The sequence below is a fragment of the Sminthopsis crassicaudata genome, chromosome 1 (assembly GCF_048593235.1).
Source record: "Sminthopsis crassicaudata isolate SCR6 chromosome 1, ASM4859323v1, whole genome shotgun sequence".
NCBI lineage: Eukaryota > Metazoa > Chordata > Mammalia > Dasyuromorphia > Dasyuridae > Sminthopsis > Sminthopsis crassicaudata.
Genome location: NC_133617.1, coordinates 168,066,573 through 168,138,661, shown reverse-complemented (window position 1 = coordinate 168,138,661; position 72,089 = coordinate 168,066,573). Strand labels below are relative to the sequence as shown.

Sequence of the window (72,089 nt, the reverse complement as noted above, 5' to 3'; positions counted from 1 at the left end):
AGAGATTCCAGAATTTTCTAGGCCAAAAATAAACCAACAAAAGTAATACCAAATTCTTCTTATATTAGTTACCATCCTCAAAAAAATAAATACCAAATTAATTTAAAACCAACTAACAATACTTGCAACTTTCCAAACCAATTCATTAATGGAAAAAATGAATAAGCACAGTACCTTGCAGTGACAAATTAACAAGTGAACAGAAATATTTGGGAATTTGAGGCTCTCAATATAATCATATGATTATAGAAAAAGTAAGTTACATTCTTTCTGTTCTTCACCATTTACAAATGCAAATAAGTTTCCAAACTGCATTGGTTATGATACAATATAGACCAAGCGTTCCTAAAGAATTATTTTAATAATTACTGGGTTAATCCAAAGGAATAACTCAAGTTGATTTTATCTTAATGTCCTAATTTACAATACAATGCCAAGTCACTGGTCCTTCTTAGAAACTTTTTTAGGTAAGAAGCAATTCCAGTGATATCCTAGACAAGAAGTAGAAGTGAAAAGAACTCTTAAAAGAATATCTGGGGGCAGCTAGGTGCCTCAGTGAATAGAACACCAGCCCTGGAGTCAGGAGGACCTGAGTTCAATCTGGTCTCAGACACTTAACACTGCCTAGCTGTGTGACCCTGGGCAAATCACTTAACCCCAACTGCCTCACACCAAAAAATATCTGAAGAACTAAACAACCTAGAATGACAAATGACTGTTCACCAGTCTGTAGAAAAATTAAAAACAGTAATTTGGAAAACAATTCCTTAATTTGCTTTTGCACTAGTACCCTAACCATTTCTACTACTAGAGGGTTTGATTTAGTAGGTATACTATAGTATACTAGTACTGTAGTATAGTATACTACTAGTTGTCACAAAAAAGAAGGTTTTAGTCTAAGCACTATTAAAGTATCATTTCTATAACAGATATAAAATTTTTAAATGAGTCAACTCTGTCTAATACCTAACAGAGTAAAGGCAATGAAAATTAGAGAAAGTCACACAAATATCAGAAAAATGTAACTCTACAATCAGCTTTGTCCATGTTTTCACTATTCTTAAAAATAGAAATGCAATTTACTCTTCAATGTGGCTAGGAAGAGATGAAGGGAAGGACAACACACTTCCCTTTAATTTCTTTCATATCAAGTTACTAAAGCAGGGTGAAAGAAAGAACACTAATATTTCTTTTCCTCTGAATCAAACAAAAGAAAATCAAGTTAAATAAACAATGTTCTGCAGTCCATCAAAATAAAGTTTAGTAACATTTGACACTTTTGAAAGGATATCTGCAAAAAGGATACTGCAAATCTTTTAATAGGGAGTACAATGATGTTCCTAATTCCTCCTTATACTCACCCCAAATACTGAAAGAGAAGAAGGGGGAAAAATTATTAACTATAAACCACATTTAACTCATAAGAATGTATTACATATATACATCACATTTCTGAAAAACAAACAATATGAAATGCTGCTACCGAAAGACCTAACATAGATTAATAATGTTTGCATTGAAACATCACAGTATATAGAATATTACACCTGAATTTTCTATATAGGTGGCTTCTGTCTCCTCTCCAATTTCCTTTACTAACCTACAGTTGGCATTCAATGCTGAAGCTTCTTTTACAAATTATTATGGCACATTTAACTATCCTATAAAGTTTAACAATTAAAACACAGTATTTTATCAGAAGACAGATATTTGGTACTAAAAGGGACTTTGGAGATCATCTAATCCAACCCTCCCTATTTTCCAGATGAGGAAGAGAAGCCCTAAATGACATATGCAAAGTCATAGAAATAGCAATTGGTAAGACTTAAATGCAAAACCATTGACTCTAAAGGAAAATTCTTTTCATTATATTACACATTGTACTAATTTCAATCTTTAATATTTGGTTTCAGCAGTTCATCATCTATAATATGGGGATAAAACTACAACTTGTCTTTTTCAGAGGGTTATGAGGGCCAAATGAAAATGTGAATAAAACCATTTAGAAATACCATAAAACTTCATATGACTGTACAGTGAGAATATGATTATTATTATATAGATCAAGTATAATAATGCTATTAGAAATATAGACTTATAGATCTAGAGGAAGATCAAAATTTTCTTCTAACCTCATAGCATAAGTAGAAAACCTAAGACATAAAATTAATGTCACTATCTTCTGCCATTTATACATACTTTTACACAGAATCCTTTGTTTAAAGCCTTAATGTGTGAAGTATGAATAGAATCAATATATATTTAGAGTGTATATCTGTAAATTTGTGTAGATGGTTACTAGAATTCCAAGAATTTTAACTATGATTGAATTATTACAGTTGGGTTAGAGCAACACCTAGAGGTGAAGAATCATGCTTCCTTAATTTCTCTAAGGGCAGCTTGCTTTTTCAGAGAAGCACAAAGCCCTATATATAGTTTGCAGACTGAGAGTAAGAAAAACTCTATTAAATTCTATTAATTAGGGATCAGCTCAGCCATTAATTAATGATGTGACCTAAAACAAATTATTAATTGATACTTGATGCTTAAGTACTTAAGTACTTGATGCTTTCATTTCCCCATCTATCAAAAGCATATCGTCTCTCCTACATACTGCTCAGAAATGTTATGAAAGATTCTCTGATACTAGTATATAGTATTAGCTTGAAGTACTTCATATGTTCTATATTCTTTACATGTCTTTATTAAAGGGGCTTCTATCAAGTTAAGATAGACATTCTTATGCATAATTAAAATATTCTTTCTCACAAAAACCCAAAGATCTAATTTTTACTGATCTTCTTTCATGATGTTATGAAATAAGGTTCTAAAATTTTTAACATGTGTACAGTCTGCAAAGTAATTTAAAATGTATTATTTGAACATCAAAAAAACCCTTTGAGACAAGTTATCTCCATTTTTCAGATGACAAAGCTCAGAAAGTTTAAATAAAGTGAGGATGGCTACATAGCTACTTCAGTATCAGAGTGGGATATCACGCCATTCTCTTGTTCCTAAGTTTGCCACTCCCTTTTACTCAATGGTGCCTTTCCTAGAACTACTACTACTACAGCATTTGAAGTCCTACATCTTATTACTTAGATGACTTCAGGCAAATGCTTTAATTTCTCTGGCCCTTATTTTCCTCATCTATAAAATGAGGGGGTTAATTATCTTTAAAATCCCTCCATAAATATCCTATAAGAAAAGTTATTTAAAAAATGCTTTTAAAAAATATTTCTGTATCTTAAAAACAACTGTACATAACCTTTCATGACAAAATCAGACATGAGAATTAATTTTTAGTTAACTAATTCAAAGTTAAGGTAAAATTAATTTTTTAAAACTTCTTTATCTTCTACCCAATAAATTAAAATGTTGACAGTTAAAGGAATCAAACTTTTATCAGCTCAAGAGAAGTTAATTTTGATATCAACATAGATTATTGCCTCAATAACAATTCCCTAACAATGTGATCATTGTAGCCATTGCCAATGGTCAGGAATGCCCTTATACTTCCATAAGAGATCTCTATAATACCTTCCTTTAAACAAATTAATTAAGAAACTTGTTAACTAATTTGTTCCCATGTCTGCTTCTGAGTGAACATCTTCTCCTTTAGTTGAAATTAAGGAAAAATTTTTCTAGTTTTTGTTGTCCACTTAAAAAATATTAATATTGAATGTCCATAATGATCAACTTCTGGAAGACCAACTGCCATGACTCATCAAAGTAATGACTCATCAGATAATAAGGGAGTTGAGGAAAGCTGGTAACCTGTATCAAAAAAGATACTCTCTGGGATCATTCATGGGAGTTATATCTGCTCTGCAAAAAAACTGAGAGCTAGAGGCATCCTGAAGGAAACAGAAATTTAGTGGCCCAAAATGGAATATGGATGTTGAAACAAAAAGAGACAAAGAATATGCTTGTCAGATTGAATTGATATGGAACAGACAGGTCTTAAGGAAAGAAAGGCTAGCTTAGAATCATAAATGAAAAAGCCAAGTATCACCAACACACCATTAGAGACTATGATTCAGATAAAATGAGGACAAAAAGAGGTTAGAGTAAGTGTTCAATTTCCAGAGGCCTTGAAACTTCTAGGAAAGGGAAAGAAAGATGTCCTAAAGCACAAAGGAAAACAAATCTTTTAAAAGTTAGATAATAATAATAGTGCTTTTCTCATCCAGGAAGGCAGGTACCAGGCAGGACACATCTTTGAAAGACTAGAACAACTATAACACTGAAAGTGAAATCTGGTACCAAAGACCTGGAATATCCACTTTGGGAAATAAGACTAGAATACAAACTCTAATTAGGACTATGAATCTCATTAAATTTAACAGGACCAATTTCAAGATAAGTCAGTTTAAAGAACTGAACAACTTTACTTAGCCTGTAGAAACAGGTAGGGGTTAGTGGACAAGGGGTGCAGGTGTTAGCACACAAACCAAGTTATATGTGAGAACAGCTATATGGGACAATGGAGAACATGCTAGACCTGGAGTCAGAAAAGTCCATCTTCTGACTTCAAATCATACAATTACTAGCAAATCACATAACCCTGTCTGCCTCAGTTTTCTCATCTGTCAAATGAGCTGGAGAAGAAAATGGCAAATCACTATAGTATCTTTGCCAAAAAAAATCCTAAATGGAACATGAAAAATCACACACACACTAGGGGAAAAAAAATAACTAAGACATTGCCCCTGACCTTATAGAACTTATAACATAAAGAACATGACACATATACAAATATGCAATAGTATAATGCAGAATGGAATGGGATAGGAGTATAAGAGACATACAAGGAGGAAGAAAAGAAACAGAATCAGGGAATGCCATGAAGAAGAAGATGGCATTTGAAATGGACCACTATGTGTCCTGATTTAGTACATTCCCAGATACAAGGTATGCTACTGACAGCAACAAACCAAATGAGCTCTGGTATTCCAGGAGAGCCATGACCTTTCTTGTCTTAAAGGAATACTTCTCCTATTCACCAAAAATGAAATTCAATACAACACAAATTTATCTTGGAGCTCATCCAAGACTTACTTCATAACGTGCCAAAAAGAATCTATTTACAAGGCAGTTTCACATAGAAAGTACCTCATCTACCTCAAAAATAAAGCAAAATTCAATTTTTTATCTTCTCCAAAGTTTCAAAAAATGTTTACGAAATTTGGTTTACATAAATAAAATAAAGAGTTCAATGAAGTCTTTAGGGTAGTATTTGGGAGAGGCTCTGCTTTACTAAGATAGTCATAGATCCAAAATGAAGCGGAAACCAAGATTATCATTTCAGAAACTGAAAACTTATACTCTGTTCTCCTCATATTCTTTCCACATGATTTATCTTGAAGAAAATGTTGGTTACATATACAAAAAATAACTTGTTGCCCTCGTGATGAGACAAGTAAAAGCTTTAATGACAATATTCCATCTGTCAAGTTTTCTTAATTAACCCACGTATGACACTTACTTTGACTATAAACATCACCATCTCTTCCACTTGAAGTCCTAGCTTGTTTAAGTATCTGGAACTGTAAATTTTTATCTGCAAAAAAAAAAAAAAAAAAAAAAAAAAAAAAAAAAAAAAGGCATAAAGGATTTGTCAAAAAGGCTTAATCATCTTAATGCTAAGATAGAAAAATTATGAAATACAGTCCAGCTTCCTTATGCTGAAAACCCAAATTCACAATCACATGGGAATTTTTTTAAAAAATGAAATACTCATTTTAGCATAGTTCCATTTTAGAAGTCTTCCTCATTATCTACTTCTACCATTTATCAAGACTTATCTTTTAGAGGTCAAAGGCAAAAAATTCTTTTTCTAAAGCTCATCCAATCAGAATGGTGACATCAATCATGTCAGTGACCAAGTGCTTAGAAAACCATTTAAAGAACTATTCCATCACACATGAAGCAAGAGCAACTGTACATCCCAGGGAAAATTTGTGAACATGAGCTAATGATTTTTGTTACCCTACTCATATCCTCAAGTAGTGCTGTGGTCCTATTTTCCTCAGGAAGTATAATCTCCCAAGCCATATAAAGTATCTGTGCAAAGCATCTGACACAAATAAATATAAACCTATTTTCTAACCCATGGACTAAAGAATCAGGTACATCATTCTCTCATATATTTCATTTTTTCATAAGAATTTTTTTTTTCTATTTGCCAGAGTGTGTTCTATTATGGAATAAGTGAAAATTACAGAATTTTTATTTCAAAAACAAACTAATGACTTAATACTTACCCAGGTGAACTACAGGTATCTTTGCATTCCCATAGAAAAAAGCAGAATCATACATTTCAGCCTAAACATTGAAAAAAAAAAAAAAACTTTAAAAAAAATTTTTTTGACTATAAGAAGCTTTAACATTAAGGTTTTTATAAAGATGCAAATATTAGTTTGGTGTGATTAAATTATCTTTCTATAATAATCTGAGAGCTAGGCAAGTATTTATATTATCATCCTATTAAAAAAAAGGAAAGTGCTACTAATTGCAAAATTATTTTTGAAAAGGTAATATACAAATTGAGCATTAGATGAGAGAAGCTTAACCAAAAAACCCCACATTTTTTATTCAAAGTCTCAAAGTAAAGTTATTCTTTTTTTTTTGCAACAATAATTTCATTTTTTCACAAAATATTTGGAATTTCACACTTCACAAAAATATAAAAAATACATATACTACTAGCATAGATACATAGATCTACATAGAATACATATATATGTATAGATATAGATGCGGTACCTCTTCTTCTTTTGTATAATCCAATTTCCTGAGCCTACAAGATGCCATGTGCCTCACCAAAGATGACTTTGGCATGTGATGATTAGAATCATAAGGGCACACCACAGTTTCGGTCTGCAAAGAAAATAATCATAATTATAAAATTTAGAGATGAAAGTTAAGCAACTTGTCCCAGAGCATGCAGCTAATTAGTGGAAGAACTCAAGGCTAGAATGGAAGTTTTCTGACTTCTAGGGTTGCCTACTATACCTTGCTACTTTTCTTGACCAATAAATTTTTAACAAATTTTACCTTCAGATTAATATAAAGCATCACATGACATGAATAGGCCACTGGGACTCACCATGATTCAATGAAAATTTCTAAATCAGGAAGTCTAAAAGTGGCTGAAATGCACTATGATACAGTGAGAAAAGTCCTGATGGGTCCTTAAAGCTAGATTCTAGATCTAGTGGTCACTACTTGTGTGACTTTAAATAAGTTTAAACTGAATCTCAGTTTTCTAATTTATAAATTTATGACTGAATTTTGTGATTCACACTGAAATTTGTGAATTTTTGGTCATGCTTATTACAGATATCCTTAAAGACATCATTCACCATTATGGAATATTATTGTTCTGTAAGAAATGACCAGCAGGAGGAATACAGAGAGGCCTGGAGAGACTTATATGAACTGATGCTGAGTGAAATGAGCAGGACCAGGAGATTGTTGTATACTTCAACAACAATACTATATGATGATCAATTCTGATGGACACGTCCATTTTCAACAATGAGATGAACCAAATCATCTCCAATAGAGCAGTAATGAACTGAACCAGCTACAGCCAGAGAAAGAACTCTGGGAGATGACTATGAACACTACATAGAATTCCCAATCCCTCCAATTTTGTCCACCTGCATTTTGGATTTCCTTCACAGGCTAATTGTTTCAAAGTCCGATTCTTTTTTTACATCAAAATAACTGTTTGGACATGTATACATATATTGTATTTAATTTATACTCCAACATATTTAACATGTATTGGTCAACCTGCCATGGGGGAGGGGGGGCGGGGAGAAGGAGGGGAAAAATTGGAACAAAAGGTTTGGCAATTGTCAATGTTGTAAAATTACCCAAGCATGTATCTGGTAAATAAAAACTATTAAAATATTAAAAAAAAAAAAAAAAGGCATTATTCACTAAAGCTGTTAACTCAGCAACTCTCAAGTTCACCTCATAACATATGCAACCACTGAAAGGGAGACAAACTAAATTACTGTCTGCTATTATAACACGTGATAAATAATAGAAGAGGAAAGGTGTTTTCCTTTGGTACCAATCAATGACATTTACATTAGTAAATCATTTCCATCTCTTTTGCAAGGAAAATGATTTTCCTAAGTTGCAGCAATCAATTGAAAATTTTCACCATATTTTTATATCAAATATTGAAAACTGCACATTTAGATTGATTTAAAAAGATAAAAAAATGAATCTAAATAATTTTAAATGCACTAGGAAGGTGATTTAAAGGAAACCTAACGAGTCAATGATCATGAAATCCAAATATATAGAACTTTAAAAAAAAAACACACACTTCAAATCTTTACCAGAAATAATAGCCCACACTTACTCATGCTAACAAAATTTACAAAGCAGCCTCTCCATTTTTGTGAATTTTCCTATTCAGTACCTGTGTCTTGAGAAATCTAACAGGGACTGCAAAAAAGAAGCCCGGCCTTTGACGTTTCCTTTGGTTCCCCATTTCCTACTCATTTCGGTTTTTTGACCCTAGAACTCCGGCAGAAAATGCCAAGAAAGGAATCTACTAACTCATTTAGTGACAGCCTTGGGATCCAGTAGATCAAAGGGCTGAACTCATAATGAAGCGGATCCCTGCCTGCTTGGGCGAACCTGAACTTCAGCCTCAGTTTCCTCATATATAAAAAGCTTAATAACAGCACCGATCTCCCCGGGAATAAGATGCACGTGAAACATGCACTTAGTAAACTTCAAAACTCTATTAAAATGTTGGCTAAATCCCTAGGCAAGGATGGAACGGAGCAGCACGAGCTTTGAGTGTCACTTCCTGGAAACCAGGAAAACTAGAATCCCGTCCAAAAGGCCCGATTTTCCAGAATCCACCGGCAGCACCAACCTAGTCCCACGCTCCTATCCCCATTGGCTCTTCCAAACGCGCGACAAGAGCGGCGCCGACCATTGAGGGAAAGGGGGGAAACGCAACTTATTAATTTCATTCAGGCATTTAGTAAGCGCCACCAACGTATTAAATACTAGGAATACTAAAAACGAAATCCATTTTGTTCCCTCTTCTTTTGCATTTCAAATATTTACCACAGATAGACAGATCAGGTAATGAAAGAAGTCTCCAATATCCCCATCCCGGAAAGCCAATGGAACCACCCAGCAGGCCCCGCCCGCGGACCGGTGCCTTAACCTGCTCTAATTCTTCGCAGTCTCCTTCCCCGGGATCCAGCTCGGCGAGACTCCAACCTAGAGAAGTTGTCACTTCCTCCAGCGTCTTGTAGCAGGTCTCCACAAAGTCGCTCAGCTCCTGCTGTAGATGCTGCCGATCATCCAGCGGCGGAGCTGGCGCCACCTCCATCGCAGCGTTTGGGAAAGTCAGCCGCCTGTGGGCGCGCAAGGACGGCTGGGATGTCAGGAGAGGGCGGGTAGAGCTGTATGTCCCACGTGTCTGGAAGAGCCAATGAGGAAGAAGCAGGGAGTTCTTTAAGGGAAAGTGCCCTGATATAAATAAATCTGTGTTTTACCCTAGCAAACGTACGGATTGACATAGTACTTTACCTACTGCAAACACATAGTAAATTGGATTATTAATTTATTCTATTCAGAGTTAAATAAAAATAAAAATTTTATTAAAAATTAAAATCAGGGGCAGCTAGGTGGCGCAGTGGATAGAGCACCAGCCTTGAATTCAGGAGGACCCGAGTTCAAATCTGATCTCAGACACTTAACACTTCCTAGCTGTGTGACTCTGGGCAAGTCACTTAACCCCAGCCTCAGGGGGAAAAAAAATTTTAAATCAGAGTTAAATTAAAATTTTTAAAAATTAAAAAAAAGATCAGAAATAAAAACGTTCAACTGAAAGAGAAAACAATCTCACTGGAAAATTCCCCTAAGCAGTCTGTGGGGATGAACGCAGTAATAATCCAGAAACACGATGGGGCGTGTGGATGGCACATCTAACTTTACCTAACTATTTGTGGTTTAAGGAGCTCCAGGTAGTCATTCCAAAGGTCACGGCTGCTTTCTCAAACTGCTCTCCTGTCTCCAAAGTCTTATGGGTTCCAACGCCTCTCAATCAAAAATCTCCTCTTCCTCTGAAGTCATCCTGTCAACAAGCATTTGTTAAGAGCTATGTGATGAGCCGCTAAGTGCTAGGATACAAAAAAGGGGCGAGGCGAATGGAGAAGTCAAAACCAAAAACCAACCCGTTCTTTATGCTAATATTTTATTCAAATTTTAGCATTAATATTCATTAGGGAAATTGATCTGTAATTTTCTTTTTCTGTTTTGGCTCTTTCTGGTTTAGGTATCAGTGCAGTATTTGTGTCAGCAGTACTCCTTCTTTACCTAATTTTCCAAATGGTTTACACAGTATTGGAATTAATTGTTCTTTAAATATTTTGTAGAATTCACTTGTGAATCCATCTGACCCTGGAGATTTTTTTCTTAGGGAGTTCATTAGTGGCTTGTTCAAGTTCTTTTTCTAAAATGGGACTCTTTAAATTATTTCCTCTTCTGTTAATGGGGGAATTTATATTTTTGTAAATATTTATCCATTTTGGTTAGATTGTCAGACTTGCTGCCACACATTTGGGCAAAATAGCTCCTAATTATTACTTTAATTTCTTTGTCATTTGGGGGTCAGTTCACCCTTTTCATTTTTGATGCTGGTGATTTGGTTTTTCATACTGTTTTCTAGAAGTTTACTTATCTAATGCATACAAGCTATCCTTCAAGAGACTTTCCAACTCTGTGGAGAAATATATTTGGACTACATGCCAGAATTCTACTTGGAAAGAGGTTCTGACCTATAGTTTCCCTGCAAAATCAGAAAAGTCTTTCTTTCCCATCAGTTTCTAACACGCATTTTATACTTCTTGTTTGTCCTTATTGTTCCTGTTTTGTTAGGATTACCAGGTAATGTACTTGGTTCACACCTTTAAAGGAGTTTATACCTTTAAAGGAGTTTACACCTTTAAAGGAGCTCCCTCATTGGTCTTTTAAGGAGCTCCCACAAGCCTATGGAGTACCCACAAGCCCATTCTCTGGGAGGATAAAAGGAGCCAACATTGAGTGGGGGAGTCTGTCTGGAAGGAGTCTGTATTGGGTCAAGGAGAAGACTTCCTGGAGAACTTCGGGGAAGCTCAAGGAGATTCAGAACCAGGATTCAGTGGATTCACAAGTCCAGCAGATTCACAAGTCTAAAGGAAAAACCTACTCATGGATAACTAGGATTGAATTCTGGGAAACCCACAATCCCACACTCTCCGAGGCAGAGTCAAAATTTCATTCCCACGTCTACCTTTGCACTGGCTGGAGGCTTTGGATTCAGAGGGAGCTGGAGACTGAAGCTGGCTGGAGACATTCTGACAGGAACTAAAGCCAAGGCTACCTCCAGAAGTTCCCCAAGAAATCTGCCCCCAAGAGAACGATCGCAATTTAGAGACAACAGAACATTATGCTGTTTGATCAATGATAACAGCCTTGACTTGTGCATAAATTGGATTTATGTGAGGTAGAATTTTGCAAAATCATCAGCTTTCCTGAGTCATCAAAGTGCAGTGGCAGCCTAGGTCTTTGATGCCTAATGAAGCTCTAGCCCTCCACATTGAACAAATTATGGGGAAAATATTCACATTTTATACTAATAATGCAACAAAGAATGAAGAAATTCTACAATAAGGGGGGAAAGAGTGTATCTTTAGTAGGAATATGCCTTGGAGGAAATGTCTTTTAAAAACTTCCTAATAACATTCTTTTGATCTTTTCAATAGCATATAAAAGGGAAACAATAGTTCTTTTTTTTTGTTTGTTTGTTTTTTTTTAATAACAGCAGAGGTCTTAACATCATATGTTTCCATGCTAAGTGAACATACTCTTGGATATGAGATATAAAGGCTAAATTTATTTTATATATTTTATTAAATAAATTTTTCTAAAATGAACAACTTTCTTTTAAAAGATTTTGTTTTCATTTTAGTCATGTCTGACTCTTCATGACTTCATTTGGGGTTTTCTTGGACTGGTTTGCCATTTTTCTCCAGCTCACTTTACAGAGGAGGAAACTAAAGGAAACAGAATTAAGCGACTTGAACAAGGTTACACAGCTAGAAACCAAAACTGAACTCAGGAAAATGAGTCTTTTTTACTTCATTTTCAATGCTTTATCCATTTTGCTAGCCAGCTGCCACTTTTAAAATATTATCTTTTTTTTCTAATAATGCCTATGAATAATTCATTTATTTACATGATGTCCATGGCATCCCTCATCTCTAGTTGCATTTGCACGAAAATACCTAAATATCCTGAAAAATAGAGGAGAGTACTTTTGGAAGTATACCCCCACTCCTATCTCTAGAAAGGCAGGAAATTGTGTTTCACCATTTCTTCTCCAGATCCAAGATTTGGGCTGGGTAAAGTTAAGGAAAATAGATCACATAGTAATTTATATATCTGGACGCAAGACATTTGCCTATATAACCCTCTTGAGGTGTCCTTGAATTCCATACTTCAAAGAATCTATCATCAAAATATCTATTTCAGTAAAGGATTTAATGGCTTTAATCATTCCATAGTGTAAATTTAATTTTCCAAAAGTTTAAGTTCTGCAACTGGTAGGTGCAATGTTCTGGAGATACAAAAAAAAAAAAAAAAAAAAGTTAAAGACAATGAATGCCTTGTGAAAAAATGCTCTAAATCACAATTGATTAGGGAAGTGTAAATTAAGACAACTCTGAGGTACCACTACAAAACCTCTCAGATTGGCTAAGATGACAGGAAAAGATAATGATAAATGTTGGAGGGGATGTGCTAAAACTGTGACAATACATTGTTCGTGGAGTTGTAAATTGATCCAATCATTCTAGAGAGCCATTGTCACTATAATCAGAGGGCACGCAAACTGCATACCCTTTGTCAAGCAGTGTCTCTATTGGGCCTATAAGAGATCACATAAAAGGGAAAAGGACCCACATGTGCAAAAATGTTTGTAGCAGCTCATTTTCTGGTGTCAAGGAACTGGGAACTGAATATGCCCACCAGTTGGGGAATGGCTGAATAAGTTATGGTATAGAAATGTAATGGAATATTATTGTTCTATAAGAAATGATTAGCAGCATGGAGAGATTTCCATGAATTGATGCTGAGTAGAACCAGGAGAACATTGTATACAGCAACAAGATTATATGATAATCAACTCTGATAGACATGGCTCTTTGCAATAGAGGTAATTCAGGCCAATTCCAATAGGCTTGTGATGAAGAGAGTTCTCTGCATCCAGAGAGGGAATTGTGGGGACTGAGTGTGAATCACAACATAGTATTTTCACCATTTTTGTTGTTGTTTGCTTGCTTTTTTTTTTCCTTTCTCATTTTTTCCCCTTTCTTTCTTGTGTAGTATAATTATGGAAATATGTGTAGAAAAATTGCACATGTTTAATATATATTGGATTGCTTGCAGTCTAGGAGAGGGAAATGGGGGGAAAGGAGAGAGAAAAATTTGGAACACAAGATTTTGCCAAGGGTTATATAAATTTGAAAATAAAAAGCTATTAATAAAATAAAATTTTAAAAAAAGAATGCCTACTTTCAAGAAGCTTATCTTTTAGTAAAACTAATAGAAGGAATTCAATAAAAAAAAAGAGAGAGAGAGATCTGGAGTCAGAGGTTCTTGGTTTGAGACTGGGCAAATCATTGTTCCTTTCTGAGTTTCAGCTTCCTCATTCATAAAATGGAAGATTAGACTAGAAGCAATTTAGAGGTATCAAATAGGGAGGGTAAACTCTTCTTAAGTGCTTCCCCCCCCCCCCCAGATTAAAATGTAATTGAAAAATAGTTAACCAAATAAAACCTAGATAGAATATCTAATAAAACTAGATAGAACAGATAATGATTTTCTAAGTTATATGAGCCTGCAAAGATCTTTATGTACAGTGTCACCTGGACACCATTGGACTAGATGACCTGTCAAGATCCTTACAACTCAAAATTTATAATCCTAAGAACACATAATTATAATACAGATAAAAAAATATAATTGTTTGTTCTAACCATTCTGGAGAGCAATTTGGGACTATGCCCAAAGAGCCATAAAAATATGCATACCCATTGACCCAGGAGGGAAAAGGACCTTCACGTGCAAAAATATTTGTGACAGCCCTTTTTGTAGTGGTTAGAAACTGGAAACTATCTGGATGCCCATTAGTTGGAGAATGAATATGTGGATGTTATGGAATATTATTGTTCTAGAAGAAATGATCAGCTGGATGATTTCAGAGAATCCTGGAGAGACTTAAAAGAACTAATGCTAAGTGAAATGAGTTGAACCAGGAGATCATTGTACACGGCAACAAGATTGTAAGATGACCAATTTTGATGGATGTGGTTCTTTTCAATAATGATATGATTCAGGCCAGTTCCAATGATCTTGTGATGAAGAGAGCCATCTACACCTAGAGAGGACTGTGGGAACTGAATGTGGATCACAACATAGCATTTTCACTTTTTGTTGTTTTTTGCTTGTTTTTTCTCTTTTTTTTCCTTTTTGATTTTTTGTGTGCAGCAAGTTATATAAATATGTATGCATATATTGGACTTAACATATTTTTACCATGTTTAATATATATTGGATTACTTTCCATGGTGGGGGTGAGATTGAAACACAAGGTTTTGCAAGGGCTAATGTTGAAAAATTATCCCTGCATATGCTTTGAAAATTAAAAAATATTAATAAAATAACTGTTTGCCCAGGAGAAGTCAGATTCATATTGGTGTCAGTTTGGAATGTGGGGGAGAAGCAGGCTTTGATTTTTTTTTTTTTTTCCTGCCAGCCAGTATCAGTAAAAACTAATGCATATTCTAAGTAGGAAATGTAAATTGAAGTTCAAACACTTGGAGTTATTATTCAAAACTTATTCATTAAACAAATTCAGCTTCATTTTACCTAGACTATTTTCCTTCAGCTGCTAGAACCATCCTATTCATGGATGTCTGGTACCTACTTTGTATGAATTTTGTATGTGTTTATTTGTATAGTCTCCTCTGATAGAATATAAGCTTCAGGAAAAGGGATTTCATTTTTGCTTTTATATCCCCAATGCCTAACTCAATTTTTTAATCAATCATAGTAGGTTCTTAATAAATTCTTGATATTAACTCATGCCTTCCTTACTCATGCAGAGTCCTTGAATAAGTCATTAACCTGTCTCCCTCAGTTTCTTCAACTGTAAAATGAGGAAAATATGGCACTTTTCTCATAGGGTTGTTATGATCATCAAATGAATCACAAAGCATTTAAGTGCAATGCCTGGCACAAAGTGGAAGCTTAATAAATACTTCTTTCTTTTATAAAACATTATCCTCTTAAAAAAACACTTGGTCAACTTTCTAAGAAAACATAAGAATAGAAATCTCTCATCATTTTTTATGGCCCACTTTTAGATATATTTTAAGTGACCAAAACCTATTTCTAATTTTCTTTAGGTTTACAATCAGTTTTTAAATGAAAACACAAAACATTTAAAAGTTTAAAAGTTTATTGCCAGAAGAGCAACCTTGCTGCAGACCCCTTTTTAAGATTACAAAGAAAAAGTCAAGATTAACAGACTTCAGGTGAATTAATAAAAAGGAAAGGCTACTAACAATCATGCACATTCTGTTTAGTTACAGAAATAGCAAACGTACATTAAAGTACATTCGAATACATGTGACAAAAACTCCAAATATTTCATTTTAGATCAGAGCCCATACTGAAGAACTAAAATACAAAATGCATTTCATAGTGTTTGGGCTACTTATTTTTTGTTAACTTGTTTATTTTGTAGTTGTGAATCTACATTCAAATTGGGAGCTGTTACACGATAAATTGAAAAAATTTTAGGTAACAATACACTGTGATTTTAAAAATCTTATCAGTTTAATTTTTTAATTTCTAAAATGAGTAACAGCATAAAGTACATGCAACAACAAAACCTTTTTCAGAAATTACTCAAAACTTTAAATGGGAAATAAAAGAAAAAAAAATAATTCTAAATACATAATTTTGATATTCTTACAAATGATTACTACTACTACTACTACTACACAGAATATACCCAAAGCAAATCATGTTCATTTGAGATGAGCTGAGAAGATAAGTAGCCAGAAATGGCTTCACTATCTGATTTTAAACGTTGCTTCAATTTCTAATAAGCCATCACCCTAAGAGCAAACTATATTATCACCACTACAAATATGTTTTCTTTCTTTTTCTTTAACTTTTTATTTAATAAAAGTATAGGTTCATATAAAGACAAGACCTAGCAACTACTGCCAACTAACTAATGCCCAATGGAGCTACTGCTAAATGTGTAGGAATAAGAATATGATGAATTCCCAGATGCATCAAAGCTTCCTCTCCTGGATCCACTACGTGAGCCAGAGCGAGATCCAGATCGAGACCCTGAACGGGACCCTGGAGCAGAAGATACATTATATGGGCTTGGCAAACCCTTGGAGGAAACTGAAGCTGCCTCCAGCAGACGTAACCCAGTGATATCTTCCACCATGGATCGATTCATAGCATCTTTGTAGGATATTTTCAATTTGGTTTTGGGGCAGGTTAAGATCTTGGCATAGTTGTTAGTGTCATGAAGCTTCTGAGCTGCTCGACCGTCAATGAACCCTTTTCTGATAGCCTCTTCAGAACTTATCCTTCCATGAACCTCTGGGTCAACAAGGCCTCCAGTGAGGTACTGGAATTCCAGGAAGCGCTGACCCGCCTCATAGGGTAACCATTTCTCCTTAACTGCTTCTGCTGCTGACATCTTCTTCTTCCCTTTCACACCTTCAAAGCCAATAAATGCTTTCTGTGCTGGCTTCAGCCTGGTCGCCATATCTTGGTCAATGAGGCCCTGGGAGACTGCATCTTGAAGTGAAAGCTTCTGACCTGTGGTGGGATTGATGATGCCTCCTGTACAAGCTTGAGCTTCCAGCAGCCTCTGACCTGTGATGCTGTCTACAATCCCTCTCTCTATACCTTCTGTAATTGAAATTTTCTCCAAGTTTTCTGTGTCAAAGATGGCTGCAATGGGGCTTGTCTCCTCTAAGGGGTCAGACCAAGAGCTGCTCCGGATGGTTAAATTTCTGATGGTGGAAATGGTAGAGGTCTTGCTTACAGATTCATGTCGAGAGCTACTGAAAACTTCATCTCCATTACTACCACTACCAATATTGCTACTACCATTTTTTAAGGAAATCATATCAGCAAACTGAGTGAGGCTGAGGCTGCCAGAGCGGTATTGCTCAAAGAATTTTCTGTCAACAAGGCCTTTGTCAATAGCATCTTGAATATCATACTGACTGCCTGTTTTCCGGTCAACTAGGACCACCCTGGTGGAGCCATCTGATCCAGTGATGGTTATTTCTTCCCACTCACACTCTTGCTCACAGAGTTCTATAAAAGTGTCATAATCAATAAGACCCTTCTTGTAGGCCTCTTGAACAGACATTTCCTTATTGGTTTCTGGGTCTACTATGACCACTCTCCGTTTCCTGAGTGTATTCTTTTGTGATGTCTGTATTGGTTTCTTCTTTTCCTTTAAGGGCAAAAGACAAAGTCCTGTTTCCTCATCCTTCATGCATCTCTCTTTTAGTTGCAAGTAGGTGAGATTTTCTTCTGTGTTTGGATCAAAAAATCCCTTTGTGTCATCACTGGGGTCTGATAAGATTTCACTTAACTCTTCATTAAAATAACCTCTCTTGTAGGCCATGTCAACTGGTAAGCGATGGCTCTCTTTTGGATCAATGATTCCCCCTGTTGCAATCTGAGCCTCCAATAAGCGAATTCCATGACCCTTCTCAATAAGCTCTTTGTTCATGGCTTGGAACAAGGAGATGATGTTTCCAGTTTCTGGATCCTTATACCCAGTGACTGCCCGTTCAGCCGATAGGAGTTTCTCTTTGAATTCAATGCCCACTAATCCACGTTTGTAGGCTTCTTCCACTGGTAACCTCAGGTTGCTGACAGGATCCACAATAAAACCAGTGGCTGCTTGAGCTTCTAGAAGTTCAAGGGCAGTACCAGGTCTAACCAAACCAATTTTCATGGCCTCATAAATGCCGAGCTTTTGCTTTGTGGTCTCATTGTAGATGCCCGCTATGCAGCTGGAACCCTGGAGGAAATCCTTAATTCTCTCCCCAACCTCATCATAGGAAATCTGGCCTGATTCGAGTTCATTTACAGTGGATGGCCGCAAAATTCCAGAATCCACCAGTTCAGTCACTGTGACAGGTTGCCTGATTCCCTGGAATGACATGCTCCTCTTCTGTACTAACAGTAAAAGCAAGCCGGTGTGTGGTTCAATTCTGCACCTTTCTCTCAGCTGCATGTAACTGACCTTCTTTTTGTTGACGGGGTCCACAAAGTTCTTCTGACTGTCTCGGGGATCATTAAGGGACCTATATAAGTCTCGATCAATCAGCCCACGGGACAAAGCGACATCTTTTGGCAAAAAGACACTGTTAACGGGGTCCACAATGCCTCCTGAAGCAATCTGAGCTTCTAATAGGCGCATTCCTGTTTCTCTGTCAATCAGATTTTTCTTGATGGCTTCAGAAACACATACTGTCTTGCCTGAAAATGGATCATCAAAGCCAGTGACAGCCTTTTCTGCCGTATAGATCTGCTGCCGATCATCAAAGTCAATGAGATCCCGAGCAATGGCACTGTCAACAGTCAGCTTCTCATTTCTATGGGGGTCGATCACACCTCCTGTAGCTGCCTGGGCCTCCAGGAGCATTACTGTAGATTCTGGAGTAATAAATTTCTTCCTCTTGGCCTCCACCAAAGAGTACTTTTCTTTAGGAGAAGCAGAAGCCCCAGCAATAGCACCTGCTCCACGAAGGAAAGGTTGGATTTCAGAAGCAATTTCTTCTACTGACTTTTTCCCCCTCAAGAGTTTGTCCAAAGTAGTTTTGTCTATCAGCTGACATTCATAGAGTTGCATTGCAGTCACCTTTTTCCTCAGCCCATCAAACATCAGTTTTGAGGGATCAATGGACCACTCCTCTTCAGTCTGTGTCTCCCTATGAGATCCATATGGACGCTGTTTGAGCTTATCAATCTCTCTCTGCATTCTACAACGTTCTGATTCCATCTGCGATTGTGTTTCCCTGGTGGAGTCCTCCAGCTTTCGTCTGCACCTGTCCTCAATTCTCTTGATCTCTGCTTGCAATCTTTCAATTTCACTCCTTAAGCTGTTCTTCTCTCTCTCACTCTTTTCTCTTTCAGATTCAATCTTCCTAATAGTCTCTTCCTTGCGGGAATACTGACTTTTCCACTGATTTAAGTCATTCTGAATTTGTTGTTTCTCACACTCAAGTCGCTGTTTCACCCTCATCTCTGACTCCAGGGTGGCTTTTGCACGATTCAGTTCATCTTCTAATCTTTGCAACCTTGCTTTGTCTTGTTCCAGGACTTTGATTTTTACCAGCAGGCTCTCTCTTTCTTGCACAACTTGAGTGCATTGATTCTTGGATTCATGAATCCTATTAGATGCCTAAAATTTAAAAATAAAAATAAATTAAATAACAGTATTGATTTTATTTCTCGTAATTAAACCTCTCTGGTGCTAATGTGCACACTCTTTCCCTTCCAATCTGTGTCTTCAGTTTGTCATTCTACAAGTTTGCTTTCTTTAAAATCTATTCCATTGCCACCCAACATCTATTTCTTCATACTCACCACTCTTATCTCCTCAAAGGAAATGGAGACATTGCAACCCTAACTATCTTATCTTGATCTCTTATGTGAATTTAAAGCAATTTTGATCTTGTTAAAGGTGATCATGTGTATTATGTTTACACTAAAATATTTAATATAGCAAGATAAATACTTTGTATTTGCATATTGCTATATATATGGGTAGGAAAGTATTTCTAATGAAACCGACACAGTTCTATTCCCACACAAATATTGTCTATAGAAGTCAAACATATTAGAAGTTAAAGAAATCAATTTTTTAAAAATTAGGTGTTAAAAGAGATCAAAACAAAAAACAAACCCAGGAACACTAAAATTGACATGCAAAAAAGCAACATGCAAGGGAGTAGTGAAAGGAAAAGAGAATAACCACTAAGAAAGAAGAGAAAAAGGATGGAAAAAACCTACATAGAAAACAGCTTTGTTGAGTGGATAATTTTTAATTCAAGCAAATTTGAAATCATGCAGATACATGTTAAAGATCTCTATAAATATATATGTATTTATATATATAAAGCATATATTCAAATGAAGAAATTGTCTAGTATGCAAAGCAAGACAGATGCGGTCCTGCCTTCATATCCCAAACGTCCCACCTGCTCTTAAGGACTCCAATGAGTTACATGCAGGTTATACACATATGAAATTTTGGCTAAGGGTCAGGGCATAAGGACAAAGCATCAAAAGTTCTTGTCAAGCAGTTTTCTGGATTATGATTCATGGTCATGCTTTAGGGAATACACAGCGGATAAAGATAATTAGAGTTAGTTGGAATAGCAAAAAAACTACTTAAGGTTAGAAGACTATTTAAGTGAATTGAGAAAAAGTAAAGCCATGATCAAATATTTGTGAATACCTCTATAGCCTGCTTTTGGAATTTTTCAATTTCCTGTCTCAAATTTTCCCTTTCTCTCTGTAAATCATTAATCAGCCCCTGTAGTTCCAAGGTTCTGTTGTTGCTGATTTGTAGTTGGCTTCTTAGATCAGAGATGGTAGCATTTTTATCGCTATCAGCTTCACTCCTTCCTCTTCGTAGCTCATCATATTCCAGTCTCAGGTTCCGTAACTCTTCCTCTAGCATCAGATGTTCTTTGGTCAGGTTCTCTGTGAGACACTGGAGTCTCTCTATTTCTATCTTACTTTCATTAAGACTCCTGCTCTTGTCTTCAATTGCCTTCTGGAAGTGCTCATTTCTCAAGTGAGCCTGTTTCACATTCTCTTGTTCCTGCACCAACTGCCTCCTCAGGGCTTCAACCTCTGATGCCAGTTTTCTCAACTCCTCTTGAGTTCTCTGCTTCTCTCTCACATGTCCATCCAATACATCTCTTTGCTGTCTGAGGTCATCCTCACTTCTCTTCTTGCTAATGGATGTTTGCTCTAGCTGCTGTGTCAGGTTGGTGATTTTGATCGCTTGTTCTTTTAAGGATCTCCTCATGGACTCCAGTTCATCTTCTAGCTTCTTCCTCTTAGAACACTCATCAGAAGCAGTTTTCTTCAACCTGCTCAATTCATCTTCAACTTTCTGTTTTTGGAATTGGAGGTCTTTTAGAGAACTTTGGAACCTTGAAATATCTTGGTCCTTTATTGTTCTCTCTTGAGAAATTCTTTCATAGTCAATTTTCAGACGTGTCAGTTCTTGTTCGTGAATCTTCAGTTTGCTTATTGTCTCTGTAGCATTACTATTTGCTTTCTGCAGATCATACTGTGTTCTTTGTAATTTTGCATTTTCATCCTCCAGACATTTTCTTTGATTTGTTTCAGTTTCTATCAACTGTTTGAGTCTTTCAAGTTCTTTGTTTTTATCCTGAATGGTTTTGGCAGCATCATCAAGTGACTGCTTGTATCTTATGCTCTCTTCTGAGCGCATCTGAATGACCTGTTTCAGCTCAAATTCCAGCTGCTGTTTCCTCTGAGAGATCTCAGTGCCAGTCACCTTCTGCTGCTGGACATTTTCCTCTACCCTTCTAAGATTCTCTGTGGTCTGAGCCAAAGTATTCTTCAGTCTCTTAATCTCCTCTGACAAACTCCTGTTTTCTCTGGTTAGATTATCTATCTGAGTCCGATAGCCACTGGTATCTTCTTCTTTTTGTTTGGTAAGCTGGTGGAGTGTAGTCTTGGTGATGTTTATTTCTGTTTCAAACTGATTCTTTAAACTAATAATTTCCTCATCATAATTGTTTCTTACCTTTCCTAGCTCATTCTCATAGTCCCAGCGGCGCTTAGCCTCCTCCTGATACTCACTTTTGAGTCTTTCTATCTCTTTATTTTTATCCTGAATAGTCTTTGCAGCCTCCTCGAGGGACTGCTTGTGCCTGGCATTGTCCTCTGAGCGCTGCTGAATGACCTGTTTAAGTTCGATCTCGAGCTGCTGCTTTTTTTGCATAATCTCAGACCCACAAGCTTTTTGCTGAATAGCATTTTCTTCAGCTCTCCTTCGCTGCTCTGTGGTCTGCAAGATGCTGTCATTCAGCCTGACAATTTCATCTTTCAGATCTCGGTTTTCTCTTGAGAGTCGATCAATCTGGTTTCTGAGACCTTTGGTATCATCTTCCTTTTGCATAGATATCTCCTTGATTGTGGTCTTCGTAATATTAATTTCTGTCTCATACTTGTTTCTTAAATTACTCATCTCCTCATTATAGTGGTTTCTTACCTTTGCCAGCTCATTTTCATATTCCCTCTTCCGGGCGCCCTCCTCTTGAAGAAGAACCCTCAACCTTTCTATCTCGTACTCCTTCTCCTTGATGGCTTTTTCAGATTCTAATCTTTGCCACCCAAGGTTTTCCTTTTCACATTGCCTTGCTTTCTGCAGTTGGTCATAGTCATTCTTCTGTTGGTCAAATCTGTCCTCCACAGACTTTCTTTTCCTCTTTTCATCTTCAATTTCATAGGTAAGTCTTGTGATCTTCTCATTGAGCTCTTTTATTTGCCCATAGCACTTATCTAGGTTTTGTTTGGCTGATTTTCCATCCAGCTCAGCTTGTCTCTTTAGCTCCTCCAAGCTCACAAGTTTTGCTCTGAATTGGGAGCACTCTGCCTGATATTTCTGCAAGTTCTGATCCAAGAATTTGTTCTTGTTACAGTTTTCAGAATTAGCATCTCTGGCAAGACGAAGTTCCTCTTCCAAAACTTCAATTTTGGTGTTTTTCAGCTGTTGGATTGAAAGAACAAAATATGTTGAAGTAATTGCATTTCTAACCCCGGATTCATACACATTTCATATTAGAGCAGTTAAGGAGCTGTCCTCAGAGTCAAGAAGAACCAGATTCAAGACCCACCTCTACTGTGGGAACTTGGTAAGTCAATTAATTTTTTATGGCCTCCTGACAACTCTCTCAGATGTAAATTACTGAAAAGTAGCGGATCTGCTTTGGATGAAGAGGTATCTTACTAGGAGCTCCTTATACCAATAAAATCACAATTATGCATAAATAAAGTAGAAAACAGCTATCCACAATATCTGATATTGTGAAGACTTTTCTTATTTTGAACTCTATTCATCTTTTTTTTTAAGCTCAGTTGTAAAATAAGGAATATTTTTGAAAATTGTGTCTTTGGTTTTTATTCTTAGGTATAAAAATGTTTATTAACTATTGATCACACTTTAGATGAGCAAACTTTTGTTTATTTATTTGGGGGAGGTAGTGCATTTAGCCTTTTTAACTCTTGAACTTAGCAGTCAATCTTAAGTGCCTATTAAATGCCAGGCACTGAGAATGCAAAAAGAGGCAAAAAAAACAGTCTTTGACCTCATGGAGCTCACAAATAAATGAGCATCTCCAATATAGAACACCCATGAAACCATACATACCCCTTAGTTAATACTTCCTTTATAACAAACTCAACATGTAACTTTCAAAGCTATCCAGTTGCAAATCTGTAAATTTATTGTGAAAGGGAGCTTCTTGGGGAAGAAGGGTGACAAGAGAAACTTCTTTTATCACTCCAGACAGAAATGCTAAGCAATAACAAAACTATACTTATATTCTCAATATGAAGAATTTTATCAGTCTAGTGCATACTGACAAATTTAAAAGAAAGAGATCAATAGATGTTAAGGATTTTTAAAAAAATTTAAAGTCTTAATAATACCTTAAGGTAATCAAGATTTTGGTTGGTAATAAGAAATGGAGCGCCCTTCATTACCATGGTCTTAGAGCACAAGATTACCATCTGCCTAACAAGTCAAATGAATTTCATCAAACTTTATACATATATGATTACATTTAATAAGGATCTAAGACTTTATTCATGTCATGTCTAGCATGTAATAGAGGGGGGATGACAGCAAAGTTCTACTGTGTTTTGTTATTTATGTTAAAAAAAGTCACCCAAACTAATTACCTTCAGGTCATCTAAACTTTTCAACATTTCACTTAGGAATCTGTAATAGTCTCCAGATCTTGTAAGAAGTTCTATGTACCGAGCATGGATTTCTGCAGCCTAAGGAGAGGAAAAAAATAAACAAAAAATCCATCATATTCCAAAGATTTCTAAAAGTTTTACCAGTATGTCTTTTGAAATAATGATATATTTTAGGTTGTAGCATAGTAAGCATAGTAGTGCAAAAGTCCAGAGTTGTAGCAAAATAAAGAACTATCAGCAGATCTTTATAAGTCATATAATGCAATCCTGTACCTCTACACAGTTTCTACTAAACCATTAAATATATTTTAATATAATTACTTTCTTTTCTAATCCTAGGTATTTTATCTTATGCACTTAAAAATATTATTCCAAGAGGAGATCACCAGATCTGCCAAAGCATTTAATCCCTCCACTATCTAATGCAGATGTATGTTCCTAACAATTTTCTCAGAGAGATTCAATTTAGTTATCATTTATTTTAATCTCCCTTTTCAACCATCTTTTTGACCATCACAATTTATATACATTTTTTCAAATGAATTCAAACTGAGTTTAAATACTTTCTAAAAAAAAAGGGCTCACATTAGAAGAGTCAAGGATTGTCAAAAGCAACAAAGCTAAATTGCTTTGTTTATGATATCCCCCTCCCCAAATTTAATGTAACAAATTTTATTATGGACCTCTTGCAGGATGACCCCTGAAGGGGACTGAACCATAGTTCTCTTTATAGGTATGTTGAGCAGAGTTTCCAGTCCTGAGGTGTATGATGCAAGTTGAAGTTCATAATCCTGGAAAGGAAAAAAAAGAGAGATTAAGAAAAATAAATTCCTAATGGACCTCCAAAAAGTAATTTGGGTCTAAATTTCCTTAACAATTTACATCCCTAGGAATAAATACAAAACAGAGGCTGTATAAAGTCCTAAGCATATAAATATGTGCTATGACATAGATTACTCAAAAGTGATGCAGATTCATCCTAAAATATACAAAATAATATTGAATTATTGCCAAGGAAACCAACAATTAAGGTGCATTCAAATTTATTAATAAACATTTATCATTTTCTCTCCCCTATAAAGAAAAAGAACTACAATCACTATCCTAAGAAGCTTTTATGTTAAAGATATAGGAAAATATAGCAGAAGTAACATTATTAATGAAATATTGATATGGTCATAAATAAAACATACCTTAATGGAATTTGAACAGAGTTCTGCAATCTTCTGTACTTCTTCTGATTTGTCTCGTTTACCAGATATTTCATTGTGTAAATTCTACATAAGAAAATTAAATGTTTAAGTGGTGATTTTGATGTATATGAAGCATTTTTTTTTCATAGCAGATACAATTATTTCAACTGATGCCCTAAAGATCCCTTAATTATGTTGAAAATACTAAAGATTTAATATTTCAAAACACAGATAATAACTATGTTGAGCCAGTATAGATGACTGATTAAAACTATTACATCAAAATAGCTTGTACCTTTTGTTCATTCAAAAATTTCATAACTGTACTGGAATCTCCAAACTTCATGGATTCCAAAGAATCCTGGCGACGTTTGGCATCATAGATCCACTTGCAGAATGCTTGATAATTATCCCGGTAATTTCTCAACTGCTTAATTTGTTTTTCTAAGTCCCATAATCTGATCATAAAAGAAATGATGAAATTATTAAAATTCCTCCTTTAAAAAGCTCTGAAGTTGCAATTTCAAGAACTTTTGAGTAAAATAATTAGCATTATATTTCATTTATACAGGCTTTTTGGAAAAGACTATACAAGTTTTCTACTACATTCAGTCACACTCAGAACTTAGAAAGAATACAAGAGCATGCTAAATGCTAGCTCATTGACTATATTTTTCCAAGTACAAGATCAATTTAGGTAAGAAGGAGAATAAGGCTCATGCCCTTTCAGGCTAAAGTGTGACATTCAATTCCATTCCATTCAATAAACAGTTATTAACCAACTATTATGTACCAAGCACTATGATAAGCAATAAGAAGGATACAAAACTTAAACAGGATATGATCCCAGCATTCATAGATTTTTTCAGACTAGACATATCTTAGTTTATGGTAGTTTCCCTTTTAATCACTTCAAGAAGTGCTGACTATAAATGGAACTAATAAATGACTTAAATATTTTCAGCATGTACTGAACCATTTCATCCACAAAGCAGAATCATATTTTTAAAAACCCATTAACTTTCAAAGTGATAATATTTCAGTAACAACCCAACAAAGGAAAAGGTCTCATAAGGAAGCTCAACCAACCTGAAGTCTATCTGTTTATCTATCCTTTGCCAACGGTCTGACAGTTGGTTGACTTTGTCACTGAACTTTCCAAGATCCAGATCATAAAGTGGATATTGCTGGGAAGTCTGTGAGTGGATCTGCAGAGCTTTCTGTAGCTCAGTTTTCATAGTAGCCAACAATGACTTCTTCAGGTTCAAATCACTTTTTATTTTCTGGAAAAAAAACAGTAATAGAGAGTATTAATGAGTTTCTTCCTTTAACTCCATGCTGTTGAACACTGATAACAAAGCCAAAATGGTACAATTTTTAAAAACTGTCTTTCTAAATATTTTGTAATCATGCCAATTTTATAGTACAAATAATTTAGTCCCTTAATTTTTATTGACTAAGGATAACTACTAATAATGAGTTGGTGGACATATGAGCTAATGATCCTGAAAAAAAAGTGGAAATCTAGTGAAACTACCTCTTTTTTTTTTCTCTATGTGTGTGCATCTATACACATTTATAAGCACATATATGCATGTGCATACATATACACATGCGTGCAAATTTATATATATATGTTTATAAAATTGAGTACCGGCCTCTTTCATTTTCCATAAAGTGAAACAAAATACCTTCAGTCCACAGCGGTAAGCCTCCACTTTATCAAGGTCTAGGCAAACAGTTTCTTCTTCAGTGAGTCGAGATTCATATACTTTCAGCATGTCTTCTGTCTGAAGAATAGCCTGAAGTAGTCCTCTCACTGAGTATAAACTGTAATAATTTACAAAGCACTTTCACTTACATTAATTCTCACTTAATAATCACACAAATCCTTAATTCTAAAAAGTATATAATAAAAGTATTTTAGTCCCTGGTTGCAGATAAAGAACTTGGGGCTTGGAAATGTTCCTTGCTAAAGGTCATCTAACTAGCAAATGGGAAATCATAACCTAAACCGAAGTATTTCCAATTCTAACTTTAGCTCTTTCCATTCTACTCCATTGATCCCCAAATATAAATAGGAAATGTATTTTTTTACATTTTAAATGTAATTTTAAAAAACCCAATTTTACAAAATTTGTAAAATATATATTTCACATATATCATATATATATATATATACACATACACACACATCCTCTATAACGATACAATCCAATAAATCACATTCACAGGGAAAATTACAAGGCCTATTCCTTAAAGCATAATCTCAAAGGGTATTTTCTAAGATACATTAGAAACTTAAAATTAAAAAGTTGAAAATATGATCTAAAGATCCCAAGATATGTTAAGTAAACCTTTATTAAAGAACAAAAGGAAAAGAATAACTGTACGTAGAAAGGAAGTAAGAATTTATTATTTTGGAAAAGGAAGATATCTTAGACTATTAAGTTAATAGATTTAATGTTCTTTACCTATTTAAGTAGCCATCTGTGACACCATTAATGTTTTCCAGTTTCTGGAATAGCCCAAATATCTCATTCTGCAAGTAACAGTATTTTTCAGAGCCTCTGAAGTTAGCTAACATATCTTTGAGCTGGTTGAGGACTTCAGCAATTGCCTGTGAATCATTCTGTACACCCTGTCAAAAAAAAAAAAAAAATGCCTATGTCAACACATTTCAAGTGTCTATATATCTGTTTTTAACTCTTCTTTACTTCAAAGAAAGTTCACTAAAGATTATTTACTCAATATTAGAAAAAAAGCTGGCTTTTTTATCTTCTAAAAAATTCTAAAAAGTAGCTTATTATTACATTTGTATCAATCTAGAGGTAATTTAGGTTATATCATTAGAATGCTGTCTAACTCTAAGAGTTTTGAGTTAAGTTGAAAGATTTTGGTTCTAATCTCAACTCTTACTAGCTTTGTGACCAAGCATAAGTCACTTATTCTCCCTACCTGAATTCTCTCATTTGTGAAGTGTGCCCTGCAGAGTTGGAATAAAAGGATTTGGATGAGTATCATAAATTTATACACAACATTAAAGACATATTCAAGCATTTTGGATTTAGCAGTTACCATGATGGCTCTTAGAATGATTGTTACTTTGATAGCTGATCTGGACATAGCAAAGATCTGTGACATATGCATGCTAAAGGTGCTAGAATGAGAGTCAGCAAAGATCTGATCTGAATCCTGCCTCTGACGCATTTAACTGTTATCTGATCATAGGCAAGTCAATCACACTTTCTGAGCTTCGATTTCCTTATTTGTAAAATGGGGACAATACCTGTAACTTCTACTTCAAAAGGATAGTAAGATTAAATGAGAGGATGCATGTAAAACTCTTTTATCAGATGATAGAGTTTCCTAAAGTCTTAGTGCATTTTCAAACTACTAAAGCTTAAAGATACCTAATATTATTTTGATCAAAAATGCAAAGCAGAATTCTAAACAGTTGAACTGCCATTTACAGTACAGTCAGATAATGAAGGCATTTCTAAATAGTACATTTTAGTCAACAAAAACAAATTATTTATAGAAATGCAGCAATGTGAAAATACTGAGAGGTGGGTTAAAACTTCTCAGTAATATTAAGTGAATTCAGAAACAGGAATAACATTGGACAAAAGCATCTTGATTGTTAAGAAGTCACAATTTTTCATCTTTATTAGAAGATAGCAAAAGAATGTTACTTCTAATTTAGATGACAGGCATGTACATTTTTTGGAGAGGAAAACATGTCAACTTTGTCATATATTAGACCATGTCAGAAAGTAGGAATAGCACTAAACTCTACCATTTTATTATATATTGTTTTCTGCAAATGGCAACTTTGGAAAAAGAAACTTTTATAAAAATTTTACTGTAACATTTTTCTTTCCTCTCAGCACTTTGGGAGAAGTGCAAACTACTTCTGACACAAAACTAGAATGATATAAAAACTGGTTTTAAAACTGATGAGTTTTAAAAATTCACACTGAAATCACCTAGACATGACCTGGTCCTTGGATAAGTTGAAGTACAACTGGAATTTACTAAAAATTTAAGAAAATGCTTAATATAATTGAATAAATCCATACCTTTAGTTCATTTATTTTCACTGTGATATGATGAGAAGAACCTTGGTCAGCCTGAAGAATGTTTTTAAGAGTCATTCTATTCTCACAATGCTCCATCTGCCGACGAATCTTCTGAAGTTCCAGCAGTATCCATGTTTCTTGCTTGTCATTTTCTCTGTTGACTTCAATGACCTGATTTTGGTTTGGATCTTTGCCAAGATGAGTGATTTCAGTTGTAGTGACTAAAAAGAAAAAAAACATGGAATTTAAAATGTTAAAGGTTCATAAGATGTGAAAAAGTAATCAAAGAATATAAGCGTTATCTTCATCATGAGACTTATACCTTGAACCCTTTTAATGAAGGGAAATGAAAAACCTCTGTTTTTGTCATAGAAATAAATGTAAAGCAAAAATCCATGAACCACAGAAGCAGCTGGATTTTATTTTTTGCTTGCTGAAAAATCCACTGTTCTTTGCAAATTAAATAAGCCTGATTTTGTAAATATTTACAAAAACTTCTTTCAAAGATTATAATGTCCCCAAATACCTCCAAGAGCCCAAATGGCTAAAGTTATACAAAATATTTCATTTCTAAACAGCCTATTGATTTAATCCATGGAGAGAGAAAATGCAAACCTGTCTGATGCTGGTGGTGACCTGGGAGCTGTATAACCAAGGTCTGATAATGTTTCTGAGCATCAGTAAACTGAGACTGTATTTTCCGTTTGTCATCATCTCCAAACATCTCTGAGCCTTGGCTATTCCTGATGAATTCTTGGTAATGTAACTCAAGATCAGATATTGTCTTCATGTAATCTTCCTGGCGCATTGTTTTCAGCTGAAAACAAAACAGGAAGAAATTGTTAAACAAGCAATCAAGAATACGGTTATATTACCTGTTTTACATGCTCAATCCAACTGAAAGAGATCCCTGGTGATTTAGAGATTATTCAGTGGATACAACTGATCTACCCTAGATCATCTCATAATAAGATTAATCAGCACTAGCTTCCAAAGCCCTCCAACCAGCCTGACAAAATGGGTAATGTGGGTTGGAATCCCATTCTAACCTCTCAAAGGTACATACCTTAGCAATGGTCATTGCCCTGATTTTCTCAATATCAATCATACAGTAATGCCATGATACCAGACTCTTCATGTTAATATACAACTGATTCCACAAAGCCAAAATGGCTTCATAATACTGTTCAATCCTAGAAGAATGAAAAGGAAAGAGATTTAAAATTAAATGAAGAAATAATATACAACTGACCACTGCATGGAGAACCCAAAAACACTTTGCTTTGAAATATATTATATAGCTGTATTTGTATATGTGTATTTTGGTCAACAGATTTTCCTAATTGGTAATGGGAAAAGATGACCTTGAAATATTCTGAATACTAGAGAAAAGTCAACGGATTAACAGATTTTCCAAGAATAGTTCATAAATTCAATACTGCAAACAATATCTATTGAACAACTATTCTGTACAAGGTATTGTATCAGCCACCGTGGAGAAAACAAATAATTATAGCCCCTGACATTCATATATCACTTTACAGGTAATATAGTCCTGCATAAGCATTATCTCATTGAATCAAAGTGAATACTGCACATATACTCTCATTCCTCTCCAAAATTCACTCTAGACCTTCTCTACCATGTTTATTCCAGTCCTGGAATTCACACATTGGAAGAGTGTCTTTTCCTGATTGATGACTTCTCCCAGAATCACCATTTAAGGAAAGGAACCAAGACAGGTTTGTTTTATTCCTCTCCAGGCTATACTCCAGAACTTTTTCTGCCCCTACCCTCACTATTCCCACCATGTCCCCTCATTCTTCTCCCCTCCCTTTTATCTTCTTTTTAAGTGTTGACTTTTCCTATTAACATATAAGCACAATAATGGCAGGAACTATTTTTCCTTTTTTTCCATTTGTAATCTCAACACAGAGTCTGGCACATAGTTAAGTGTCTAATAAATATTTGGTGATTGACTGATAAGCTGATATTTCACTTGTATTTGTTGCTAAATACAAAATTATTCATATGCTGGGAACATTCATAGGTAATTTCTTCAATAATAATGTTTTAAAATATTAAAATAATTTTTTAAAGAAAGAAAAAATATAGATAAGGTAAATGACAAATGTCATTGACTCCTCTTTTCAATCACAGCTGATTTTTTTTCTTTAGTAGGATAATGCCTTTTTTTCAAATCTTCCAAAACCCTGTAAGAGTAGGTATTATAAAATTTCATCATATACAATATTGAGAGTAAAGGCAGAATTGTCTTTGTATATCTTTTTTTAGTTTAAAAACTAAAAAACAGTTTTGTAAAAATGCTTTTGGAGCCTGCTAGATGGCTCAGTGGATAGAACACTGGTTCTGGAGTCAGAAGGACCTGAATTCAAATCCAGCCTGAGACAGTCTCAACACTTACTAGCTATGTGATCCTGAGCAATTCACCTAACACGAATTGCCTTACCAAAAAAAAAAAAATTTTTTTTAAATTTTGGGGTATGTAGTCATTCTTCAGACATTCTCCCCAACTCCCAGCTAATGGCTGGGACTAATATGTGAGACTTGCAGAAAACTTACTTGTAAGAAAGATCCACTGCCAATGGATTTGGAGGAGGAATAATGAGACCAACAGAAGGGACCAGCATGTCTACACCTCCTGGGCCAGTCACATACCACTTGCTGCGTTCATTGTTGTCCTTTAAGATACATTCATCTCCTTTGTGTACTATTTTCTGTCACAAAAGCACAAAAGTATTTTTGTTTCTATTCATAGAATAATACGAAACCAGAATTAGATTTGAACTTATAGGTCATGTAGACCAATTGGGTCAAACTCAAGTAGAATCAGATCCCCATGCACCACAAATTAACATTATCTATGTTTTAATGTATTTTTATTTATTTTGTTAAATACTTCCAATTGCAATATAATTTGGTTCAGGCTGCACTCAGGAATGTTTCATGGCCTGAGTAAGCCATAAATTCAAGTAATTTTTGTCTCACCTGGTGAACTCATGGGGAAGGGGAAGAAGTTAAGAGCACAAAATGTTTCAGATTATAATATATGTTGTGTAAGTATGTACGAGACAGGGGAGAAAGATAGAATGGGCCTCCATCAGTCAAAGATATCATAATCATCTCCCTTTGAAATTTAAAAAGACAAAACCCCAAGTATATTCAATTTCATGTCAGAGAAATACTACCTTACCAAATGTGAGCACATATTGGGTCCCTAGTTTGTTAAATAGAGATAATTGTCTTTATTTTGATGTATATCAATCTCAAAATTCCTTCTAGCTCCTTAACCTGGACATTATATTTGTTAATTTCCAAGCTAGCAGTCAGGATAAATCTGGTTAATAGATCAGTGCTAAATTTCATTATTTTATTGTACTGATAGATATAACATTTTACACACACAAAAACCCACAACAAAACACTGGAAAGTATTATCTATTTAATTAATGAAAACATGGAATTGCTTAATATTTGATATCCTTATGTTTGCTGAGTGGTCTATAAAATAAAAAATATATAACTACTACATAAAATTTGTGTTAAATTCTCTTTTTATTCAGTTTACTATTCTACCTCCCTATTACTTCTCTCTTAAGATAACATAGAAGAAAACATATATTTACATATACATTTAAAGCTGATGTTCCCTAAAGAAGTTCAATAATTATGTATATCCACAGGAAAAATCAAACTATTGAGCTTTTTGCTAAATGGATCTTCCAGATATAAAAGTGTTGAAACCATCTATTGTCAAGCTAATTGAAACACCAGTCAAATGTTGGTCTCTTACTTCTGAACACCCTCTAGGGAAGAGAACTTTTTGAATCCTCAAAAATACCAGTCAGTACCTACCTGGTCTTGTTTGTAGTCACACAGAGCCCTAAGGATAATGGGTTTGTTGCTCCTGTAGTCTGGGTTCCGAGGTTTCAACTGAACAATCTTCTTAGATTTGTTTACCAAATTTTGCACCTGACGCTTATATTCAAGGATCTTCTCTCGTTCTTTCTGTAATTGTATTTTTAAATCACAGTTTTAAAAGTGATAGCCTAAGAATTTTCTAGTAAAATATTTTAAGATACTTAAGTTATAAGTTAAGATATAAGTTATTATAACTATATTGATATTTCTTTGGGGGGAGAATGAAAGTCTTTCAAGATAAATCATTATATAAGCTACTTACCTGTGAATTAAAAGAGCAAAAATGAATACCATAGTGTGGAAGGATTGCTTAAACTTCTAAATTCTTTTCCAAAGGATTTTTGAGACTAAGAAATCACTGTTCTCTTTGTTTTCACTTTGGCAAGAAACTTGCAAAGGGTTCACATGACTTGATAATTGAACATGCAGAGAAATTCACATAACTTGATCTATGAAAGATCAAGAATCCATTTATACCTTGGGGTTTTATTTTATTTATATTGGATTCTTTACTAATAGACCAGTAATCATGAGTGGTATGCTAAATGAACAGGAGTCCTACTGCATTACATTTTTTTCTGTAACCAAAGATTTTATACTTAAGATACCTCAAGTTCTTTGATCTGTTCCAATAAGCGTTGCAAAGACATATTCTTATCACAGGTATACTTCTTCCTGATGGAATCCTGTAGGCCCTTCAAGTAGACTTCAGTTGATTGAGCCTCTTCAAAAAACTACCAAGGAGAATGATGATCACAGTTAGATAGTTTTTAAAGAACATGTCAATGAAAATGCAATAATTACTTTTTAATAAGTAGGATATAAGTAGTATCAGCTAATGCCTCTATTTCATAGCATGAGAAAAACAATTTTTTGTTGTTGTTCAATTGTTTTTGGTAGTATAGACAACTCTTTGCGACTCCATTTGGGGTTTTCTTGGCAAAGATATTGCAATGATATACCATCTCTTTTGCAGATGAGGAAGCTGAGGCAAACAGGATCAAATTACTTGTGCAGGGTCACATAGCTAATAAGTTTTAGAGGCTAGATTTGAACTCAGAATGGTGAGTCTTCCCGACTCCAAGCCTGGCATTCTATTTCCTGTACCACCTAGCTGCCCCAGAGCAGAGTTAAGAGATAGTTAAAAATGTCTATTATCAAAAGGATAAATTTTTTCATGTTAAATTTTCTAATCAAATGTCTTGGAATGCCTTCTTTGCCCCAAAATCATTTGATGATACAGAAATACATACAATCAAGAACAATGTATATATTTATGCATTATGGGGTGATCTTTTTTGCTTTTGCTCTTTAAAAACAGATTCAAGAAAAAAATCCCTAAAATAAATAATTTATTACTGTAGGAGAAAAACCTTACCTGAAAGTAGGCAGCATTTTCCTTGAGATGAACATCAATGCATTTGGTGATCTGAAGAATCCAGCTCCATTGTGTCTGCAGAGTATCCATGTATGCCTGCAAGAAAACAGGAGTTGTTTAAAATGTCATTAAGCAGCTATTTCTATTTAATGGTGGCCAGAGGAACAAACCACCATTTTTCAATTTGACTGGATACTTAGGAAATTATTTGTGATTTTAGTGCCAAGTTAAATGAGCTTCTCCTACACTAAAAAAAGGGCTGTTCAACAATCCAACAGGCTTTAAGGTGAAGTTAGTTGTTATAACAAGGCTTGATACAGAAGTATAATATATTGGCATAAAATTAGAATTTAGACTATGTTGAATAGAACTCTATGGTAGTGAAAAAGACTTCCACACATCCACTTTTCCCAATTGTGGGGCTTTTCAATTAGATCCCGACACTATAATATAAATGTTATATAAGAAGTCTACCTCAATTTTGTCTGAAGCAGGATGCTGGTTGAGAACAAGCTGGTCACTTTCTTGCTTCAGTTTGTTGAGTTCTTTTTCCTTAAGTTCCAACTGGCTCATACGTATCTGGGAAGAAAAGATCAAGTACAAACAAATTCTTTAAAACAAGTCATCTATCAGCATTCCATTTCTTTCACTGTTTTTTTGTTTTGTTTTGTTTTGTTTTTTTAATAATGGTAGAGATAACTAGATTTTCTTAGCAACTTAACAACTTCTGAGTTATCAATGAACTTTGAATAAGCTATTTCTAAATGTTAACAATAATAACATTTAGCTTACTTCCAGAGAAAGAACTAATTGAGTCTAAATGACTCAATTTTTGGTCTGTATTTCCTTTTGCAACATGGCTAATAATAGAAATGTTTTGCATGACTGAATATGTATAATCAATACAAAATTGCTTCCTTCTCAACAAGAGAAAAGGAGAAAGAGAGAATTTGGAACTCAAATTTTTTTAGATGAATGTTAAAAAATTTTGCTTCCATGTAATTAAAGGGAAGAAACTAAATGTAAAAAAAAAAAAAAAAAAAAGTTTTAAACATCACAAGATTAAACAGAACTTTCTTTAAAATACATATCATTTATGTATTCTGATGGAAATGGAAATCTTCAACATAAAGAAGATCCAACTCACTTCCAGTTGATCAATGATGGACAGAAATAACTACACCCAGAGAAGGAATACTGGGAAGTGAATGTAAATTGTTAGCACTACTGTCTATCTACCCAAGTTACTTATACCTTCGGAAGCTAATACTTAATGTGCAACAAGAAAATGGTATTTACACACATATATTGTATCTAGGTTATATTGTAACACATGTAAAATGTATGGGATTACCTGTCATCGGGGGGAGGGAGTGGAGGGAGGGAGGGGATAATTTGGGAAAATGAATAAAAAAATAAAATTAAATTAAAAAAAAAATAAAATATATATCATTTATATAGCACTTACTATGTGCTAGGCAAAGTGCTAAGTTCTTTCAACAAATATCTCATTTGATCCTCAACAATCCTGGGAGGTAAGTGTTCTATGGCAAACAGAGGTTAAATGAGTTATTAACATAGCTATTAAATATCTGAGGCTAGATTGGAACTCATAACTTCTTAACTTCAAGTCCAGGGCTCTCTCTCTCTGAACCACCCTGATGGCTCTTAAATTGATTGCTATGCTATTGACCACTATGAAAAGCCACTTCAAGTGAATAGTTTTTTGGTATTCATTGGACTGGAATATAAAGAGCTTAACCAAAGAGGAAAAGCATCTAATATTTATTATTACCTATCATCATATCAGTTTCTAGGCTGAAATGGTGAGAAAATTTAAGCAGGTGTGATAATGGGGAGGTAAAGAGAAAGTACACTTACCGAGAAAGCCTCCTGTTTCTGGGCAATATTTGTGTTTTTATCACTCCAATCATAGAGTAACTCTTCTTCCTCACAGTCATTAATCCACATGATCTCACGGGAAGTGGCCTGGATGATGCTTTGGAGCTGGCGAAGGTGATCCATCCTCTCAAAGGATGCTTTCTGCAAAATTTCAAAACCCATCAATTTAATGATCAAATGCAGAATTATATAAGAATTTCACCTGATGCCCCTCTTGGGATCAAATACTCATTTAAAAATAATTGTGACCTCTCTCTTAACAGCAAAAAAAAAAAAAAAAAAAAAAAAAGATGAATAGGCTTCAGAATATGGCCTGCTCTGGCCATAAAAATTACCTATGGTCATCTCCTTTTTCATTGTTAAAAAAGGATATGCCAATGTCACAAAAATCATATTTGCTAAGTATGAAAAATGGTGAAGACTGCTGCCAATGAAGCAGCTAACATTATGGTGTTCTTCAAAGTTTACAAAACACTTTATCTATATTTTCTCATTTGCTCCTCATAGCTCTAAATTTTAATAATAAGCAACTAGAATTTATAGAGGGGCTACTATGTGGCACGTACTTTTTAATGAGTATTATCTCAATGATTCAAATGTACATGTCCTTTAAATTTCAGCATCCTGTGACCAAGACCTGGGACTTGTATAGGTCACATAGCAAGTAAAGGATAAAGATCAGATATAAACACAGGTTATTATGACCTCAAAATAAATATGCTATCCATTACATCATTCTAAAAAGCATTATTGTCTTATAAAAAAGGACTCTGAGAATCAGTTATAAATACTTTCTTCCTTCCTGTGCATCCCTTCACTGTTATAGAACATATCACTCTCATATAATGATGGTAAAACAATACAAATTTTTAACTTTTCTATACAAAAAGATTAGAAATACAATGCAAGGGAGAAAAACTTCATTAATTTTATGTCGCCTTTTAATGCTTAATAACCATTTCGATAATCCCTATTATCACAAACTACTTATCAATTATCTAGTTACAAAAAGAACCGTGTGTGAACAATTTTTTTCTAATTTAATTTCTGTAGTGAATTCTTCAATAAATACAAAATGATAATTTAATAGAATTTTAAAACATTTATGATTTTTTCCTACAGCAATATCCTTTACTGCACATGAATATGATTTATATGAACTTGGAAAATACATGTGCTTCTACTGTCTATCTACCCAGGTTACTCATACCTTCGGAATCTAATACTTAATGTGCAACAAGAAAATGGTATTTACACACATATATTGTATCTGGGTTATACTGTAACACATGTAAAATGTATGAGATTACCTGTCATCGGGGGGAGGGAGTGGAGGGAGGGGGGGATAATTTGGAAAAATGAATACAAGGGATAATATTATAAAAAAAATTACTCATGCATATATACTGTGGAAAAAAAATTCTAAAAAAAAAAAAAAAAATACATGTGCTTACCACAAGGTTTTCATATTCTTCTTCCAGTTGATATATTGCAGATTTCTCACGCTTGAAGAAAATAAAAGCAGTTACTATTCAATGCTCCCTATGAATTAAACCTAGTTCTCGTATTATTCCTGACCTCTTTCTCAGATCTGGCTTCAGATCCTTTCCATTCAAGGTAGTGTTTGTTCTAAGTATAAAAGAATCTTCCAACCATAGTTAAATTAGTTGTACCCAGAAAATTTGCCTGAAATCATTCTCATTATCCTGGATATAATAGGCACTTAATTTTTCCAGAATGGAAAATATGAATAGAATTGTTTTCTCATAACCTCTTACTTTAAGAAAGTAAGGAAAGAAAATAGAGAATAAAATAATAAACAGGAAAGTTAGACTTTTTTTTAAAGCTGATCCTTTATTATTTATTATTATATGGAATCAGATAAATATAATTTGCTTTAATTCCCTTTTATCTAATTAATCTCTCCTACTTTTCAGTGCATAACAGAAAGGAGTTGGGAAAAGAGACAGTTCAATATAAATACTACTAAGTAAATAATTCACCAAAGAAGCAGAAGCAATATATTATGCTCACTGTATGTATTTCATTTCCAAAGTGTTTCTCTACTCATAAAACAGTGAATTATTTGCCCAAACACAACAAAAGGTAACCTACGTTTGTGACATTTTCTAAAATTCCAATTTAAGTGCCATTTGTGTCATGTGATAATAATTCCATTTCCTCATGCATGAAATGAGATTATACAAATATACCACAAATTTAGGACTGGTAATAATCATAAGCTGATATTATTTACAAGACTTCTTAGAGTTAAGAAAAATTACCTACCCTCCCAATAAACACATATTTTTTAAAAAGCATGTAAAAGGTACCAGATCAGCCTTAATTTTATCCAGCTGCCACCGATAGTCTCCGATGGCATTGTGAAGGACTCTGTGACTACTGATATGTTGTTCCACAGATGCTAAATCGACACCCCATTGCACTAAATCCATCTCAGCCTAGGAAAGAAAAGAAGAATATGTTTCTTCATCTCAGCTCCTTAAATGAAAGGCACATTTTCCCTACTATACAAAGTCTCAAAATACAAGGAGGGGTGTGTTATAGTAACAGAGAAAGAAAAATTACAAAAACTTTAAATAAAATGAGATACATCTTTTTTTCATTTTTGGAGACAGATACTTTAGATTGTAACATTATTTCTAAAATTAATATATTCAAATATTCCAAGAATTTTCCATAGCTACTGAGGGGCTCCCTAGGATTTAGGGCAAACTTGGCCTTAACCTCTAGGAATTGCGCAGAGAGATCATTCAAGAAACTGCCTCCAAGGAAGAAAATTTATAGTTTTTTTTGTTTGTTTTTTATTAAAATCTTTTAGACTATCACTGGTTCAGATATTATAGATATATAGGATTTTAGTTGTTGTTTTTTTTTCAAACCCTTTCTCCTATCATATATATAAATCTGTGTTTAGTCATTTTTAGTCATGTATGATTCTTCATGACTCATCTGGAGTTTTCTTAGCAAAGATACTAAAATGGTTTGCCATTTCCTTCTTCAGCTCATTTTACAGATGTGAAATTGAGGTAAAGAGGGTTAAGTGAATTGTCCACAATCACACAGCTATCAGATATCTACTAAAGCCAAGTTTAAATTCAAGAACATGAGTCTTTCTGATTCCGGGTCCAGGACTCTACCCTAGCAGTCTGTGCATATAATGTATATTATAAATCATGATATAAGATAACATGTATAATTGAATGTAATGTGAATATATACATGCACAAATATTTTTATGTATATAGAATGTGTGAACATGTCAAATTATATATATATATATATATGTAAAATATGAATATGTGTGGGTACAATCATATGCATTATTTGCAAACTGTCAAGTCACTGTTACTCATTTTCTATGCAAACCTTTTCACAGCTGAGAGCTGTTTTCAGTACTTAGCAACAACAGCTGCCATATTCACTTTGCTAAGCCACACCTGTGCTCAAATAGACCTGGCAAGTTTTCAAAAAGTGGAGCCATTTCACAAAGTCCTACAATCTAAACATTACAAAGAACTTTGACCCTTTCTCAATTAGCTAGAATTTATAGAGACTAATTGTGCAATACACCAAAATGGTCAGGCAGTGGCAGCATTCCAAGTTCAATTCTCAATAATTGCCAACCTTTAAGCCAGCAGCATGGAATCTAAGTTTCCATCAGAGGAATTCCAAATAAGGAAAGACAAAACAAATAAAACAAAAAGTTTAGTATAGTGGAGAAACCATGTATGCTCTCCCAGGGACTGTGCTGTTAGAGAAAGAAAGCTTTTAAACTGAACACAGCAACTTAGTCTCTAGGGACTGAAATGCAGAATAACAGGGTTGTGTGCTTGGGAAGGGATAAGCAAGGAGGTACAGAGTAAGAGAGAATGTTAGGGCAAACCACCAAGCAAATGATAAGATAACTTTCCCTTGGAGAAGAGAACAGTCTGAATAGTTATTCTGGGAATGACAGGCTCATTAAGTGTCTACTGATAACCCTTGTGACATTAGCCACTTTCAGAGAACAAACATTTGCTAATACAAGTTTCTCCAGATTTTAAAATAGTGGACTTTTGCTGCAAGGGTGTTTCTATAAGCTTAAATTAGACAGCTTATAAAGGAGCTATTGCTAAGTAAAAGCTAAAGAAGTGGGCCAAGCATAATTATAGAAAACCAAATTTTTATAAGTTTTTAAGCTCATTTTCTCATCTACAGTCATAAAGCTGCCCATGGATTAAGAAAAATATAACTACCTATTTTACAGGGATTATGACCTAAAACTGTAATCAAAACATTAAAATTGCTGCTGTAGTCTATAAATGACTCAATGCTTCAAGCCCAGAGTCATAGCCATCATGACAAACTCCTTTATCACTATTTATTTGTGACACTGATTAGTAACAAAACTCTTTTCTAGAAGTATACCGATTACATTTGCAATTACTCAATCTCCCCTCCCTCCATCTATGTGTCATTATCTAAGTCTCCCTCTTCTGAATTCCTATAGTATTTGCTGCCCATAACAGTCATCTAACAACTGATTATTACCAAGTCATTTAATTTTTCATATGTATGTTTCTTCTTTTATTTCTTTGTAATCCTCACAATATAAAACATTGTGCCATGCATGTTGTAGATGCTAAGAAAAAAAAAATTGTGTATTCAGTGGGAAAAGACTTGCTAGATAAAAAACTAAGAGAGTATCCCATAGAACATTTTTAAATAGTTGCAGGTTGTATTGTTTAATCATGTCTGATCCTTCATAAGCCCCTCTCAGGTTTTCTTGGCAAAGAACTGAAAAATCTGCCATTTCTTTCTCATGCTAATTTTACAGATTAGGAAACTAAGACAAACAGGGTTAAGTGATTTACCTGTCACATAGCTAGTTAGTGTCTGGGACCAAATTTGAGCTCATGAAAATAAGTCTTCCTGACTTGGAACCAGAATTCTATCCACTATCCTAGTTTCAGGTTAACATTTGTTAAATTTGATATGTGACAGGAACAGACTGGCTCTATGACTTCATTGGTCTGGGTCACCTTAGTTGAGGTAATGCCCTCTACCTATGCAGGTCAACACCTTCTCTGAATTGTATTGTCTTAAAGAATTATATAAAGCATAGAGTAGTTAAGTGGCTTGCCTAGGGTCATACAGTTATTATGCAGAGTTGAACTCAGATCCTCATGATTCAAGAGGCCAGCTTTCTACTCCCTATACCATACTATTTCTTGTAAATCTGTCATACACTGATTAATAACAAAACCCTCTTCCAGTTGTAGGCCAATTACATTTGTAAATGTTCAATCTCCCTCCTTCCACCATCATTCTGAGATATATGCCCATTTCTGAGAATTACAATTCATTAATACTAGATTTCCAAGAAAAAAATTCCCAACTCCATTATGGCAACTGGTTCATGATAGTTATGAAAGCAATGGAAGTTCAAAATAACAAATACTAATTAGGATCAAAAACTCGTATTTTATAGAAACTTTTAAGTCTAGGGAAAGGGTCAGAATGTATTTTAATTTTCATCATTTTTCTTTACTCCTACTCATATGACCCAATGGCTGCATGAAAAGACAATGTTATATCATAAATATAAGGTAATCAACAACAAGCTTAAACTGGAATATCTGGTTTTAATGCAGGCTGAGCTCATCCAGTTTGTTCTAAACAATCCTTTGCCATCGTTTAAAAATCAAAGCTATACTTATCACAGAAATTAAGGAAGACAAACTTTTTAAAAAATAAATACTTTAAGACATCAGTGGACATATTTCTATGACTTTTTTTTTGTCTCTTAGAAGCAGTAGTAGTTAAATATGCATTAAGTATGATAATAAAATAATTAACATTATGTTAATGGACAATTGTATACTAATTCTCCACACACACATGTAGACCGATAGTAGGTATATTTAAGTAGCAAAGTTTTTAAAACAATTCCCCACCTTTATTCATAAGCTATAAAATCTAGACTTAATAAAGAGTTTAACATTATATTACAAAAAGTTATCATTAATTTCCACAAATGGCATTGAGTCAATGGTAAATAAAAACAAATGGAAAGCAGGACTTAAGAGATTAGACCAGAGAAGATTTTTAAGTTTACTCTTCTTCAATATCAATAGCCAAACAAGATCATTTCTACAGGAGTGTCCAAGACTGAGACTCTGTATACATAAAAACCTCCTATGATTTAATCTAACATTTCTGATGTATGTTTAGAGGGGGAGGGGGGAGGAATGATACAGAGCTATATTCTTCTTAAAGAAGTGGATTAAATTCACTTTTAAATGGCATACAAAAGGAATAGTACAAAAGATAAACACCAAAAATCCCTGTTTCAGTATGTAATCTTGACTGTATTATATGATCTCAGTATTCACTATAATGAATGCCTGAAACTAGTCAATCTCACTTGCCAAAAAAAGAGTACTATCCAAGGTCCCTGCTTTGTGATTTACAAAGTAAACTTATATTTGTTTCCTTCAGGAAAAAAACACTTACTCTTTGTTGTCTCATCCATCCCAAACAATCACTGGTGAGGCGCTTGGTAAATTCATCCCATCCAGAGCCACTCTGACAAGTGTATCCTCCACCACCTCTGGAACTGGCCTTTCTTACTCGAGGAGCACTGATAGCTTTATAAAGGGCACGCATTTGCTCCTGAAGCTGAAGTAGTCTAAAAGGAAAAGAAAATAATTATGGAAAGTCAGGAAAATGTTCCAGAGGCTTTTTTGACTTAAAAAGTTGGGAAAGCACAAATTAGCAATGCATGGATGTATTTACCCACATCAAGAATACCTGAATTTAACCTTGGTCAAACAAAATACAACAAAACTAACCCTCAAGATAATTATTAGAGCATGAAACAACATCATGGATTGGCCAATCTGGTAAAACTTCTCTCTTTAATATCAACTCATTCTTTGGTCATTTTTTTCATGAAACACAAAGTCAATCTATAAATCACTGAGATGATTTTTTCAAATAGAAGAGTCTCATTTTGTAAACCTCATTCTCAATAAGTCAAGAGAAAAGAATGAAAAACAAAGTATATGCCTATAAACTAGGCAATGTAAAAAAATATATATAAATTATAGTAAATGAATGTAATGGGATGTAACTGTACTGTAAGAAAAGATAAATGAGGAATACAAAGAAGCATAGGAAGACTTATATAAACTAATATAAAGAAAGCAGAGACAGGAAAATGACATACACAATTACAACAATATAAATGGAGGGAGGAAAAATAAAACTGAATGTCATTTAACCAATGATCAAACTTGACCACAAGGAAGAGATGAAAAAATGCACTTCCATCCCTTCGTTGAAGAGTAGAAGGATTAGAAATATGAAACACTGTAGGCTCTGACAATATAAAAAAGAGTTTTTTAGAACTTGATTTTTCCCCTTTTCTCTCTTTTTAAAAATCCTTTGCTGTGTAAATAGCAGAAAGGATGATATATTTTGAAATGAAGGTGATATAAAAACAAATATACCAATAAAGATTTTTTTAAAAAATAAGAAACCAAGTACAGAGTCAGCACCATTCACTATCTTCTGAATAAACGTTTATATGTTTTCTTAATTAAAAAATAAACCAAAAAAAAGTGAACTATTGTTACTTTTCAAATCTAAAAACCAGACTTTACCATTGGCACCTGAATTAATATTAAATGTTTATCCCTTTTGGAGAAGTCATTTTCATTTCACTGTAGGGTTGCTTTACAACTCCACCCAAAATTCTATATCTATGTTAGAGAAAGTTCAAATGATGATTAAAGATATCCAAAGTAGATTGTATTACACATTACACATTATTACTTTACACAAATACTTTACACATTATGCAAATTACTTCTTTTAGGCAGAATAGTTGTATACAGTAGATTTTAGCTTCCTTAAAAGAAGCTAACTGAAAACATGTGCAATGGGAAGATTAACAATATAAATGAATTTGCTAGAATTTTTTTTTAAATAAAGGGGTCTAGGCCTTCTTGTGAATGCTCAACATTTGCAATACCTTTTCTGATAGGCATCACAGGGTTGCCCCATTTGCCGCATCTCTCTGATTAGGCTGTCAGTGATTTCCATTTGGTCATTGGCCTGAGCAAAACATTCATCCAGTTCTCTACTCCGACCCAGTTGTATACCATCTCCATATTTCAGCTCCTGAGAAAAAAAGATATACATAATTGATATAAAACTTCCCAAAAGGAAACTTCATGTATGCTAATTCAAGCAGATAGCACTACTTAATTTGTTTTTTTTTTTTTTCTGTGTATTGTCAAATGCCACATTTTCCCTAGCTAACTGCACCAAATTGTTAAAAGAAAATAATCTTAGTGATTTGATAGGTGGGAGGGGTAAGGGGAACAATCCCAATTTTACACTTTACAAACTTATGAGCCAGTTACTTTTAGACAGTTGCTTGAAGTTTCACTAGTTTTTCAAAAGCTACTTATGACCTATGTTTCTCCTGTATGTCAAGGAGATAAAGACCCATCTGTCATTCCTTAGCATCTCCCACTGAATGAGGTGGGGTAACTAGGTGGTGCAGTGGGTAGAGTACCAGACCTGAAATCACGAAAACTTATCTGATAAATTAAGCTGTGTGACCCTAGATAAGTTACTTAACCTCAGTTTCTTCATTGGTAAAATAAGCTGAAGAGGAAAATGGCAAACCAGTCCAGTGTTTTTGTCAAGAGAACCCCAAAAGAGGTCACAAAGAGCTGGACATTACTGAAAATGATTAAAAAACAATAATACTGAATGAGAAATGCAATGGAGTGAAGACAACATGTAAGCTTCCTTGTAACTATGGTTGCTGACTTCACCACAAGATTTATTCATTTATTCTTACTTAGTAATCCTAGAACTCAATTAGTCCAATTTTAGCATTCAAAAGGGAAGAAAAATTAAGCTTAAAAAGGTGGATTACTTGTTCAAGGTCATGTAGCTAGTTTAGTGGTCACATCAGCATTTGAACCCAGAGCCTCATACCTCAAATCCTAAATTCTTTCTATTGCATTGATAATTGGCATTACTGACAGACTCTAGCAGACAAAATCATGCCTTCCTCTCTCTTTTTTTTTAAATGCCAATAAATCACATTTATTGATACCAATATTCTAGTGTGCTTGCTTCACTGTTTATATAACACAAAACCAATGGAGATTATTAAACAGATTAGCACAATTTTATTTTGATACTCGAATCGTTCGTTGTTTTGAATGACTCCTCCCACCAAGAAGTCATGCAGCACTTTAATCATACCCACAAGTTTTCCTAAAAAAAAGAAATTATGCAATAGTGCCACCTATACCAGCTATTTTATTTCTTAAACAGAAAGTTGTTTCTGTCCTTAGTCAAAAGGGCAGACAGATATGCCATTTCAGTGCCATGAATGATCTTATTTTGGAATTATTTTCTTCCTTGTTTTAATTTGTATGTTTTGGACATATCCCAATGATAGATTTGGGAAGAGAAGGAAAATTAAATTCTTGAAGTCCATAAATGTCAAAGAGAATAGCCACAAAGAACATATGATTGATTTCCCCTAAAGACTAAGTAAATATCACTGGTGGCACCCAAGAAGACTTAAGTTTGATTGCACACCAATTTTTTTTTTTTTTTTTTTTACTATTAAAGAAAGATGAGCTTATGTCTATATATAGCTGGAAACATGGAAAGAGTACAATTCAGATTCTGAATTCTTCTCTTTTTTGCTTTGTTTGAATGAAGCCCTAATTTTACATCTTTACCCCAAACTTAAACTTTAAATATATATATAGTAACTACAGCTACTTATGATTCTTCCATTAAGACATATTTTTTTAAAAACGCAAATGGCAAGATGGAAGGTATATATTTGGTACCACACATGTAATACAACAGTAATAGTCACGGTGGTTGTAAAGAATTTTCAAAGCTATGCTGTGTGTTCATTATTAAACCATCCCAAGGACATTTCCTCCTTCTAAAGGATAACATTCAGGGGGCAAACTTTGATGTCATAGTATTATATTTCAAACTATCACACCAGAGGCACTAATTAAAAGACAAATCAAAACAAACAATGGAATTGATATGCTGCATATCAAAGAGAACCCAAATATTTTTATGAACAAAACTAAAGCTGAAATAATAAAAATGAAATGTTTTGTGAATTACTTAAATATTTAATTAACCAGATTGATGTCTAAAAAATGTACTTTTTAAGGATTTAATATGAACCAGAAATAGTAAAGAATTCTTAACTGAAATTTCTGAATTCAGAGACATTTACCTGGTCCTGAATAACAGGCTAAAAATGAAAAAAAAAAAAAAAAATTTAGGATAGATGCTAAAATGTCTTTTTGAAAAGACAGGACATTTGGGGATTTGTTAAGCACAATTTTGTGTAAATGTTTTTTTGTTTATATGAAAGAATGATACTGTTTTGCTCAACACTTTGCCCACAAAAATGGCTTTATCTACCTATTGTTGCTTCCTTCTTATTCTGGGATTTTATATGATAAATGAATGTACTCTCTTTCCTCTATGATTTTCCCAGACCTATTTCCATATATATTAGTGGGAAATAATGGAAGTATGAAGAAATTTTAAAATAAATAAGAGAAGCTAATGAACCAGAATATCAAAATATTCTCTAAATTAAGTATATATTTAATTTAAAGTCCTTTCCAGCTCTAAAATTCTGTGAACTAAGACAGATCTAATATTTGTTAGACAATATATTAGACTTTGCCATATTTAGTTTAATGAGATAACACAAAAACTTAAATAAATAAGAAGATACAAATTCTACTTCAGTCTGTTTATAAAAGGTTAGTTTTCCTTTATGAGGTCATCTGAAAGAGGTCTGCTGAAAAAGAAAACTCTTAACAGAGGTAGGCAGTGTCTAATGAGTCACGGTAATAAAAGTTCCTCTGAGAGCTTTGGTAAAGATAAAGAAAACTCACAGGTTGAACGATGAGCTCAGCCCTCATCAAGTTGTCAGCACAGTTCTGTAGAAGCTCTTGGATTGTGTTCTGGTTCTGGTGCCTGCAAATTGTGCCACCAGTTTGACTGGTGGAGCAATTTTTTTAAAAGGAAAGAAAGAAATGATTGCATTAAAGAAAAATTGCCACAAAATTATTATAAATTATATAACACATTCCCACATAATACAGCAGTTCTTGACATTAGATATCCACTTTTTCCTGTAATGAATTATAATGCTGAATCCACAACATCATATATCTTATTACAGGAACAGATTAAGCAATGATAAATTTAGGGACAAGAAGAATTGAAGAAAAATCTGGCTGATGAGTGTTTTCACTCAACAATGGAAGAAGTAAAAATGATAGTAAAAAAATTTTTAATTGGGAAGGGCATAAGGAAAAGTACTGGAAATTTGTCCTTAATGTAGAAAAGTTATAAAATATTCTTCCAAAATTAACACAAGGTAAATATCTTTCTTTAAAGGAACGCCTTTAAGGGAACACCCAACCAAACACTTTTGTATTAATAATACTACAAACTATAACTTTTAATAAAATATACTACTATTCACAAGAGCCTTCTTTTTTCCATCACATAACTAAAACTATAATGTACAGTATTTACTTTTTTTTTAGTATTTACTTTTAAAATTGTTAAAATAAAAACATCATGCTACAATTTAATGTAAGAATAATGCAAAGCATACTCAACAAGGGCTCAAAATGAATATGACAAACATCCCATATTATTAGTGATGCATAAATTAATAGTATATGAACAGTAGCAGCTATTTCTCTTCATCCTCCTTTATACTTGGCCTCTCCCTCATTCCCAATTCCAACCCTTTTACAGAAATCACAAAGGGAATATAAAGACACAAGACAGATTTTTTTTCATCACCAGTTTTTGTCCTCTCCCTGGAAGTCTGCCTCTCCAACAGGCTAAGCCAACATACAAAATACCCTGGATTTGAAAATAAAAAGTCAAAGCCAGAAAAAGGTAGAATAGTAATGTGTGCCTAATAGTTCTTTCTTCTTCTACTAAGTACAGGGCATTTCTTTTTATTTCAGAGGTAGCGTTAACTTTGTTTACTGAGCTAAACTTATTGCATTCCTAAAAAATAAAAAATAAATTATTGCCCTGGTGGAGTTCATTGTGAGAATGGGTTAATAGGAATTTGAGTAGTATGCAGAGAGGTAGATGAGAATTTTCTTTTCTACCCTTCCAGCTAAAACTTGCAGAGGATAAATATGAAATTAGAAGGGGGAAATTTGAGTAATTCCCTGAATAAATCCCTATTATACTTTTAGAGAGAGAGCAATAGAGAAAAAAAGTACAAAAGATGGAATCAAGTCTTGGTCTATTAACAAAAGTGAAAAAGTGGGATATTCCTTTGTTGAATATCTATCCCAAAATGGGGCCATCTCTGGTCATCCTATTAATATATCTGGACCCATATGACTGGAACAGAGAATGAAGCTGGTGACTTTACACCACCCTGTTTCATTTAAATACAATTCACTTACAAGTCATGACATTACCATTCTGAACAAAGGACAAAGAACAGCAGCTAGGAATGAAAGTACTTCTAAAATGGCAAAACTAGACATATCTCAAAGTGAGCTCATGATCATCTGTCCACCAACAAAAACCAAAAATTACAAAAAAAAAAAAAAACTGCTATTAGTGAAATGCCATATAGGAGAATGGTCAGGGAACTAATAGCTGAAATTTCAATATCACTTTAAAATTTGCAAAATATTTTACATACATTATCTCATGTGAGCCTCACAACAATCCTATGAGATAGGTATTACTAGCCCTATTATATCTGAAGTCTAGAAAGCAAAAGTGGCTTACCCATGGAAACATTGAAATCAAATGCGAATCCAGGTTTTCCTAATTCTAAGTTCAGCACGCTTTTTTAGATCATACTTCACAAATAATGAATAGACTGTTTAGCTTAGTTCTATTTTCTAAAGAAAACATAAGCTATTAAAAATGAAAAATATAAAATTATTTCATTATAATATAGTGTTAACTAGTCCTAAAGATATGCATCTAACTGCAATTTCTGATAAATTTGTAAAAAAATTTTTTTACAATCACACCAGTTATCTCGAGCACCCCTAAGAACCACCAAAAACAACAACAATAACAAATTGTTCCACGTTATTCAATTGCAAATACATTTGTTCTATTTTCCTACTGGATTTTATATTATCCTTTTTAATCAATGCAGTCATTCTCCTGTGTTCTTAGTTATATATACTGCCTGGAAAAAAAAAAAAATTATCACTGCTTAGAGCTACTAAGTCTGCATTTGCTGTCTCAACTTGTACAAAATTCCAAATGATGTATGAATCATAATGCTTTATAATAAAACAGACCATTCTTGTAAAAATCTTTTTAGTTCTTACAGAGATAAAGAATACTGTTGAAGCTTGTCTTAGTATAGAAAGAATCCAGAAGGATTTGTGTAATTTCACCAGTCAAGGAATATTTGCTTAATTTCCTTAGCAGAATAAGAGTCTCTTGAATTCAAGAATTGTCTCACTTTTTATATTTGAATCATTACTGACCAGTATAGTGTCTGGCACAAAGTAGTTAATAAATGCTTGTTGATCTATTACTAACTGGGGAGGAATAATGATATTTTCTAGAAATACTTTTAGAAATCTTTTTATTTCTAAATACTTTACTTTTTAATGAATTATACCAGAGTTGCTATTTCTAACCATATAATCAATCATGGTTGAAAGAGAGGCTAAGTGACTCATCCAAATAAGATAGCTTCAATCAATAAGCATTTATGAGGCATCTCCTCTATCTTAGACTCTGACTAGTGACTAAGGATACAAAGGTCAAAAAATCCTCTCAGGGAGCTTCCAACCAATGTCTAAATCTAAATTGTTTTCCAAGTACTTCCATCAATCCTCCAAATCCAGATCACAGTTCTGTCCACTGTACCATGTTGAGAAATAAAACAGGACTTTCATAGACTGAAAAATTCAGGGTCTCTTAGTAGATCAAAAATACTTTACTACTGAGAAAATATTCAAAGAAAAATATGAGAGGATTACCTCACCCAGGTGCAAATACTGGTAAAGCACCAGACTGAAAGAACTAAAAGTATTTGCAGCAGCATAGATAGGATAGTGGACAGCATAAGCTAGCTTTTCTTGTTATCTCCACTACTAATAACCTTGGAAAAATGTTAACCAACTTTGTCCTGGGCCTCTGTTATCTTTTTCATTTTTCAATTTTATTATGAAACAACAAACACCAAATAAAATCGGCATCTTCATTAACACAAACAGGAAAAAAAAAAAAAAAGATTATACATGAAACTGCAGATCTGTATTATGCACAACTTGTTTTTCTTTTAAAGTATGTGATAAATTCAACTTGTAGCCTTCAAAGCTATCTTGTTTGTGCTTCTTTCTGGTCTTTCTAAATTTTTTAAAACTATCTCAATGACTTTCTTTTTTCTTTTGTTGCCCTTTCCTTTTTTCTATCACAATCCCATCTCTTTCTGTGAGGGGAAAAAAGGAAAAAGGAAATGAAAAAGCAAAAGAAACAGTTCTCTGTTTTCCCATTTGTAAAAAAAAAAAAGGATTGAACAAAAGTGACCTTTAAAATCTCTCTGCGTCTTAATATTCTCCGATTTATCAAGAGAAAAATTCTCGAACTATACAATTTCTATATACCTGATGAAAAGTCAGGTAGTTAGGTACATTAAGGAGAGAAAAAATAGTAATCACAGTATTACTGGCTGATGTATTCTTTCAGGTGACTATTTTAAGAATGGGGGGGTATAAGAAAGTCCTGTTTAACTTATTAGCATATTCTTATTTCAAACTTTTTTTTTTTTTTTTTTTTTTTACTTTGTTGCTGTAGACCAAGCCTCTTCATAAAGCTTGATATAAAAATTTTTTAAAACAGGAAAACAAAAACAGTTCTATCAATCTTTATACCTAAAGTTCCAGAATCCAACAATCCTTAAAGTGCTCAGGAAGAATTCTAAAAAGAATTATCTCTGAATATAATAATGTATGTTGCTGTTGTTCAGTTGTGTCTGCCTCTTTGTGACCTCTTAGCTCACAAGGTCCAGGAGGTTTTTTGGGAAAGATAATGGATTGATTTGCAATTTCCTTCTGCAGTGGAATAAGGCAGAGTTGTTATTTTCCCAGGGTCACAGCTAGTAAATATTTGTGGAATTCCTGACTCCTTTATCCACTAAGCCACCTAGTTGTCTAATAATAATGTTTATGCACCAATAAAAAAAATTTATATATTTAGATAATACTCTTTTTTGCTTAAAAAAAAAAAAAAAAGGGAGGGTTTGTTTTTTTTTTTAGAAACTCAAGCTATGTGGGAATACATTGTTAGAACAATAAACCAAGCAAGAAGAGTGGGAAAAAAAATTAGTGATCAAATAAAGGCAACTGATGTACAATGAATAAAATACTAACCCTGGGATCAATCTGAGTTCTAATTTGGGCTCAGATACTTACTAGCTGTGTTATCCTGGGCAAGTCATTTCCCCTGTGTGCTTTCTGTAAAATGGAGATGATAATAGCACCTACCTACCAGGTTATTATGAGGATCAAATGAGATAATCTTAGTAAAAAGTGTTCAGCCCAGTACCTTGTACATAATAGGCACTATATAAATGTTTACTCCCCCTAAAAACAAATTGTATACCTATTACATACAAAACTATTCTCAGTGTTTTTAGAATTGTTGTAATGACTTCTATATTTAAAAAAAAATGCTTATAGTAGCAAAAGATTTGTTTGTGACTCTATATTACCCTATTCCAGACACAATATGCTGTATCCCTAGTCCCCCATGAATTTATAAATTTGTTTAACAACCATATTAGTACCTAATTATTCAGAATTGAAAAAAAAGTTTTTAAAGCAGAAATTTTTAACCTAGATACAGATATATTTTAGATGATATAGTTATATGTATACAATATATTTTGACAACTATATTTCAAAATAATTTGTTTTCTTTGCAATCCTATATATTTTATTTTGTGTGTTATACTATTTAATTAATTTAATGTTTTTAACATTATTCTCATAGGTTTCATGAGACTGCCAAAGATCTCTAATATTAAACAAGTTAAAAACATCTCCTTCAAATAATGAGTAACCCTAACCTTTCTTCAGCACATTTAACTGTGTTTTCTTCAGTTTGGTCACCTTGTTAATTTTCTTGTTTAAGGGATTATCTGTAGAAGAGGGAGGTAGGAAGAAGGGGAAAGTAACCTAAATTGTTATTAAACCTAAAGCTGAAGTATGAGAGGACTTGCTGAAAATGTAATGCTAAGTCCACAAAAAAATATGATCATATTTATAAAAATTCCAGTTATATTCACTTTTTTCAGGAATGGTTCTATTGCAAAAAAGAAAAGGTAACTGCATTACTTATTTATCTTAAAGGATACCAAGTTTGGGCTGCATACCAAGAATGGCATAGAGAAAAGGAAACCCAAACCCAAGGTAAGAAAAGGAACCAGATATACAATTTGGAGCCCATACACTAAATCAAGAATACAGAAGAGGGATTTTGAGAAAGGGCACCAAAAGCTTCAAACTTTGGAGAAAACAATCAACCTTTTATGCATTTACATACATACACACATGGCTTCTTAGAATCAAGAAGCCATGGAGCATTAGAATTTTTAGCACCTACATAAACTGATGCTACAAAGAATAGCATAATCTCTATGTGATAGGACACTTGTGTTTCAGACCCCAGGCGGTAATAAATTATTAAATGACCATAAGCAAGTGACTTTACCTCTCTCAGCTCAAATCTCAACTGTAGAAAAAAGATATTAGACTAAATAACCTTTAAATAATCCCTTCCCTCTCTTAAAAAGTCTTTATTTTTACTCTGTAAAACAAAATGACTACCACAAAAATCTACCCAATTGGAATTCACAGTCTTAGAAGTTATGTCTAGAGTTTCTATGCTGTTATTTTTTATGGATGCAAAAAATTCTATTTGATGCCTTCTCCGTGCCCAAAGCTTTCCAGAAACAAAACTACATAGCACACAAATGTTGTACTAATACCTTTTGAATTTTTTTTCCTTTTCTTTATTATGTATGTAAATAAGTGTTAAAACTAAATTTTGTGCAATGATAAAATGAACATTGATGAAAATTCCACAAAGGTAATAAAATAAAATTTTCAATCTGTTCTATTGAAGAAACAAATCTAAAATCCATTATTGTTTTGTATTTTGAAACAAGAAGTTGCACATTAGATTATAGGACCACAGTAAAACTGGAATTTTGACTTAGATTCTCTGAGTCCATTTGCAAAGATTTTTCCACTAAAGAATACTATTTCCTAGCATCAAAAGAAAAATAATTCATTAATTATGTTAATTACTTTTTTTTTAAAAAAATTACATTAAATAGCTATTCTAAAGAAAATAACATTTTCCCCTTTGGGAAAAAAATGTTCTTTTAAAAATTCAATTCTATTTTATCCCCAGGCTCACAAAAATGAATGATTCACACTTCAAGTAGCCTATATGTGTTTTTTAAAAAGAGTTCACTTCAAACTTGTTTGAACAAAGTTCCATGATTGTACTTTTTCCTCTTACTACAATGAATAACATGAATATGGTTGTCCAGTACTTCAGAAGCACTGATTCTGAATTGCTTCAGAAGTTTGTACTTTTTTGATTTTATTCCCTTTAAATGCATCATCCTTATGTTTAAGAAAATAAAATTCACATGTTGGCAACTACAATAGGCTGTAGTGGAAATAGTAGACTCCTGATTTGGAGTCCAAAGCCCAGTATTTCTATAAGTATCTTAACTTCTCAATTTCTTCATCTGTAAAGTTGAATTTGATGGTGTGTATGGAAGATTCCTTAAAGCTTTAAATCCTATTTTTAAATAAAACATTTATTTTATTTTTATTTTAGTAATAGCTGCACATTAAGTTAATTTAAAAATTAGTACATTTAATTTAAGTAATTTAAAATTAGTACATTTAATTTAAGTAATTTAAAAATTAGCCCTGGGGTGGATAGATCTGAGTTCAAATTTAAATTCTGCTACTTAATAGCTGTGTGACCTTGAACAAGTCATTTAATCTGTCTGGCTCAGTTTGAGATAATTGGGATAATAATAACACCTACCTCTTATGATTGTTGTGAGGATCAAACAGATAATATTTGTTAGGTGTCTGGCATGGATTCTGGCTACCAAACACTAAAACCATGGTCCAAGTATGAGTTTGCTGTTTTATCAACACAGCCAGAACAAGTCTTAGAAAGCAACTTGAGGTATTAAACATCATTGTTTTAAAGAGGAACATACAGCATTTTAGATAATAGTTAAACATAAAACTGGATCTTTCATCTGTTAAGTGGATATTTCTGGTCTGTTCCAATTACTACTCTTTTATCTATAAGTTTTATGCCTCAAATTATCATAAATCCCATGAATACAGATAACCTGATCTCATATCTCTTTACATATAGAGTGCCTGGTACAGTGCCCACAAGTTAGATGCATTTGATAAATATTCATTGATATAATCACAATGTATAGCACATAAGGCACTATAGATAAATTTCTTGGAAAATAGAACCAATAAAATATATTTGTTTAATTATAAAGTTCAAAGCAATTTTCACAAGCACTTTCCTCATCTGATTCTCTTTCTAAAGTCCTATCATTTTAAAAAATGAAAAGTTCGAAAAATATATCCTTCCACTAAGAATAAATCCCCATTTGATGATGGTTTGGAACTTGATATTTTATCTTGGTTTAGGGGCAGCAGGTAATTGAAGAAGAGGATTGATTACAATAATTAGCCCTACAAAGATATGCTTACACTTGACATGTTTTTGACACTTTGATTTGGCTGTTTTGCTTTGAGTGTCATCCTAATATGTGATTTTAAGGCCATCCTAAATGAAAACATTAGGAAGGTTCCACAGCAAGTAAATACCTGTCATTTGGAAGTTTCAGGTGTTTTCTAAGAATACCAAGGAATGGGAACTAAGCCTGTGATATCAATGGTTCAAGCAATTTTCAGATGAGGAAACTCTCCATACCAATTGGAGTCCATATCTTCTCCGCAATTTATAACCTTAGAGATCTGCCTACAAAACTAAAAAGTTAAGGTAACTTGTCCAGGATCACATAATTATTGTGTCAGATCTGAAACTTAATCCCAGATCTTCTTAGCTTTGAGACCAGTTTTCCATTGCCTTTGCTAAACTGGCTCTCAAGAATATTTACAAGCACCGAATTTACTCAGATAATGAAAGAGATAAATTCTCTGTCTGGATTTAGATAAGGTTTCAAGAACAAGAAAAGAGAATACTCTGAAAATTGAGTTTTCTTTATTTTTATCTATTATTATTTGCTAGAGCCTATCAACTTCAACACAAGTGAAATAAGGTTTTCTATTTCTGATCACTTCTTTTGTTGCATGAACCTAAATTGCTTTCAAACATTTACCTTTTTCACTAGTCCTTCTTATGCAATTATACATAAGCTAATTTTTTTCAGGTGCTATTGATTACTTGATCCAATAAATATTTATTGAATATGTAAGACACTGTACAAAGTGCCAAGTAAATTATTAGGAATTATGTAGGATTTAAGAATTCTGATCAACATAATGACCAGTCATGATCCCAGAGGACCAATGATGAAGAATTCTACTCAGTTCCTGACAGAGAGAGATGATAGGCTAAATATGCAGAATGAGACATACATTTCTGGATATAGTCAATGTAGCATTTTGTTTTGCCTTACTGAATACTCATTATAGAGATTTGGTTTTCCTTTCATTTTGGGGGTATGTAAGGATATAGAAGAAAATATAAATGCTTATTAATTTTTTTAAAAGAAAGGATTTTATGCTCAAGAACCAAACACTTGAAAATACAACTTTAGTCTTTCAGCCTGTTAAGAAAGTAACGTTTTTATTGGAGAAAAAAAGATAAATATAAAAAAAAAAAGAAATAAAAAAATTGATTGGTGGGATGAGGGTGGGCACTAGCTACTGGAGGAATCAGGACAGGCTTTAGGAGGCAGAAGGGTTTCTATGAATTAGAAGACAAGAATTCATTCTACACATTTGGGAATAGCTTTACAAAAGCACAAAGATGGAAGATGAAATGTCAAGTCTTGGAACTGGAGAAACAGTTTGGCTAGAACTCAGACTCTGTGAAGGAGAGAACAACACACCTAGAAAGGAGAACTGGAATCAGATTATAAAGAACTCTCTAAGTTCTTAAGACCTAAAATTATGACAGGATATAAGATGTGTTTCATTCATTAACTATAGGTATTTTACTGACTATTCCAAGAAATAAGTGATCAATTATCTGAATATTAGAAGTGTTTGTTTTATTGAGTTGCTTGTTAACAAATCTTCATCTCTAGTTTTAAAGTTTAAATAAAAATATTTTGCTCACTGAGTTGAGCTGCAATTACTGCTGTTTTTAAACCCTAAGACCACTAGGGGCCCTTTCCCCAATTACTGGTGAAAGAAAAGGAGAAATGGAAAGAACAGTTAATATGTTACTATCCAGCAGTGGCTAGTTTAGAACCAAACGTCAAACTCTTATAAAGACATTCCTTCTAGAACCTCCTAGTCTGGAAAAACTGGTTAGCTTACCACTTTGGGGAGGTGGAAACCTAAAGTCACACCCAGTCCCTCCTTAACCCCACCCTGAAAACTCAGCATTTTGGCACTGAGGCATCAGTAATTTTTCTTCTTCATCTTTTTTTCCCTTCTTCTTCCTTTTCTTCCCAAGACATTTAAATAATCTAAGCAACAATTAGAATATGTACATTTTTAGGGGAAAGCCATTGGTGGAACTCATTTGATAGAATTAGCCCATAATTTATTATGTTTGAATAACACCATATTAAACCAAATTGCATTTCTGTCAAATAGACCAGAGAAGTAGATGCTGTAGAAGAAGATAACTGAATAAATGAATAAAATGGATTTTTCAAAAAATCAAATATTTAATAAAAAATATAGTCAGAGGAAGATAGGTAAATAGGAGATAAAACTAATATTAGATAACACATTATTTTCAAAACAACAACAACAAAACCAACAACCGGTCTGATCTTTTAAAATATATTTTGAGCTTCAATTTAGTAATCACCTAATTGGTACATGTTCACCATGAAAGGGTTGGTACATAGTTTTGACCACAGCAACTCATTACACCATCTAGGAAAACATAGAGGGGTTTGTTTCTCTCTGCATCAGTGATGGAGAATCCACAGATGAAATCAAACTGCTTGTGTATTTGTAGTTCAGGAGTTAGAGCATTAAAATTCTTCAGTTTCTCCTGATTACGGTTTTACGACTTCATTTATACCATTTAATTATGCACTCAAGAGACTGCCTATAGGAAGATCTAGAGCTAGACAGGCTAACACAAGAGTTAATAACTTGGAGTTATAGGCCCTGAATTTGAATCCAGATTCTGCCACTACCTGAGTAATCTTAGGCAAACAAATCTCTTTAACTCTTTCTGGGTTGGGTTTCCTCATCTATAAAAATGAGAGAGTTGAACTAGATGACCTCTAAGGTTGCTTCTAGTTCTGGATCTAGTATCCTATGATTCCGCTAGCTAGGTGACTAAACTTTAGTAACTTAACCATTCTGTACTTCAGTTTCTTTTTTTAAAAATTTATTTTAATTAGAAGGTTCGACCTGGATGATCTATATCACCACTTCTGGTTCTAATATTTTATGCTTATAGGCTTTATAAATAAGCTGAAATGACATACATACACACACATGCATATATATATACACCAAGCCAATAACATGCTAAGAAAGAGAAAATTAATTTTTAATATTAAAAGGGAACATTTAGTACAGTTTACATACTTTAGGATTTTGAAACCAAGGGAATTAAAAGAAGCAATATCAAAGAGCTACACAGGGCAAAACAATCATTAACTCTAGTCTCCTTTGTTCTGCTTTTAATCTTTTGGCAAATCCATCAGGAGAGATGTGATTGGGCTTTCAGTCTAGTCTAGATAGTATCTCTTCACTTTACTTTTTTTTTGTTGTTTGGTTTTTTTTGGGGGGGGGTACTTTTGCTGGTTTGTTTTGCTTTGCAAGGGCAATTGGGTTAAGTGACTTGTCCAGGGTCACACAGCTAAAGTGTATAGTCAACTAGTCACCTAGTTGCCCCTAGCCCTGCTATCTACTTTATTAACTTGCTTTTGTTTAATAAAAATGCATTGCACAGTTATGATTTCTTTTAATGAAAATAATGTTAATTCTGATTCAATGGAATAAAATATTCAAACAACACAATTTTAAATGGAATTCAAAGTAGAATTTTCTAGGTGTAGTCCAATTTTTGTTAAATGAAGATTTACTAAGCACTATAGTAAAGCACTGTCAAACCATGATGCAGAGAAATGATTATATGTAGTTCACATAGCGTCCATTCAACCCAAAGAAGTAAAAGGATGTTACTTAAATATGCTGTCATTTAAAAAAAATTTTTTTTAAAGAATACTCTCTTAAAATCTAATAGACAGGGTGCAGCATAGTACAGTGGAAAGCTCACCAGCTCTGGAGTCAGGAGGACCTGCATTCAATTATGACCTCAGACCCTTAACACTTACTAGCTATGTGACTCTGGGCAAGTTACATAACCCCAGCTGTCACACACACACACACGACACACACACACACACACACACACACACACACACACACACACACACACACCTGATAAATATTAGAAAACTAAATGAAGGTAAAATGCAATTATTTTATACTAATTATGGAAAGAAAGGTGTATTTCAGTTGCTTCTACACTAACCAAATTGGGGAAAAGGGGTCAAGCTACCCATTATTTTGAAAGTCACTAATTCAGTTATACAACTTGTAGTATGTTTCTTTTAATAATGGCCTGTTTAACAGATTCAGCCCTTGAGTTTTTAAGTGGTTTATACATGCATGAGCCACGTATGTGAACTATTGCATATATAGTTTTTTAGAGTAACATTTTGTGTCAAAGAATACTCAGAAAACGCCCTAAGAAAAACAATAGTTTATGTTTATTTACTGTTTTATGATTTGCAAAGCATTTAATTCACAATCTTCCAAGGGAAGAGAGAATATAGTTTGTTCAAAAGAAAATAACTCTTTTGCAAGGTAAGACTCAGAACTCTATTTAGATCACCTAACTCCAAATTATTATTTACTATTTTGGGAGGAAAGAGGGAATTTTTTCTAAAGGATTTACTTAGGTCCAACACTAAGGTCCACTCCCATTTACATGAGTTAACTTTACATTTACCCAAGGACTTAGACCACAGTTTCTCTTTTAATGAGCTTTCTCAAATTTGCAAGCCATTGTTTACAGATAAAAGGTTGAATCTGTACTAATCCATTGCCACTGCTAGAAAAAAAAGTGAATGCCTATATTCACTTTTATGACAGTAGGTCCTGAGTAAAATTTTTATACATAAAAAGTTAAAAATTATCATTATTATTGTTTTTGTTATTATTTGTTCTTATTTTCCATCACCACTGTACTCTCAGAAATTCATGTTGAAACAGATCTAAGAAAATTATATTACATAATCTAAAAGAATGAGAGCAAGCTAATGCATGTCAAATAAAGCCTGTGATTGTATGCATATTGAACCAAATGACATCAAACCAAGCACCACAAGTATCACTTTTTTAGAAAGAAAAATCAATGTCAATGAGTAAAATAACAATGTTTTATGAAAATTAGGTTATCTGTTTATATAAGTTGGTTTTCTCCAGGAATTCACAAGTAGAAGATAGGAAAAAAAAAGAAAATAAATCATTTTAGGGATTTAAAAAATATGAGTTTATCTTCCATACATTTTTTCAGTAACTAAAGGCTATTAATCATTATTAAGAATTTTACACATAAATAATCAGCCCCTTTTTTACAAAATTTTTAGTACCCTAAGACAAAATATTGTATTTAGATGACTAATTATTTTTTCTTTTTAAAGAAGCATTTTTTGGGCTTTAGCTCTAAAGCAGCAAATTAAAACATTCACTGCCTTTCAAGAAATAAAACTTTGCCAAATACTTTGCTTCTATTGAAAGACTTTCAAGGACCTCTATATAAATTTTGACTTAATACAAATTCATCCATAAAGAAAAAGAATGTATATCTTGAATATAGTTAACATGAAGGGAAAATTGGGGGAGGAGCAAGAGCAAGACTTTTAAAAGTGGTCAAAATTTCTTTTTTTTAAATTATTATTATATAGTCAACATTATACTATCTACAATTCTCGGTTGCTTGGCTTCTTTTTCTTTGACAAAACCTCCAGCTGATTTCGTTCAGACAAGAATAGCTTTAAGATGATTGACAGTCTTGAGGCAACCACAAAAATATCTAGAACAAACAAATTACTTTGAAAAGAAATTAGACCGAGAGGAAAGTAGTTTAAGAGTTTTAATAATCCAGACAATTTAAAAACTACTTTCAAACCAAAAATCTAGATGTTTTTCAGATTGGTTCAGCTCCACCCCAGCCTAAAGCCATAATGCTAACTACAAGGTGCAAGTCACCCCCAGATCCTCCTTTTCCTAAGGCACAGGAGGGGAAAGAAAGAAATGATTCAAGCTAATAAATCGAAGAAACTGACAAAATACAGAAGACACTATAAGTTCCGCACTCCAAGAAACACATGAGAAATCCGATCACGAAAATCACATTATATGAACTTTTCTTCACATACAATCCGACTTCTTCGTGGCTCTCCGGTCCTGGAAGTGGCCCTCTCAGAGTCACCAGACGCCATTCCAAGAGTTAACAACAGGGAAGGTAGATGGAAAGGGCTCATCCATTGCCTTTTACAGCCATCACAATAATTCTCCGCAATCGCTAGGGAAGCTCTACTACCCGGAAACCCTTCTTGGAAGATAAGGATCCCCAAGGCACCAAACAAAAGGCACCCTATTCACCAATTTAAAGCATTTCCGTCTTTCCTTATGATTCACCAACATTGAAAAAGGGAATATAAATTCACTTTCCTTGGGTGTTGGAGCATCAACTATCAACACACACAGGGCAACTAGCCTCGGAGAGCAGAGCTGAGCAACATCTGGAGGCTTAGGCCAGGGGGAGAGGTGCAGGTGACTTCAGGGTTTCCCTTACGGGTTCGAGGCCCTCTAATTTGAACACAGCTGCATATCTCCGAACTTGTGAATGAGTTCCATTTCATCTCCTTCTGGCAGGAGAAGAGATGAAAATAACTCCAGAACTATTCGGGGGGTTGGGAAAAGAAGAAGCTCTTTGGACAAGCCGGGGCAGAGGCTGAGGGAGGGAGAGTATGGGGTTGACACGAAGGGATTCCCAGCAGATAGGCGAGGAAGAGGCTCGTCAGTAGCTGTCTCCTACTCTGGCTCTGCAGGAAAATAGGGGTGGTGAAACCCTGGCCTATGGGCGCTCTGGGGGGCTACTTCGGGCTTTCCCTGAGAATAATGAAACTAAATATTGAGACTAGGCACCAGACAGATTAGCAACCGGTTACCATTCCCCAAATCCAAACACTAAAACTGAAGGGGTGGGGGCAGGGGATCCATGAAAACTCTTTTCCTTTCGTGATTTTTAAAATTTGTGCTTATTTTAGGGGAGGACGGTATGATTTTAACATTAATATCTAGCTTTCCCAACAAACCAATTAATTAACAATCATTTAATAATGCCTACTAAGTGCCAGGTACCGAACTAGGTACATGGGGAAACAAAGACAAAAAAGGAAACCGACTACCTCGTCTTCAAACACAACCCAGAGGCAAAACCACATTTTTCCACCAGGTCCCTCCCCTCTCTCCTCCTTTCCCCTCCCCCCCACTATAGACCGCAAGTACGGGGGTAGACTGGATGAATGATAGCTGTTCCCCAGTCCCCATCCCCCTAGCTTCCTTCTTTAAAACCACAATAAAAGACTGATTCCCAGATCGTGTCCCCGTAGTGGTACCTCTTAATTTTAAACACCCACTGTGTCTGAGCAAAAGCAAAGGAATCCCAACCAAACTAGTCTCCTCTAAATTTGTAGGTGAAACCCATACATTCGCCTCCCACACACCATTCCCACAAGTCACTCTAGCAGGGAACAGAAACTCCGCTGGCTTCCTACAGGAAAAGTGAACCCTGCTTTACTTCTTTAGGTCTCCTCTTAATTAATTTCCTTTTTTTTTTTTTTTTAATGTATAGAAGGAAGTTGATATTTTAAAATTAGGGCATTTAAATCCGTCCCTTAAGATATGGAAATGATCGAGAGTCGGTCTTTGGGGAAAGTACCCACAAGAAAGAAATCAAGGCTCTTTTGAAGTGTAATGACTTTTGCCCCTTGGGTAACTAGTTCTTAGGTTGGGAAAAGCGGAAATGTCCGATCCTCTCTAGGTACAGGTATCTAAGCCCACAGAAACCCTCGTTACCAGCCCCCTGAGAGCCACGGGAAGGGCCGGAGTGTAGCCCTGCGGTTACCCACCAATAGCCATCGGAGTTCTGGTCAGCCGCGGCACACCTCCGCATGTGATACATCTTGTTGTTGGAGCCCCCGCTGCAAACGCCGCCACCGCTGCCACCGACCCCGCAGACACCGCCACCTCCACTGACGCCGCAGACACCGCCTCCGCCACCGACGCCGCAGACACCGCCCCCGCCGCCGCCACCGACGCCGCAGACCCCGCCACCGCCACCTCCGAAGCCTCCTCCTCCATAGGTCATCTCACAGCGTAGGTCCGGGCCGGATTCAGCACGGGTCATCCGACCCAGGGTGTTGATCCTCGGATGGGATCCTCCGTTGCAACTCATCTTGGCCAAAAAATCAATATAGCGATTTTAGGACTGAGGCATAAGCAAAAGTTGTGCTGGCGAGAAAGTAACCAAAGGAGCTTAACAATTAAAAAAAAAAAAACAAAAAAAAACCCTCAGTTCCCCAAGACCCCCGCCGGAGCGCGCACAGATGCTCTTTTGGGTCCGGTTTTCTCTCCTTTCTGCCCCTCTGGGGCAGAGTTGGACAACACTGCGGGGCTGAAGTAAGGAAGAAAGAACAAAAGGGAACCAAGAAGAAAACCCCACGGAGGGGCCGGGCCGGGGTAGAGGTAGAGCTTGGGAAAGGTGCAGCGCCCAGTGGTGATGGTAGAGAGGGCTGGCTTCCAGAGAGGAGGAAAAGCTGTTGCTCTGGGATGGTGGCTGGAGCAGAGAAACTGGGTACGCGTTGGGTGTTGGTGTTGGTGTTGGTCGGTGGTGGAGGGTTAGTCTCCTCCCCGCTGGCACAGGAAAGGCGAAGAAGCCACACCTGGCTGGTTTCTTTTTCTTCTACGTCGGTCTTTTTTTTTTTTTTTTTTTTTTTTTAATAAACACACCCAGGCGTGGTGGAGCAGCCGAGCCGCGCCTCCCCCACCTACCCAGAACTCTGGCCCGTCTTCTCCCAGCTCCTCCCCCTGCTCCCGGCGATCTCACGGACGCAAAGACTGTCCAGATCCCTTCCCACCGTTTCTCCCGGGCCCGCCCAGCCTACTAGCCAGACCTGGCTTAGCTCCTTCCGTTCCTCGCTGCACCTGAGCCCAGCCCAAGTAGCTCCGCCCTTTGAGCTGGGGATTCTTGGAGGTAAGACTGAAGCCAAGAATCGGAAGAATTGTATGCTTTTTGCTTGGGGTAGGTTAAAGGGGTGGGAGAAAAGGAGGAACAGCGCACTTTCTGGGCATCTCTTCTCCCGGTAAACCGAATATCGCGACTTTGGATTATCTACCGAGGGTTTCCAAAACGCGAGAAAGCCAAATCAAAAAGTATTTATACAATTGGGGGAAGAGGGGTGTCTTATGCTCGAATTATCTTGGTAGCTGCCTTAATGTGTGTATTCCTTTATTGTTTTAGAAAGACAGACACCAGTTCCTGGAGAAGTCAATCAGTTTGGGCAACAAAATGCCCTTTTGACAAGATACCCAAACTTTTCTTTCCCCAATAAATTGCGCTAAGAACACAGTGCAATACAGCTTTTATCCTTCAGGAAAGTTATCAATAATTTAATTCTACATTTCCTACGCACTGGACTGGAAGATGGAAATAGAAAAACAAAACCAAAGTTGTCTGTGCCCTCCAGGAATTTACCTACTATAAAATAGACAAGTACATACAATATTAATTTCAAGATGAAGCTTAATTTGGAGAGTGGAGAAAGGCATCAATTTTAGAGAGGAATTTTTTTAAATTTTCAAGTTTTGAAATAGTATATGGTGCAACCAATAATTCTCCATCCAAAGCTGTCTATTTCCAAGCCCATTTATTCTTGTATTTTATTTTTTTTTCTTCAGTTACATATAAAACAACATTTTTTTACATTTGTTTTTTAAAATTTTGAGTTCTGGGTTCTCTCCCCTCTCCCTACTCACAATTAAGAAACCATATGTAAAGTTATGCAAAACATTTCCAAATCAAGTTGTAAAAGAAAACATAAATTTCCCACCCAAATAAAAATAAAAACCCTCAAGAAAAATTAAATTTAAAAAAAGAGATAGAATGCTTCAATCTATATTCATATACAATCAGTTCCTTTTCTGGGTATGGATAAGATTTTTCATCAAAAATTCTTCAGAGGAGTCATTGTACTAAGAACAGCAAAGTCATTTACATCTGGTCATCCTAGAACATTGTTATTATTTTGTATATAGTACACTTAACTTTGCTTGACTTTATGGAGGATTTTCCAGGTGTTATTTTATTTTTTCTGAAAGCATCATGTTCATATTTCCCATAGGACAATGATATTCCATCACAAACACATATCACATTTTTTTTGAGCCCTATTTGTGGACATCCCCTCAATTTGCAACTTTTTTTGCCCTGAAAAGAGCTGCTATGAATATTTTTGTACATATAGATCATTTTCCTTTTTAAAAAAAAAAAATCCCTTTTGGTATTCATGCCCAATAGTGGGGTTGTTAGATCAATGGATATGCATGAATTTATAGCTCTTTGGACATAGATCATTTTTTTTTTTTGATCATTCATCAATTGGGGCATAAGCCCATTTCTTCTTAATGATGTGGGACCACATGATTTTCAGAAGTATTCCTTCAACTTGCAATGGTGTTAGGTTCTTCTTAAGTAAGAAATTATCTGTTTCTTCTGCTTTTTTGAAAGTGTTGGACTAGTTGATGAAAAGTTTCATCTATTTTTAAAGTTCTAGGATCTGTGATCTTAATGATATTAGTCTAATTTCATTCCATGAGTAATAAATTGAATACCAAATAAATAAAATTATTTGCCCAGGGCCATTCTGCTGATTGATGAGAAACAAGACTAGGCTATTAATCCTCACTGTATTCTGGGTTGCCCCCTTTTCTTCTATAGAGAATTGTAGTTTCATTGTATTTGGTATGTTGGAAAACATCCTTAGCATGTTGTAATATACCCTAGATTTAGTGATCCCTATAGTAATAATCCTTCACCTAAGTAACATTACTTAACCTTTAGATTCCAAGAAGAAAATAGTTACAATGGTTATTTGTTATTTCTTCTGGTGATAATGCCCCTTTGTGTGCTTCCTTGAATGAAAAAAAAAAATTATGAATCCATTTTCTCTAGTAAATCTTAGACGATGCATGTGCAGTAGTGTACCTTTTAAAATGATACTTGAATTATAATGCTGGAGAAACTGAGGAAAGATAGAGATTAGAGAGTTTTTAATATTTTACTTGAATTTCTGAGAAGAAGAGATTGTCTGGGGGCAGAGTAGAATCCATTTGACCCTCAAGACTGAATTGGACTTTCATCTCAAAAAATTCAGCATAGCATGTGAAATTCCAATGATTTTTTATAGGGCTCTAGCTATCAGGGGACATAAAGACAGAATGGAGAGTAGAGTGAGCACTGGTGAGCGGGAATTTCCAGGAATGGACCTAAATCTGGTTCTGACAGATTGGAGGGGTGAGGACCATAAATTCTTGATAACTTAGGAGGACTTAGGAGCTAGGATGTCTGAACTAGAAGATCTCCCCCTTATCTGAGATTAAACATTTACAATTTATAACCTTAGAGTAGACAGCCCTAAGTTATATCAGTCCTAATAGGAAGGAGGGAGGGCGGTTGCAATCAGGGGGATTGAAGCAGAACAATTCAGGTAAACTGAAGTAGAACAATTTAGGGAAATTGAGGCAGGACACTTTAGGGAAACTATGGCACAACAGAATGTCAGTATTAGTGATGCTGCACATTCAGGACAATCCTTACTGGATACAGCCTAGACACAGAAAAGTCAAGGGTTGGAAAATGCAGAATCACAAGCTCTCAGAGTTGGAATGAACTTTCAGAATTGACTACTCTGATCTCAACAAAAATCCCTTCTATAACATTCCTAACAACTGATTAGTTTTCCTTCATTTCTATATCTTTAGTGATCTACTGGACAGCTGGACATTGAAGTAGGTAAGAGTACCATGATGAATCAAAGAGATTTATCATCCTTGTCTTGAAATCTGGTCTCAGATACTTATTATCTGTGTGATATTTGGCAAGTCACTTAACCCCAATTTGCCTCAGTTTCTTCATCTATAAAATAAGCTGGAGAAGAGAATAGTAAACTACTCCAGTATCTTTGCCAAGAAAACTCACATGGGGTGATAAAGAGTTGGACATGATAAAACAACTGAATAACAACAAAAAAGTTATCTTCTAGAGCTTCATTTATAGATTACTGCTTCCTGAGTCACCTCATCCCAATTTTGGTTAGCACAGTTAGAAAGTTCTTCTTTACATGATTCAATCTGCCTCTGCACTTTCTACACATTGCTTTCTGATTCTCAGGACAAGATTTAGAAAGAAATTTTCAGAAAAGGATAAAAAGACCTCCAAACAAACTGTTTTGAAGCAATATGGGAAATTTATTGAACAATTGGTGGATGGAGGATATATCTGCAGATGAACAATGTCAAGTAGTTGAATTTTTAATTATTAAATTCAATATACTAATAGAAAAGGGTGCTTGTAAGGACAATACTATCCAAAAGAAGGATGAACATTGGCAAAAAGATACTAACTCTATTTATATATAATTCTTATTTCTAAAAATCTGAGACATCAAAAAATAATGAATTTACAATGACAAAGAGATATTCACAATCCTTACAGTCTTTTCAATCTATACTTTTCCAAAGTATATTTATACATTGGTAGGAGAACAGAAGGGAAGAAAGAGAAAGGAATTGTCTTAAACAGAGAAAACTTCAGTAAATATTTGTTAATTAAAATAATAGCTCACATTTCTATACTAATTTGCAATATGATTTCCTCATTACAACCTTGGGGGAAAAGTTGTATAGGTCAAAGTTATTCAAATTGTGGATCATGATCCCATATGGGGTGTGCTAAGTGAATGTGGATGGTCTTCAAAAATTTAGCAGCAGTAAAAGGTATCAAATATTCTGTTAAAATTTGATTCTTTATGTAAAAATAATAAAGCACATCCATCCCATTAGTATACAAATTTGCTTTCATCTTTAATAAATAGTAAAATTATATGTATAAAAAATAATTGCTTTAAAATAACTTTCTTTATGATTTATTATCAGCAAATGTTTAATTTGTATACCTATTTCATACACTTTTATACCTGGAGTTGCATAAAAGTTGCTTAGGCAAAAAGTAGTCTCAAGTAGAAAAAGTTTAAGAAGCTTGGTCTGGGTGGATACCATCCCCATTTTACAGATGAAAAAACTAATACTCAGAAAGACCAGTCAATAAGCATTTGTTAAACTCTTACTATCAGACAGACACTGTAAGCTGAATTCTGAAAATATAAATAGAAGTAGAAAGGAAGATAATCCTTATCCTCAAGGGGCTTATATTCTAGTGGAGAAAGACAACTTATAAAAGGAAATTGGAAAAGAGGTGAATTAACTTCCTTAAATACAGCTAGTAAATGTCAGAGCTAGTATAGGAATCCATGTTTTCTGAATCCAGTTTAGGCACTTATCCCTTTATATCACTTATTGTAAACTATTCTGTATGATCCATTCTTTCTCTAAGCTCATTATACTTCTATTCCTGGTATAAGAAATGAGAGGAAATAAGAAAGAGATCAGCAGCACCAAAAGATGGAATCCAAACTTTTTATCCAATTCCAGATAGCTGTCATTTGATCTAAATTCATTTATGTTGAGGCAGGTTATTGATAGTTATATCTTTTTTTTTTTATTCATTTTTCCAAATTATCCCCTCCCTCCCTCCACTCCCTCCCCCCAATGACAGATAATCCCATACATTTTACATGTGTTACAGTATAACCTAGATACAATATATGTGTGTAAATACCATTTTCTTGTTGCACATTAAGTATTAGCTTCCGAAGGTATAAGTAACCTGGGTAGATAGATAGTAGTGCTAACAATTTACATTCACTTCCCAGTGTTCCTTCTCTGGGTATAGTTGTTTCTGTCCATCATTGATCAACTGGAAGTGAGTTGGATCTTCTTTATGTTGAAGATATCCACTTCCATCAGAATACATCCTCATACAGCATTGTTGTTGAAGTGTATAGTGATCTTCTGGTTCTGCTCATTTCACTCAGCATCAGTTGATGTAAGTCTCTCCAAGCCTCTCTGTATTCCTCCTGCTGGTCATTTCTTACAGAACAATAATATTCCATAACCTTCATATACCATAATTTACCCAACCATTCTCCAATTGATGGACATCCATTCAACTTCTAGTTTCTAGCTACAACAAAAAGAGCTGCCACAAACATTTTGGTACATACAGGTCCCTTTCTGCTCTTTAGTATTTCTTTGGGATATAATCCCAATAACATCAATGCTGGGTCAAAGGGTATGCACAGTTTGATAACTTTTTGGGCATAGTTCCAAATTGCTCTCCAGAGTGGCTGGATTCTTTCACAACTCCACCAACAATGTATCAGTGTCCCAGTTTTCCCACATCCCTTCCAACATTCATCATTATTTGTTCCTGTCATCTTAGCCAATCTGACAGGTGTGTAGTGGTATCTCAGAGTTGTCTTAATTTGCATTTATCTGATCAGTAGTGATTTGGAACACTCTTTCATATGAGTGGAAATAGTTTCAATTTCTTGATAGTTATATCTTATCATACTTCTTAAATCCTCCTGTCTCTTGTCCATGTAGATAGTAGTTAACAAAAGAATGCACTAAGTAAGAAAAATACATATACATAAATCTACTGTGGAGTTAGATCTAGTGAAGAGTTAAAAAAATTTTTTTTTAAAAAGGTCTATAGCAGACCAAGATTGCCATAAGACAAGTGAGTGAAGGCTTACCTGTGTATCCCTGTACATCTATTATCTAATTTGATCTTCACAATAACTCTGGGGGATGGGCAATTTTACAATTGGGAAAACTGAAGACAATGGAGTTAACTGACTTGCCCAAAGTTACACATCTAATAATTGTCTAAATATAGATTTGAACTCAGGTCTTCTTGACTCCTGGTACAGTACTCTATCCCTTGCCACTTAATTGCCTCAGTAGTAACTATGTGATGAATCAATGACTAAATTTCTGGACCTTAGTTTCCTCATTCATAATAATAATAATGCAATAGGTAGTATTTATATATTGTCTTAAGGTCTGCAAAAAGCAAAAAGAGTTTGTTAAAACATTTTCTCATTTTATCTTTACAACCCTGGGAAGTAAGTAACTACTACTATTATTACTCCCATTTTATGTATTAAAAAACTAAGGCCAACAGAGTTAAATGACCTATTCAAGGCCACAAGTTAATATCTGAGGACAATTCTTCTATGGGTTTTCTCCGAAAGACTTTGCTATTCTTAGCAATACAATGTTAGAGTGGTTTGGCATTTCCTTTTCCAGGGGATTAAGGCAGACATGAGCTAAGTGATTTGCCCAGGATCACATAGCTAGTAAGTATCTGAGGCTGGATTTGAATTCATCTCTTCCTGACTTCTAACCAGGCATTCTAATCATTAGGCTTGTAAATATATAAACAATATAGAATTGAAAAAGTTCCTTCACTTCAAAGTTTTCAGATTCAGTGATCCAAGTGTGGTCAGTTATTTAGCATAAAGTATCAGGGTGTTAATATTATTTTGGGCTGTATATAATTTAATCAGGGCAGGAAAAGTAAGGTTTGGAAATTTCCTCTACCAATGCAAATTGACTACTAAGTGTTTTGTAATTTATACTGTGGGAGAGCTATCCAGATTTAAAAAGCTAAATTCAGACTTAAATTCAGATCTTGATTCCTAGACATTGGGCCACACTGTCCCTTATGGGGGGGTCACTGTCAGTGATTCACAGTTTGAAGCTGAGCATTTGTTGACAAGCCACTCTACTAAAGTCAGCTATTTTTTTCTACCCACTCATGGTTACCTCCCCCAGAACTGATAAAAGCAAATCATTGGTACAGTTTCTCTCTCCCTGACTGACCAAAGAAATGACCTTGCTAAGCAGGAAAAAACAATATGACACATTCCGGATTTATTATAGAAACAGCACATCTTGAACATAAGTATTCCTTGTCTATTCAAAATTCCATGTAAGCTTTGTGTTCTCTTGGTAAAGGATATTCTCTCTTTTACACAGAAAATTGTTTTTGTCCTAGAATGAATACTTACCCTGCCTGGATGGTGAATATTTTCATGACTTCAAGATTATAGGAAATGGGGCAAGGGATTTGGAATTCAAAAACAAAAACAAAAACAAAAAACAAACTGTTGAGTTGAAAGAGTACATTCACCATTTTTTCCAAATAAAAATAGTATATTAGTGCCTTTGCTTCTATTGAGGGTCTTAATAATTTTTTTAAATGCTGAAGAGAATATAGGAAAATTGAGACATTAATGCATTGTTAGTGACATCGTGAACTGAGTCAACCATTCAAGAGCAATTTGGAATTATACCCAAAGGACTATAAAATCATGCATGTGTCCTGAAAGAGATTCTTTTAAAAAGGAACTATTTACAAACATGTACAAAAATATTAATAGCAGCTCTTTTCTCAGAGCAAAATATTAAAAATTGAGGGGGTACCCATCAATTGGGGAATGGCTGAATAAGTTGTTGTATGTGATTGTGATGGACTACTATTGCTCTAAGGAAAATGATGAGTGGGATGCTCACAGAAAAATCTAAAAATTCCTCCATGAGCTCATGCAAAGTGAAATGTACTGTGTACAAAGCAACAGCAAATTTGTAGGATGATCTGCTATGAATGATTTTGCCATTCTCAGCTATACAATGATCCAAGAAGATCTCTGAAGGATTTATAATGAAAAATGCTAAGAACTGATTGTGTCTGAATACAGATTGAAGTATACTTTTTTTTTTTGCTTTATTTTTCTTGAGCTTTTTTTGGGCAAGGGGGAGATCTATGCTTTCTTTCACAACATGAAGTTTATGTAAATATTTTGCATAA

General features: G+C 34.4%; 2 protein-coding genes and 1 long non-coding RNA gene across 5 annotated transcripts in view; 1 reads left to right on the top strand and 2 right to left on the bottom strand.

Moving 5' to 3' along the window:
• The window catches only part of SNRNP48 (small nuclear ribonucleoprotein U11/U12 subunit 48), a 17,837-nt gene extending 8,407 nt beyond the window's left edge, over nucleotides 1-9,430 (bottom strand). For both annotated transcript variants that reach the window (XM_074271175.1, XM_074271165.1), the window contains exons 1-4: nucleotides 9,212-9,430; nucleotides 6,769-6,882; nucleotides 6,267-6,327; nucleotides 5,489-5,563 (exon numbers count right to left, since the gene is read on the bottom strand). In XM_074271175.1, the coding sequence (XP_074127276.1) occupies nucleotides 5,489-5,563; nucleotides 6,267-6,327; nucleotides 6,769-6,882; nucleotides 9,212-9,379 (418 nt within the window). In that variant the 5' untranslated portion in view covers nucleotides 9,380-9,430. The remainder of the gene's footprint in view (nucleotides 1-5,488; nucleotides 5,564-6,266; nucleotides 6,328-6,768; nucleotides 6,883-9,211) is intronic.
• A 6,105-nt stretch (nucleotides 9,431-15,535) lies between these two features.
• On the bottom strand, nucleotides 15,536-63,965 carry DSP (desmoplakin). Of its 2 annotated transcripts, none has more exons than XM_074271138.1 (24): nucleotides 63,166-63,965; nucleotides 47,603-47,708; nucleotides 44,662-44,810; nucleotides 43,140-43,314; nucleotides 38,954-39,082; nucleotides 38,075-38,125; nucleotides 36,600-36,761; nucleotides 35,193-35,297; nucleotides 34,719-34,814; nucleotides 33,949-34,074; nucleotides 33,275-33,427; nucleotides 31,982-32,136; nucleotides 30,465-30,591; nucleotides 30,014-30,215; nucleotides 29,399-29,619; nucleotides 27,791-27,957; nucleotides 27,008-27,146; nucleotides 26,406-26,599; nucleotides 25,612-25,774; nucleotides 25,317-25,400; nucleotides 24,807-24,914; nucleotides 24,103-24,201; nucleotides 20,615-22,909; nucleotides 15,536-19,555 (listed from the first exon to the last, which is right to left on the bottom strand). In XM_074271138.1, the coding sequence occupies exons 1-24, from the start codon at nucleotides 63,489-63,491 to the stop codon at nucleotides 16,337-16,339; spliced, it is 8,751 nt and encodes a 2,916-aa protein (XP_074127239.1). In that variant the 5' UTR covers nucleotides 63,492-63,965; the 3' UTR covers nucleotides 15,536-16,336. The 2 variants fall into 2 exon arrangements, with proteins under 2 accessions (XP_074127239.1, XP_074127248.1); XM_074271147.1 differs by having other exon boundaries at nucleotides 22,412-22,909.
• Nucleotides 53,722-56,460, top strand: LOC141544708 (uncharacterized). The gene is made up of 2 exons (XR_012482764.1): nucleotides 53,722-54,635; nucleotides 54,681-56,460. It is a non-coding gene; the product is annotated as an uncharacterized LOC141544708 (long non-coding RNA).
• Nucleotides 63,966-72,089: the final 8,124 nt, after the last annotated feature.

Coding starts and splice junctions, on each gene's coding strand:
- DSP (XM_074271138.1), bottom strand. CDS start 63,491: ATGAGTTGCAACGGAGGATCCCATCCGAGGATCAACACCCTGGGTCGG. Junction 43,315..44,661: donor TGTGATGCCTATCAGAAAAG/GTATTGCAAATG, acceptor TTTTCCTTTTAG/ACTACTTCAGCTTCAGGAGC. Junction 34,075..34,718: donor AAAATGCTGCCTACTTTCAG/GTAAGGTTTTTC, acceptor TCTCCTTGGTAG/TTTTTTGAAGAGGCTCAATC.